This window comes from Bos mutus, chromosome 18, assembly GCF_027580195.1.
Source record: "Bos mutus isolate GX-2022 chromosome 18, NWIPB_WYAK_1.1, whole genome shotgun sequence".
NCBI lineage: Eukaryota > Metazoa > Chordata > Mammalia > Artiodactyla > Bovidae > Bos > Bos mutus.
Window position 1 is genome coordinate 17,509,161 of NC_091634.1, and position 72,089 is coordinate 17,581,249.

The 72,089-nt window shown below is 41.8% G+C and overlaps 1 protein-coding gene across 1 annotated transcript; it reads right to left on the bottom strand.

The window, feature by feature from the left end:
• Nucleotides 1-2,806: 2,806 nt before the first annotated feature.
• LOC138991859 (major allergen I polypeptide chain 2-like) lies at nucleotides 2,807-42,754 on the bottom strand. Its single transcript, XM_070388759.1, has 3 exons — nucleotides 42,691-42,754; nucleotides 41,988-42,169; nucleotides 2,807-2,908 (listed from the first exon to the last, which is right to left on the bottom strand). Exons 1-3 carry the CDS (start codon nucleotides 42,752-42,754, stop codon nucleotides 2,807-2,809), a joined length of 348 nt encoding a protein of 115 aa, XP_070244860.1.
• Between the last annotated feature and the right edge of the window lie 29,335 nt (nucleotides 42,755-72,089).

Sequence of the window (72,089 nt, forward strand, 5' to 3'; positions counted from 1 at the left end):
TGGTGTTTTTCTTTCTGACTTACTTCACTCTGTATAATAGACTCCAGTTTCATCCACCTCATTAGAGCTGATTCAAATGCATTCTTTTTAATAGCTCAGTAATACTCCATTGTGTATATGTACACAGCTTTCTTATCCATTCCTCTGCCGATGGACATCTAGGTTGCTTCCACGTCCTGGCTATTGTAAACAGTGCTGCTATGACACTGGGGTACACGCGTTTCTTTCAATTCTGGTTTCCTCGGTGTGTATGCCCAGCACTGGGATTGCTGGGTCATATGGCAGTTCTATGTCCAACTTTTTAAGGAATCTACACATTGTTCTCCATAGTGGCAGTACTAGTTTGCATTCCCACCAACAGTGTAAGAGGGTTCCTTTTTCTCCGCACACTCTCCAGCATTCAAGTTGTAGAAAGAGCGAAAGTGAATTTAAAGGCCTAAACTCAGGTAGCAGGTCAAAGAAGAGCCAGGACTCAAGGCCCTCACCGCTTACCCCAAATCCAAACTTCAGCTCCCAGAATGTGACCTGATTTCACCTGCTCGGCCAGAAGGTAGAGACATTTTACCAGTAGTGCCACTCTTTTTGTGGGTCATGCTAAGAGTAATCTGACAAAGGCCTAGATGCTAGGATAAAAGCTAGTCCTTTCTTTGTACCTTCACAAATGTCCTACTGGTAATGCAGCTGCCTATTTCATGCTCTTAGAACTAGGCTGGGGCATTCGGGACACTCAGTCATGTGGTACATCCTGTAATTCACACTTCACAGCATGAGATGTTTCCACAGAAACAACGTTCCCGCTGGGGTAGCTTCTTCCATCCACTCCCTTCCTCCTGGTCCAAGACTTCCTGGGGGTCCTGGTCCCCATGGCAGAACCCAGGAACAACAGTGTCCCTGAAAACAAAAGGTCTGGCTCCTCAAAAGTCACCCACCTAACTGCCGGGGTCCAGCCCCAGAGGATCCAGGGAATTCGAAGCGGGAACGGCATCGGCAATCAGGATACCATAGAATTAAAGATATAAAGAGTGGTTAAATAAGGATAGCTCAGTAGGAAAATTCAGTGGAGAAAAGAGGCTGAATAACTTGGTTTACGTGGAAAGCCAATAAAATTCCAGACAAGGAATCTGTGTCACCTACGTAGGCCAGAGACGTCCTCCTGTTCTCCCAAAGGACAGGAGACACTAAGGCCTCCCCGGTCAGATCATAGAAGCCCAGGCATAATTAGAAGGCTTGACGAGCCTCCACATTCCAGATGGGAATTCAGCCAGAAGGTGAGAGAAAGAACCACATGGGGAGACAAGTCTTTCCAGGAACTGATCCCATTCTTTATTTTCCAGGGTCTGCTTTCATACACAGAGATGTAATACAAAAGTTACATGGGGTCAGCAGTCCTGACTTTTATCAAAATCAGGTGCTTCATACAAATGTATACAAAGGTCTTAGGCGTGTTACATCATCTTCTGGCCAGGGGGCCTGCTAACAATTTATGACCCTCTCCTTGTGACAGTGGTCAGTCAACCAGAACACTTATTTCTCTAGGAGTGATTATTCTTAAAACAGACACCACCTTCCGAAGACACCAGAATGGTTACATTCTTATAGGGTGAGGGTGCAGTGGGTTTTAATTAAGGAAAGAATTTGCTTAGCCTAAGGTCTAACGTGATTAATATCAAAGGTTAATACTTATTTCTTCTATATATTCATTAATGTGTATAGGGGGCAAGGGATATGGAGATGTAGCAAACATTGGCTCAACAAATGAAAAACCCTTCACCAATAAAATTTTTAATCAGCCCACTATACTACACTAATAATTTCCTAACTTCTCAAAAGAATCTGTTTTTAGAAGGTTTAAAGCATCTCGTGCCTCTCACAGTTGGGAGGCTGTGAACAATCACATGTGGCCGGACAAGCCTGTCAGGCAGGCTAGAGAACCTTCAGAGGAGTTTGTAGGTTGAAACACTCCTGTCACGCCCAGGAATCATTATTAACTGGAGCTCTAAGTTAACTCCTTCTCCGAAAGAGGTGGTGGGGGACAGCCCCCCATAAAGTCAGAGGCATAGGTGAGAGCACAAAGTAGTAAAGTAGGCAGACTCTGGTTTTGGGGGTAGATGCTCGAGAATTTCCAGGGGAACTCCTGAGGCTCGATCCCGCCTTTGCGTATGTCAAGCCTCCTTCCTCATGACCTTTGCCATAGGCGGAGTTCCTCACGCTGGCTCCCAGCACCTAACAATTAGAAAATGGTGAATGCCACTGGGAGGAAGAGGGGACCTGTTACAAGCTTGCTCAGGGCATCTCCTGAGTCACTCATCAATAACTGAAAGGACACTTAAAGGGCTGGAGGCTCCGCCACCATGCTAAAGACCAGAGTGAGGTATGCTATCTGTGGCCACAAACAACAGCTTTATCCTTCCAGGCCTGTGATGGCAAGGGTTACCTATATCTTCTTTTGCTTAATCTTCATACACAGCCCCTATTTATCAGATGACAGAATGACTTGAGAAAGTTACAATAAACCTGCCCATGGTTCCATAGTTTGTCAGGACAGGACCTAAGTTTACCTCGTTCTGTCTGATCCCAGTCCCCATATCCCCACAGTAACCACATGGGTCACTCTCACCATCACCCAAGACCTCCTGCTTCACGTCCTCCCCACAGCAGACACTGGGCACACTGAGCAAAGCTGCAGTGATTTTATTAGAGTAAGCCTGACAGAGACCACATGGGTGGGACAGGTGTCAGGATTCCAGCTTCAGTTGAGAAGAACAGGGCAGCACATGGAGTGCAGACCAGGCATCACTGGCAAAGATTATTGCACCAAAGAGACCTCATTGAGAATTATTCCAAAAACACTGCTCAGCACCAAGGATACCTGATAGCCATTGCAATCGTTGTCAGAGATGATGGAACCCTGGCAGGGAGTAGGAGGAGGAGGGACAACAACTGAGCCCACAGCAGGGCTATCTTGTCTCCTGAGAATCACCTCACCCTCCGGGATTCAGACCCCTCCCCAGAAGAACCTCTTCTCACAGACCCACCATTGAAAGGGGGCTGCCATCAGGCACCAAGGGGAGGATGGCTCCCTAACAGCACAGGCAGAGGTGTCAGGAGGGAGACTAGCCACCAGCAACACCGGGAGGGAGAGGAGAAGACAAGGGTCAACAGGGCACAGCCAAGACTAGTCCTGAAGGCGGAGCAAGGTGCTGGAGCCTGGGTTTGGGTCACACCTCCTGCATCTGAGCCTCTTCTGTCAGGTGTGCTTGGTGGACTAATGTACATGCAGGAGTCATAAACAAACCCAATGCTCTGCTTGCTCCTATTAGTGCATGAAACTCTGCTCACAGAAAACCTCTCCTTTTGAACAATCAACAACTTGAGGAAAATGTGTTGATACAGACTCTCCAAAATCTCCACTATTGTTTGACAGGAACTATAAAGGAAAGATGGCTCTTCGGGAGATACACTGCTAGCCCAGGTGAGCAGTCACAAGTACCCAGAAGCCTCCTCAGGAGCCTCAGGCACCAAAACACCACAGTGGAAATTCAGGCTTGTAAACACAGAGACCATGTCAGTGGAAATGGGACTCTGAGCCAGAGCAATGGTCCACAGAGTGGGAACAAGAGGAGGTGATGAGCCCAGGCACCAAAACACCACAGTGGAAGTCCCATGCTGGAAAGAGACTCGAAAAATGGGACTCTTTTCAATATTCCTAAAAGAACAAGAGGAACGCTTACAAACCAGGGACATATGCTGAAAGAGCTGAAGGGGCTTCCTTTCCTGTAGAACATTAAAATTCTACTGCTCCAATGCTAGTTCCACTGAGGAAAAAAACAATCACCTGCTAGTTCCACTGAGGAAAAAAACAATCACCTGTCCCACCACACTTGACCTCGCAACCCTATTTTGTGTGTGAGTTGATTCGCATGCTGTGGGCATATTTGGCAACAACACAGGCTGGATGTGTACATGGACTGCACTCGCATATTACAGGTGCTGCAGGGTGGAGCAAAGGTTTATGTGCTTCTTTGCTTATAGCTCTTGTCTGTCACATATCCCATGACTGCATGATCTATTCCCATGTGGCATACCACACTATGCATGTGAATGGACAAGGCAGAGTCAGGGTCAGGAGAGAAAATTACCACAATTTGTGCGATATGCAGCTTGGCATTAAATCTCATTGAAGCAATCTTGGATTTTTTCCAAAGCCTGCCTTCATCAGTAGCATCAACCAAATCCAATGTTGAGTTCAACAATGTTTCATTTCCAACTAACACCAGAAAGCAGAGCATAAAAGGCAGGGCAGGCTTCTACTGAAGGAAAGACAAAAAACATCTTGTCAAAAGAATAACCAGAGTAGGAGGTTCCTGTTTGCACCAATTGATAGAAACTAACATATTCAAAGCTTCCAGACTCACCTCCCACAGAGACCCTGCCTCTCCCAGGACTGCTAACATCCCAGACTTAAAATCTCCTCAGCAGAGGTAGCAACAAGCGGGGCGAGGCCTGGAGACCCCTCTGGCCTTGACCACCATCCCCGGGCATATCAGCCTTCTTCCTCCCTCCCAATGAGCACCAATACCCCCAACAAAATATTCCCCAGGGTTTGCACAGCTAATGATCCTTCCAGCTCTACACCACTCTCTCCATTAAAGACTGAAAGCCCCAGGGAATTTGTGAAGGACTCCTGGACACTGATCTGCCACCCGCCCTCGGATCTGCCCCTAGAAGTAGCTAGGACAGGACTGTGGAGGATGCAGTGAGATGGCATGGGGCAAGGATCAGGAGGACCATCTGGACCCTCCATGCTACCCTCAATTGTCTTGAAGGTCAGCTCTCTGGTCATCAGCAGGGCCAGCACAAGCAGTGCTCCCTTCATCATGGCGGTAGCTGGCCTGCGCTGCTCAGGGCAGAGTTTCTGCTGCTTTATAGACCACTAGCTCCCCAAGCAGAGCCCACATCCCCCCCAGGAGGACCACAGGCCTGTGGCCAGTAACCTGGAACAGGTGGCTCCCTTGGACCTTAGGGTGTTTACTTGGAAGCCCATCCTGCTCTGAGAACAGTGCTCAGGGAGAACTTGTGATAGCATCTTTGCCAAAGTTCAAGTGGAGCTGACATTTCTAAGTGACTCCATTTGGAGCCAAGTGCTCTGTTGTCCCAGCCCCAACCATCACCTGTTTTCCTGGTCATCCTTCCCCCTATCCTGGCTCTGATGGAACAATCTCCCAAACAAAGCAGATGGAATCACAGGAGGGCCAAAGACAGGTGTACACCATTCTCAGGTAGAAAAAAGGTCATCCAGAATCCTCCCTTTTATCCAAAGCTCAAGTCCTGGGGATAAGAATGGGGAGTTGAGTCCATACTGATACAAACAAATGATTAAGTAAATAAATGAGGACTTCCCTGGTGGTCCAGTAGTTAAGAATCTGCCCTCCAATGCAGCAGTAATTGGTTCAAACCCTGGTCAGGGAACTAAGCCCCCACGTGCGCTGGGGCAACTAAAAACCTTCCTGCTGCAACTAGAGAGAACGTGCTCTGCAAAGAGAAGGCCCATACACCACACAAAGACCCAGCCCATTTAAACAAAACTAAACTAAAATAATGTGGGTGAAGAGACTATAGTTCCTTACTGGAACATCCCTAATAACAGAGCTAGATTATGCCCTCAAGAATGGAGAACATACTGCCCTGCACTCCCTGAGCATGGGCTTGACTTAGTAACTCATCTCCAAAGAAAAGAGGAGGGGAGGAGAAGGGGGAAATAGTGCACGTCTAACAAACACAGTGTTAATCAATAGTCAAAGCTGACACACTCAGTGGTAAGACACACCGCTGTCACGTGTACCCTGATGTAAGGAGACAGGAAGGGTGTTTCACCTCTGTGGTGTCTTCCTCAAAACCCAAAGTCTAAACCCCACTTTCTGCAATGCTCAGTTGCTTCAGTTGTGTCCCACTCTTTGTGACCCCATGGACTGTAGCCCATGAGGCTCCTGTGTCCATGGGTTTCTCTAGGCAAGAGAGAGCTGCTATTTCTTCCTCCACTCTACATTTGTCTGCTATACAACAGCAGACAAATTCAGCTTTGAGGTCCTTCTACCATCCCTAGCCAGATCTCTTGGGACGGCCAAGGCCATGACAGACCCACAAGAGACCCTTAAAGCTTAGGCAGTCCAGGGCCCTAAGCAGTCCAGGGCCCTTTAAGGAGGAGGTGAACACTCTCCCTCATGCTTTCCTTAAGCCTTGTGCAACAATGTATCTCACCCAAGAACTGGCCGTTCTTTATGTCCAGAACCTGTGAACAGGGAAATGTTCTTCTGACCCTCTACCTTGAAGATTATAATTGTAACAAAGCTTGCCAGGGAACCTGTTACTCAAGATGTACCCCTGATTACACAGCAACTGTATATCTCACCCAGAGAAGTTGTAGGGAACCATTCTCCCTCGCAGGACCCGTGCTCTCTGGCCAATCTTGTGCTGAAGTTATCTCAGGATGTATGCCTTCAGAAAGGGTCTGGTGGAACTCTTACACCCTTCAGGTATTCTATTTATCTGTTCTCACCAGCCAGTTGAGAAATATATAATGCCATGCTTAAAATAGTGAAGGTGGGTACTCTTTCTACCCCCTTCTTATGTCCATGTCAGAAGCATTCTCTGTCCTGTCATTTTAAATAAAAATCTTTGCTGCACAAAGCTTTGAGTTACTGAAACTGTGTCTTTGGTCCTGGAGTCAACTCTTCTTCGGAGACCACGAACTCAGCACCAAACACCATATGTGTAGGCTATTACAAGGAGAGAATGAGGGACTCCACAGAGCAGAGGACACTGGAGACACACGACAATTAATTCAGTGTATGTAGGTTGTGGGTTGAATTCTGAAATCCAAAAAGCATCTAATGGACAACCTGGTGAAATAAAAATAATATGTGAGGTTAAGTTAGAAATAATGCTCCAAAGTTGCTTATCAGTTTTGACAAATATTTTCAACTCTTCCATTAATCTAAAATTATTCCAAAGTAAAATTTTATTGAAAAACAACTTGACACAAGTTCAAAGTGGTACTCTATGACAACTTACAGGAGTGTAATTGGGTGGGACATGGGGGGAGGTTCAAGAGGCAAGAGACATATGTATGCTTACAGCTGAATCATCTTGTATGGCAAAAGCCAACATAATATTGTAAAGTAACTATCCTCCAATTAAAAATACATTTTAAAAAACAACTGGCATTAGGAAAGGGCTACACATGCTGTATTCCATTGACTCTGACCATGTCTTCACCCTGAAGTCACCAAATGTCCCCACAATCCGGGGACGTCTCAGAGGATCCTGTGGCACCCTTGGAAGGACACTGGGCTGGATCCCTAGCAGCTACCTATAACTCAGCACTCCAAGCCCTGACTCATCTCCTCACAGGCTGCAGAGGGCATTGGGGGCAGTGTCTTCTGAAGGACAGGAGGCATGGGATACATGGACAGGGGTCCCACCACACAGAAGTCCTGCCGCCGAAGACAAAGAGCCAGCATGTGCAGCCTGGGCCTTGGGGTGTTCACCTTCCTGACCAGGAACCTTTGAGACACATCTGCAGCTACCTGAGCCCCTCATGGGGTGACCTTCAGGGCAGTGGCACCCAGGCAACAGGAGCCATGGCGAGGAAGGGCTCCATGGAGGTCAGCTGACACTGCAGCTCAGTACTCGGTGCCTCTTTGCCAAGAGCAGTTACTGGATGTGAATCCTATTTGGTATAGGGTTCTGACTGTGGTCACACCTTGTGTCTCAACTTCATATCAGGTCTCCAGTAAACCTGAAAGTAACTCAGAGAAAGAACAGCCAGGTGCCTCCAGCCAAAAGCTACTTGATTCTGATCAAATATTTTAAATGTTTACCTTATTTATTTAATCCCAGGCAATATTCATAAGCACATCTATAGTAAATAGAACTAAAAATATTATTGTTTATTGACTCCATGGAAATGGAATATTCCTGCCATTATTCTAACAAACACTGTGCAACATCTACCGAATGCTGGGCCCTCTCCAATCCTGGGGATGCTGCAGCACACAGCACAGCTCTCGCTCTCCTGCAGCTCTTCATCACCTAAGAGGGAGTGAAAGACAGTGACCCCATTGGAAGAGGCACTCTGGGTGAAAATGAAGCAGGGGAAGAAGACAGAGGGCCTTGGGGGGAAGATGGAGGCAGAATGCTTTGATAGGAGTTCTCAAGTATCTGGGGAAATCTTCCCTGTGATACTCAAAGACACCTGAGGATGAGGGAATGAATCATGCAGCCACTGGAGGAAGAACCTTCCAGGCTGGGAGGGGTCCATGTGCAGAGTCCCTGCTGCAGGAGCACACTTGGTCAAGTCAAGAAGCAGACAGGAGGCACTGAGGGAGGAGAGAAAGGCAGGGATAAGTTCACAGAGGCAGCAGCAGTGCAGGCGTGATTGTGCAACTGGCCCAGAGATTGTGGCCTAGAAGGGGCTTGGCTTTTCCTCAAGTGGAGAAGGAAAGGAAATAGTGGAAACAATACAGAGACACTCAAGAGTAGAAAGAGGCTGCAGAAAATGGATGGACCTAGAGACTGTCATACTGAGTGATATAACTTAGAGTAACAAAAACATAACATGTCTTACATGAGGAATCTGAAAAGACATGATACAAATGACCTTATTTGCAAAACAGAAACTCACAGATTTAGAGAACAAACTATTGTTGCTGGGGATAAGGATAGGGGGAAAGGATATTAGAAGTTTTGAATGAACAGGTGCACCCTACTATATTTAGAACAGATAACCAAAAAGGTCCAGCTGCATAAGCGCAGGGAACTCTACTCAATAATATGTGGAAGCCTGAATAAAATTCTTCAGCCAGTTAGGACTGCACACTACAACAGTGATAGTAACAACTAGCAGAATAATTTCAATAGCCAAAAAAAATTTATGCATAATCTTATTTTTCATAAAAGAATAAGAAGTTCAAACAGGTATTATTCAAGAATAGCCATTTCTTTTGCATGTGAGTCACCAAAAATGAACGGTCTTAAAACTTGCTAGAAATTCTTGGAGGCTTTTGAAATAATAATTCAACCTACCTAAGAACTGTAAAAATATACCTTCATTTTGTTTCTCTTTCATGGCTTATTTTGGATTGATATTCTCAGCTGTCAGTAAAGTGTCTTTTACTTCAGCACTGTTATTTTATTTCTTCATGTACATGAGTGCTTGTAAAGTCCACACTTGAAGGTATTGTACTCCTTCCCAAGATAAACTGCTATAAATCTGTAGATTCTTTAAGGTTCACATTTACCTCAGGAAACTCACTCTAGTATGGTGGGTTTTTTGTTTGTTTGTTTGTTTTGCATTCAATTCCCAATTGGTAAATATTTCCTTACACTGATAAGCTAGTACCTAATTCACAGTTTGCTAAATGAGCTATAGATAAGGTAGCTAAATTTTGGAAAGAAAGGCAGAAAGCAGACAGGCCCGGTAAGCTCTGAATTAGTAATGAGGTCACTATTCCTCAGAGAACAATAAGAGAATCTCAAGAGGGAGGGAAGTATTTTGGCTCAAGTTAGAAAGGGTGGGGCCATGTACATATCATGTTTCACAGGGACAGTGTCTGTTTTACAAGCAATTTCAGCAGAATGTTACTCTGTTTTCCACCACACTCCGTCTACCTCAGAGTCTGCCAACATTTTTGTAAAATTTTTGCTGAGGAATTTAGTCACGAAATACAGCTACTACTTTCCATTGCAAGCATTGCCAAGGGAAGAGAAGTTCATATTTCGATATGATTGGTACTTAGCATAACTGAAAGTTAATAGTGTTTATCAAATATCAAAATATGCAGTAAAGAAACTGAAAACATTCAAAATTCATTAAGCCTTTCAGTACAGTAGCAATAGAAGAAAATTTCCTCAAACTACTAAAAGGCACCAAAAATAACAAGGCAGACTTTAGCTAACATTGCATTTAAAGAAGAGACTGAGTTTTTCCCCCTATGATTAAGGATAAGGCAAAGAGGCCTATGCTTTCTATTTCTATTGGACTGGAAGCTCTCAAAACTACAATAAGTCAAGAAAAAATAAACACAAAGTACAGTTGGAAGAGAAGAATTCAAATTCTCTTCTTTCAGAGAAAACATTAAATATACAGAGTAAAATATAATATACAGAGAAAATCCTATGAATCTACAAAAACACGATTATGCATATAAGTCAGTTGAATATATTTCCAAAATAAAAGTCAATGTATAAAAATCAAGATTATTTGACATACTGGAAACAAACAATTGGAAACTGAAGTACAATATCATGCATAATGGAGTTTCCCTGGTGGCTCAGATGGTAAAGAATCTGCCTGCAATGTAGGAGACCCAGGTTCAATCCCTGGGTTGGGAAGATCCCCTGGAGAAGGGAATGGTTACCCACTCCACTATTCTTGCATAGAGAAGTCTATGGAGACAGGATTCTGGTGGAGTACAGCCCATGGGGTCGCAAAGAGTTGGACACAACTGAGTGACTAACACTTTCATTCATCATCCAGAACAGCACCAAAAACATGTTGTGGTACAGAATTAATAAAATACATGCAAGATCTGTATGATGAAAACTACAAAACATTAATTTCTGAGAGAAATAAAATTCATAAATAAATGGAGACATACACCATGATTCTATATTGAAAGATGTAATATTGCTAAGATTTCAATTCTATTGATCTTCAGTTTCAATGAAATCCTGATTCATATGCCAGTGGGAAGTTTGTAGAAAGTGACAAACTGATTCTAAAATGTATAAAGAGTAATGTCAGCAAGATGGTTTAGTAGGAGATCCCACTCTCTACCCTCATAATGAAAACAACAGTTGGACAGACAGATGTGAATGAAATAGCTCTGACAGAGTTCAGGGGTCCACTTAAGAATCTGCAGCAACAAAGTAGTGCAAAGTAAGATGAGGGAAAGCTGTGCAGGAAACCAACAGCCAGCACAACCACTGCATGTGCCCACAACTCTCAGCACAGAAGGTCCCACAGGTTTTTATGTCTCAGACTCCCGATGCTGAGTCCCTCCACCCTCCCTAAACAGGAGCCATTACAGTTAGTGCCTCCTTGAAACTCAGCACAGCCATCATGGATGCTGCAAAGTTAGTCCCGGTCCTGAAGTCAGGCATGTACATGGCACCAGCTCTGACCTCAGCAACTGAACTTGCACCTGAGATCAGACCCAGATCCTCCACGGGGCCCACCCTCACCACAATGCATACATCACTGCCCCTATGCATTCACCTACAGCCCCATAGCTGAGCATATGCACACTCCTGGCACTAGCAATCACCAGTGCCTGCCCTAGTCCCTTATTGCTGTACCCAGAGGACCACAACAGTTATGTTTCCATACACTAACAATGAAAACTTCAAAGGGAAATTAAGAAAAGATAAAACACTTAAGAATAGACTGAATCACAGAGGGGAAAGACTTATACACGGAAAACTACAAAACATTAATGGAAAACATTAAAGAAGACATGATAGGTAGAACAATACCCAACATTCATGGATTGAAAGATTAATATTGTTAAGATATTCATACCATGGAAAATGATATAAACAGTCAATGCAGTCCCTATCTAAATTCCAAGGCATTTTTTGGTGTTCTAGAAAAACGATCCTAAAAATCATATGCAACCATCGAGGACTCTGGATAGCCTAAACTTGAGGGGAAAAAAAACAAAGCTGGAGGCAGCACACCTCTTCATCTCAAAACATATTACAAAGTTGCAGTAATTAAAACAGTATGATACCAACATTTGGACATATAGACCAGTGGATCAGAATAAACAGCCAAGGAAACACACACACACACACACACACACACACACACACACACAGAGTCAACTGATCTTGGACAGGGTGCCAGGAATACACAATGGGGGAAGATGGTATCTTCAATACATGGTGCTGAGAACCACTGGATATATAAGTGAAAAAGAATAAAATTTGACTCATTGGAAAAGACTCTGATGCTGGGAGGGACTGGGGGCAGGAAGAGAAGGGGACGACAGAGGATGAGATGGCTGGATGGCATCACTGACTCGATGGACGTGAGTCTGGGTGAACTCCGGGAGTTGGTGATGGACACGGAGGCCTGGCGTGCTGCGATTCATGGGGTCGCAAAGAGTTGGACACGACTGAGCGACTGAACTGAACTGAACACACAAAAAACAATTCAAAATAAATTACAGACTGAAATATATGCCTGAAACTTTATTACTAGAGGGAAACATGAGGGGAAAACTGTATGACATGGGTTTTGGCAATAATTTCTTGAATATTACACCCAAAGCAAGGCAACAAAAGCAAAAGTAGACAAGTGAAAATGATGTAAAGAAAAAGCTTCTACATAGCAAAGGAAATCATCAACACTGTGAAAAGGCCACATACATAAAGGGAAAATATTTTCAAACCACATATTTGAAAAGAAGTTAATATTCAAAATACAGAAGGAATTCCTACATCTCCATATAAAAACACAAATATCCCAATTAAAACTGAGCATTGAATCTGAACAGATAATCTCCAGAGAAAATACACTAATGGTGAAGAGGGAAAGTGAAAGTTGCTCAGTCATCCAACTTTTGGGACCCCATGAACTGGTGTAGCTTGCCAGGCTCCTCTGTCCATGAAATTCTCTAAGCAAGAATACTGGTGTGGGTTGATATTCTCTTCTCCAGGGGATCTTCCCAACCCAGGGATTGAAGCCAGGCCTCCTGCATTGTAGGCAGATTCTTTACAGTCTGAGCCAACAAGGAAATCCAAGAGGTATTTGGATTTCCAAAAGGTGCTCAATATAAATAATTATGAGGAAAATACAAAGAAAAACCACACTGAGATATTACCTCCTACTTATTGTGAAGGCCATTTAAAAAAAAGACAAGTACTGGCATGGACTTTGAGAAATTGAGAATGTATTCTGTCACAGTTAGTATGGATCACAGTACTGAGGGTCCACAAAAATTGAAAAATAAAATTTTCATATGATCCACCATCTCACTTCTGAGTATTTATCTATTTAAAAGAATTAAGAGGAAAATAATAGAATTGGAAAGACTAGAGATCTCTTCATGAATATTGAATATACCAAGGGAACATTTAATGAAAGATGGGCATAATAAAGGACAAAAATGGCAAGGACCTTACAGAAGCAGAAGATATTAAGAAGAGGTGGCAAGAATACACAGAAGAGTTATACATAAAAGGTCTTAATGACCCAGACAACCATGATGGTGCAGTCACTCACCTAGAGTCAGACATCCTAGAGTTTGAAGTCAAGAAGGCCTTAGGATGTATTACCTACAAACAAAGCTAGTGGAGGTGATGGAATTCCAGCTGAGCTATTCAGATCCTAAAAGATGATGGTGTTAAAGTGCTGTGTTCAATATGTCAGCAAATTTGGAAAACTCAGCAGTGGCCACAGGACTGGAAAAGGTCAGTTTTTATTCCAATCCCAGAGAAGGGCAATGCCAAAGAATATTCAAACTACCATACAATTGGGCTCATTTCACATTCTAGCAAGGTAATGTTCAAATCCTTCATGTACGGCTTCAGCAGTACATGAACCTAGGACTTCAAGATGTTCTGGATTTAGAGGCAGATGAACCAGAGATCAAATTGCCACTATCCACTGGATCATAGAAAAAGCAAGGAAATTCCAGAAAAACATCAACTTCTGCTGCATTGACTAAAGCCTTTGACTGTGTGGATCACAATAAAGTGTGGAAAATCCTTAAAGAGATGGGAAATCAAGATCACCTTACCTGCCTCCTGAGAAACCTGCATGCAGATCAAGAAGCAACAGTTAGAATCAGACATGAAACAACAGACTGGTTTAAAATTGGGAGAGGAGTACATCACGTCTGTATATTGTCACCCTGCTTATTTAACTTATATTCAGAGTACATCATGTGAAATTCTGGGTTGGATGAATCACAAGCTGGAATCAATATTGCCAAGAGAAATACCAACAACCTCAGATATGCAGATGATACCACTCTAGTGGCAGAAAGCAAAGAGGAACTAAACAGCCTCTTGGTGAGGATGAAAGAGGAAAGTGAAAAGGCTGGCTTAAAACTCAACATTCTAAAAACTAAGATCATGGCATCTGGTCGGACATGACTAAGCAACTGAAAAAATGAATGAAAAGAATTAAAATCAAGATCTCAAAAGATATAGCACTATGCAGTTCATTGTAGCATTATTCACAATAGCCAAGACATGGGGGTAAGCCAAATATCCATCAACAGATATAAAAAGAAAATGTGATATAGACACATATACACACACATATACAGTGCAGTGTTATTCAGTCTTTAAAAAGAAGTAAATCTTACTATATACAACATAGATGAACTTTAAAGACACTGAAAGTGAAAGTGTTAGTCGCTCAGTTATGTCCAACTCTTTGCGACCCCATGAACTGTAGGCTGCCAGTCTCCTCTGTCCATGGGATTCTCCAGGCAAGAATACTGGAGTGGGTTTCCATTCCCTTCTCCAGGGCATTGAACCCAGGTCTCCGGCATTGAACCCAGGTCTCCTGCATTGTAGGCAGTTTCTTTACCATCTGAGCCACCAGGGAAGCCCCAAGGACATTATTGCAAAACAAATAAGCCAGTCACAGAAAGACAAATTCTGCACAATCCCACTTACATGAGATAGTATCTTGAGTAGATATACCAGGAAATTCCCTGGCAGTTCAGAGGTCAGGACTCAATCTCTCATTGCCGAGGGCCTGGGTTCAATCCCTGGTCAAGATCTCACAGGTTGCATGGCATGGCAAAAAAATAAATTTTTCAAGAAAACACATTTTTTACATTAAAAAAAAATATACATATATATATATAAAGTTTGAAATCCACAGAAACAGAGAGAAGAATGGTGGTTACCAAGGACTGAGAGTAGTTGGGAAATGAAAATTTTGTTGACAGGTTATGCAATGTGGAAAATATAAAGCTGCTAGAGAACTACTGTACAATTCTTAACTACTTCTAGTTAACAATACTTAGATTTATTAAGAATATAGATTCCCTGGGGGAAATGTTTGGGCAGCTGGGACTGTGACACAACAGGTATAAACTGGGACTGTCTCTCTTAGAGGAAAATTAAAAGTTTCATTTTCTTTGCCCCTTTGGGGATGGTGTTTGTAATTCTGCCACTCAGTAAACTAGTGTGTCTGAGTTTTCTAAAGATGTGGTTTCCTAGTTTTGATTTCACTTAGCTAATAACAAAACATGAGCCCAGGATGCTGGAGTGATAGCTGTGGCTGTGTGTTCACTGGTCCATTTCTTTTGCCACTGAAAGAAATGTAATTCTGGCTGATTGATGAGGCTGTCTTGGTTATTTAGTTAAAAAAACAGAGTTGAGAAAGCCAGGGAACAAGTGAACTAGCACATGCCATGTGGTCAGTAAATATTTCAATAAAGAAGTCATTGATTAGAGGTGTTCTGGAAGGCCAACAATTTCCTCAGGTCTTTTTTCCTGATAACAACAGTGACCTCAGAGGAACTTCCATGGCTGTGTGTTTAAGATTCAGTATTAACATATATATACTTATTATAAATCTAAATAAAGAATCAAAAAAAAAATATAGATTTCATGTGTTTTCCATTACCATAAAAATAATAATATAATTCTGAAAAAATATGTAGAAATTTCTACCAACATGTAACAAATTTTGGTATATCCATATGATGCAATACTATTTAGCAAAAGAACTGAACTACTGCTGCCCACAACAACATAACTCAACAAAAAACTAGGTATAAATGAGTGTATCTTGCATGATTTCATTTATTTGGGTAAAATGATGGAAATGTTTAATATCTTGATTATATGTGTTTATCAGTGTAAAATATTTCAAAACTCATCAATGTGCATACTAAAATTGAGTGAAAATATTGTACATGCACTCTTTTGAGATAAATAGTTTTGAAGAGACTCAATACTCCTATTACCAAAAAGAAAAAGAAAAACAAATACACACAGGAAAACCCCACAAAACAAAAGAAAGTAACTCAAACATTCCAATAATGTAAACGAGGGCAAATCAGAATAGAAAGAATACATATTTTAACTGTGCTTAAAGTATTTGTCAAATTTTACTTTAAAAACAGATGACCATGTCAATATACACTATGTTCCTTTCTAGTAACTGCAGTTTAGTTCAGTTCAGTTCAGTTGCTCAGTCACGTCCAACTCTTTGTGACCCCATGGACTGCAGTACGTCAGGCTCCCTGTCCATCACCAACTCTCGGAGTTTACTCAAACTCATGTTCATTGAGTCAATGATGCCATCCAACCATCTCATCCTCATTTGTCCCCATCTCCTCCCACCTTCAATCTTTCACAGCATTAGGGTCTTTTCAAATGAGTCAGTTCTTCGCATCAGGTGGCCAAAGTATTGGAGTTTCAGCTTCAGCATCAGTATTTCCAATGAATATTCAGGACTGATTTACTTTAGGATTGACTGGTTGGATCTCCTTGCAGTCCATGGGACTCTCAAGAGTCTTCTCCAAAACCACAGTTCAAAAACATCAATTCTTCTGCACTCAGCTTTCTTTATAGTCCAACTCTCACATCCATACATGACTACTAGAAAAACCATAGCTTTGACTAGATGGACCATTGTGGGCAAAGTAACATCTCTGATTTTTAATATGCTGTCTAGGTTGGTCATAACTTTTCTTCCAAGGAGTAAGTGTCTTTTAATTTCATGGCTGCAGTCACCATCTGCAGTGATTTTGGAGCCCAAAAAAGTAAAGTCTGCCACTGTTTCCATTGTTTCCCCATCTATTTGCCATGAAGTGATGGGACCAGATGTCATGATCTTAGTTTCCTGAATGTTGAGTTAAGCCAACTTTTTCACTCTCCTCTTTCACTTTCATCAACAGGCTCTTTAGTTCTTTGCTTTCTGCCATAATCGTGGTGTCATCTGCATATCTGAGGTCCTTAATATTTCTCCTGACAATCTTGATTCCAGCTTATGCTTCCTCCAGCCCAGCATTTCTCATGATGTACTCTGCATATAAGTTAAATAAGCAAGGTGACAATAGACAGCCTTGACGTACTCCTTTTCCTATTTGGAACCAGTCTGTTGTTCCATGTCCAGTTCTAACTGTTGCTTCCTGACCTGCATACAGGTTTCTCAAGAGGCAGGTCAGGTGCTCTGGTATTCCCATTTCTTTTGGAATTTCCCACAGTTTACTGTGATCCACACAGTCAAAGGCTTTGGCATAGTCAATAAAGTAGAAATAGATGATTTTCTGGAACTCTCTTGCTTTTTCGATGATACAACGGATGTTGGCAAATTGGTCTCTGGTTCCTCTGCCTTTTCTAAAACCAGCTTGAACAACTGGAAGTTCATGGTTCACGTATTGGTGAAGCCTGGCTTGGAGAATTTTTAGCATTACTTTACTAGCATCTGAGATGGGTGCAATTGTGTGGTAGTTTGAGCATTCTTTGGCATTGCCTTTCTTTGGGATTGGAATGAAAACTGACCTTTTCCAGTCCTGTGGCCACTGCTGAGTTTTCCGAATTTGCTGGCGTATTGAGTGCAGCACTTTCACAGCATCATCTTTAAGGAAAAACCAGACAAAGATGCCACAAAAAAAGAAAACTACAGGCCAATATCACTGATGAACATAGATGCAAAAATCCTTAACAAAATTCTAGCAAACAGAATCCAACAACGTATTAAAAATATCATACATCATGACCAAGTGGGCTTTATCCCAGGGATGCAAGGATTCTTCAATATTCACAAAGCAATCAATGTGATACAACACATTAAGAAATTGAAAGATAAAAAACTATATCATTATCTCAATAGATGCAGAGAAAGACTTTGACAAAATTCAACTTCCATTTATGATTAAAAAAAAAAAAAACCCTCCAGAAAGCAGGAATAGAAGGAATATACCTCAACATAATAAAAGCCATATATGATAAACCCACAGCAAACATTACCCTCAACCATGAAAAATTGAAAGTATTTCCCCTAAAGTTGGAACAAGACAAGGGTGCCCACTCTCAACACTACTATCCAACATAGTTTTGGAAGTTTTAGCCACAGCAATCAGAGCAAAAAAAGAACTAAAAGGAATCCAGATTGGAAAAGAAGAAGTAAAACTCTCACTGTTTGCAAATGACATGATCTTCTACATTGAAAACCCTAAAGACTCCATCAGAAAATTACTAGAGCTAATCAACAAATACAGTACAGTTGCAGGATATAAAATTCACACCCAGAAATCCCTTACATTCCTATACACTAACAATGAGGAAACAGAAAGAGAAATTAAGGAAAGAATTCCATTCACCATTGCATAGAAAATAAAATACTCAAAACCAATACAATATTGTAAAGTTTTAAAATAAAATAAAATTTTAAAAAAAGAAAGGAAAATAAAATACTCAGGAATAAATCTACCTAAAGAAACAAAAGACCTATATATAGAAAACTATAAAACACTGATGATAGAAATCAAAGAGAACACAAAATAGATAGAGAAATATACCATGTTCATGGATTTGAAGAATCAATATAGTGAAAATGAGTATACTACCCAAAGCAATCTACAGATTCAATACAATCCCTATCAAGCTACCAACAGTATTTTTCAGAGAACTAGAACAAATAATTTCACAATATGTATGGAAATACAAAAGATCTACAATAGCCAAAGCAATCTTGAGAAACTATGGACACCTTATCTTTGACAAAGGAGGCAAGACTATACAAAGGATTAAAGACAATCTCTTCAACAAGTGGTGCTGGGAAAACTGGTCAACCACTTATAAAATAATGAAACTAGAACACTTTTTAACACCATACACAAATATAAACTCGAAATGGATTAAAGATCTAAACGTAAGACCAGAAACTATAAAACACCTAGAGGAGAACATAGGCAAAACACTCTCTGACATACATCACAGCAGGATCCTCTATGACCCACCTCCCAGAATATTGGAAATAAAAGCAAAAATAAACAAATGGGACCTAATTAAACTTACAAGCTTCTGCACAACAAAGGAAACTATAAGCAAGGTGAAAAGACAGCCTTCAGAAGGGGAGAAAATAATAGTAAATGAAGCAACTGACAAACAATTAATCTCAAAAATATACAAGCAACTTCTACAGCTCAATTCCAGAAAAGTAAATGACCCAATCAAAAAATGGGCCAAAGAACTAAATAGACGTGTCTCCAAAGACAACATACACACGGCTGACAAACACATGAAAAGATGCTCAACATCACTCATTATCAGAGAAATGCAAATCAAAACCACTATGAGGTACCATTTCACGCCAGTCAGAATGGCTGCGATCCAAAAGTCTACAAGCAATAAATCTTGAAAGGATGTGGAGAAAAGGGAACCCTCTTACACTGTTGGTGGGAATGCAAACTAGTACAGCCACTATGGAGAACAGTGTGGAGATTCCTTAAAAAACTGGAAATAGAACTGCCTTATGACCCAGCAATCCCACTGCTGGGCATGCACACTGACGAAACCAGAATTGAAAGAGACAGGTGTACCCCAATGTTCATTGCAGCACTGTTTATAATAGCCAGGACATGGAAGCAACCTAGATGTCCATCAGCAGATGAATGGATAAGAAAGCTGTGGTACATATACACAATGGAGTATTACTCAGCCATTAAAAAGAATACATTTGAATCAGTTCTAATGAGGTGGATGAAACTGGAGCCTATTATACTGAGTGAAGTAAGCCAGAAAGAAAAACACCAATACAGTATACTAACACATATATATGGAAATTAGAACGATGGTAACAATAACCCTGTGTACGAGACAGCAAAAGAGACACTGATGTATAGAACAGTCTTTTGGACTCTGTGGGAGAGGGAGAGGGTGGGATGATTTGGGAGAATGGCATTGAAACATGTATAATATCATATATGAAATGAGTCGCCAGTCCAGGTTTGATGCACGATACTGGATGCTTGGGGCTGGTGCACTGGGATGACCCAGAGGGATGGTACGGGGAGGAGGGAGGGAGGAGGGTTCAGGATGGGGAATACATGTTTACCTGTGGTGGATGCATGTTGATATATGGCAAAACGAATACAAGATTGTAAAGTTAAAAAATAAAATAAAATATTTAAAAAAAAAATGGAACTGGAGGAATCAACCTGCCTGACTTCAGACTATACTACAAAGCTACAGTCATCAAGACAGTATGCTACTGGCCCAAAGACAGAAATATGGATCAATGGAAAAAAACAGAAAGCCCAGAGATAAATCCCCGCACCTATGGACACCTTATCTTTGACAAGAAAGGCCAGAATATACAATGGAGAAAAGACAATCTCTTTAACAAGTGGTGCTGGGAAAACTGGTCAACCACTTGTAAAAGAATGAAACTAGAACACTTTCTAACACCATACACAAAAATAAACTCAAAATGGATTAAAGATCTAAATATAAGACCAAAAACTATAAAACTCCTAGAGGAGAACATAGGCAAAACACTCCCCGACATACATCACAGCAGGATCCTCTAAGACCCACCTCCTAGAATAATGAAATAAAAGCAAAAATAATGAGACCTGAGGAGGAGCTAAGATGGCGGAGGAGTAGAAAGGGGAGAACACTTTCTCCCCCACAAATTCACCAAAAGAACATTTAAATGCCGAGTAAATTCCACAAAACAACTTCTGAAAGCCAGCAGAGGACATCAGGCACCCAGAAAAGCAACCCAAGTCTTCGAAAGGAGATTTTTAATTTTAGCTTTTTAGTATTTATTATCAATTTTGTACCTATAGTTTTGTTTTTGTTTTTATATAATTTCTGTGACCCTTTTTTATTTTTTCTTTTTCTCTGTTTCTTTCTCTTCTTCTTTTAAATAACATTGTATATCTGAAATTCCAAACTCTATTCTAGATTTTTAATTTATACTTTTTGGTATTTGTTATCAATTTTGTACCTGTGTATTTTTTTTTTTATAATTTATGCGACCTTGTTTGTTGTTCTTCTTTGTTTTTTTCTCTCTTTCTTTTCTTCTTCTTCTTTTTTTAACATTGTATTTTTGAAATTCCAAACTCTACTCTAGATTTTTAACTTTTGCTTTTTGGTATTAGTTATCAATTTTGTACCTATATTTTCTTTATAATTTTATGACCTTGTTTGTTTTTGTTTATTCGTTTTTCTCTCTTTCTTTTCCTTCTTCTTTTCTTTAACATCGTATTTTTGAAATTCCAAACTCTACTCTAGATTTTTAATTTTTGCTTTTATGTATTTGTTACCAATTTTGTACCTTTAAGAACCCAATCTTCAGTACCCATTTTTCACTAGGGAGCGAGATTACTGGCTTAACTGCTCTCTCTCCCTTTGGACTCTCCTTTTTCTCCACTAGGTCGCCTGTGTCTCCTCCCTAACCCCTCTCTACTCTACCCAACTCTGTGAATTTCTGTGTGTTCCAGAGAGTGGAGAACACTTAGGGAACTGATTACTGGCTGGATCTGTCTCCCTCCTTTTCATTCCCCTATTTATCCTCCTGGCCACCTATGCCACCTTCTTCCTTCTTCTCTTCTCTGTGTAACTCTGTGAACAACTCTGGGCGGTCCAGTTGTGGAGTGCACATAAGGAAGAGATTACTGAATAGCCCACTCTCTCCTCTATTGACTCACCTCATCTCATTCGGGTCACCTCTAACTCCCTCCTCACTCTTCTCTTCTCCATATAACGCTGTAAACCTCTCTGGGCGAAACAAGTTTCAGGGCAAGACATACCAAGCAAATTCTCCAGCAGCAAGGAACACAGCCCTGAGCTCCAAGATACAGGCAGCCCAAAGTCACCCCAAAACCATAGACATCCCATAACTCATTACTGGACATTTCATTGCACTCCAGAGAGAAGAAGTACAGCTCCACTCACCAGAACACCAACACAAGCTTCCCTAACCAAGAAACCTTGACAAGCCACCTGTACAAACCCACACAGAGCGAGCAAACGCCACAATAAAGAGAACTCCACAAACTGCCAGAATACAGAAAGGACACCCCAAACTCAGCAATTTAAACAAGATGAAGAGACAGAGGAATACCCAGCAGATAAAGGAACAGGATAAAAGCCCACCAAACCAAACAAAAGAGGAAGAGATAGGGAATCTACCTGTTAAAGAATTCCAAATAATGATAGTGAAGTTGATCCAAAATCTTGAAATCAAAATGGAATCAGAGATAAATAGCTTGGAGACTAAGATTGAGAAGATGCAAGAAAAGTTTAACAAGGATTTAGAAGAAATAAAAGACAGTCAATATAAAATGAATAGTGCAATAAATGAAATTAAAAACACTCTGGAGGCAACAAATAGCAGAATAACAGAGGCAGAAGATAGGATTAGTGAATTAGAAGATAGAATGGTAGAAATAAATGAATCAGAGAGGATAAAAGAAAAACGAATTAAAAGAAATGAGGACAATCTCAGAGACCTCCAGGACAATATTAAACGCTACAACATTCGAATCATAGGGGTCCCAGAAGAAGAAGACAAAAAGAAAGACCATGAGAAAATACTTGAGGAGATAATAGTTGAAAACTTCCCTAAAATGGGGAAGGAAATAATCACCCAAGTCCAAGAAACCCAGAGAGTCCCAAACAGGATAAACCCAAGGCAAAACACCCCAAGACACATATTAATCAAATTAACAAAGATCAAACACAAAGAACAAATATTAAAAGCCACAAGGGAAAAACAACAAATAACACACAAGGGAATTCCCATTAGGATAACAGCTGATCTTTCAATAGAAACTCTTCAAGCCAGGAAGAAAATAACCTACAGCCCAGATTATTGTACCCAGCAAGGATCTCATTCAAATATGAAGGAGAAATCAAAAGCTTCTCAGACAAGCAAAAGCTGAGAGAATTCAGCACCACCAAACCAGCTCTCCAACAAATACTAAAGGATATTCTCTAGACAGGAAACACAAAAACGGTGTATAAACTCGAACCCAAAACAATAAAGTAAATGGCAATGGGATCATAGTTATCAGTAATTACCTTAAATGTAAATGGGTTGAATGCCCCAACCAAAAGACAAAGACTGGCTGAATGGATACAAAAACAAGACCCCTACGTATGTTGTCTACAAGAGACCCACCTCAAAACAGGGGACACATACAGACTGAAAGTGAAGGGCTGGAAAAAGATTTTCCATGCAAATAGGGACCAAAAGAAAGCAGGAGTAGCAATACTTATATCAGATAAAATAGATTTTAAAATAAAAGCTGTGAAAAGAGACAAAGATGGTCACTACCTAATGATCAAAGGATCAATCCAAGAAGAAGATATAACAATTATAAATATATATGCACCCAACACGGGAGCACCGCAATATGTAAGACAAATCCTAACAAGTATGAAAGGAGAAATTAACAATAACACAATAATAGTGGGAGACTTTAATACCCCACTCACACCTATGGATAGATCAACTAAACAGAAAATTAACAAGGAAACACAAACGTTAAATGATACAATAGACCAGTTAGACCTAATTGATATCTATAGGACATTTCATCCCCAAACAATGAATTACACCTTTTTCTCAAGCGCACATGGAACCTTCTCCAGGATAGATCACATCCTGGGCCATAAATCTAGCCTTGGTAAATTCAAAAAAATAAAAATCATCCCAAGCATCTTTTCTGACCACAATGCAGTAAGATTAGATCTCAATTACAGGAGAAAAACTATTAAAAATTCCAACATATGGAGGCTGAACAACACCCTGCTGAATAACCAACAAGTCACTGAAGAAATCAAAAAAGAAATCAAAATTTGCATAGAAACTAATGAAAATGGAAACACAACAACTCAAAACCTGCGGGACACTTTAAAAGCAGTCCTAAGGGGAAAGTTCATAGCAATACAGGCATACCTAAAGAAACAAGAAAAAAGTCAAATAAATAACCTAACTCTACACCTAAAGCAACTAGAAAAGGAAGAAATGAAGAACCCCAGGCTTAGTAGAAGGAAAGAAATCTTAAAAATTAGGGCAGAAATAAATGCAAAAGAAACAAAAGAGACCATAGCAAAAATCAACAAAGCCAAAAGCTGGTTCTTTGAAAGCATAAATAAAATTGACAAACCATTAGCTAGACTCATCAAGAAACAAAGGGAGAAAAATCAAATCAATAAAATTAGAAATGAAAATGGAGAGATCACAACAGACAACACAGAAATACAAAGGATAATAAGAGACTACTATCAACAATTATATGCCAATAAAATGGACAACGTGGAAGAAATGGACAAATTCTTAGAAAAGTACAACTTTCCAAAACTCGACCAGGAAGAAATAGAAAATCTTAACAGACCCATCACAAGCACGGAAATTGAAACTGTAATCAAAAATCTTCCAGCAAACAAAAGCCCAGGTCCAGAAGGCTTCACAGCTGAATTCTACCAAAAATCTAGAGAAGAGCTAACACCTATCCTGCTCAAACTCTTCCAGAAAATTGCAGAGGAAGGTAAACTTCCAAACTCAGTCTATGAGGCCACCATCACCCTAATACCAAAACCTGACAAAGATCCCACAAAAAAAGAAAACTACAGGCCAATATCACTGATGAACATAGATGCAAAAATCCTTAACAAAATTCTAGCAATCAGAATCCAACAACACATTAAAAAGATCATACACCATGACCAAGTGGGCTTTATCCCAGGGATGCAAGGATTCTTCAATATCCATAAATCAGTCAATGTCATACACCACATTAACAAATTGAAAAACAAAAACCATATGATTATCTCAATAGATGCAGAGAAAGCCTTTGACAAAATTCAACATCCATTTATGATAAGAACTCTCCAGAAAGCAGGAATGGAAGGAACATACCTCAACATAATAAAAGCTATATATGACAAACCCACAGCAAACATTATCCTCAATGGTGAAAAATTGAAAGCATTTCCTCTAAAGTCAGGAACAAGACAAGGGTGCCCACTTTCACCATTACTATTCAACATAGTTTTGGAAGTTTTGGCCACAGCAATCAGAGCAGAAAAAGAAATAAAAGGAATCCAAATTGGAAAAGAAGAAGTAAAACTCTCACTGTTTGCAGATGTCATGATCCTTTACATAGAAAACCCTAAAGACTCCACCAGAAAATTACTAGAACTAATCAATGATTATAGTAAAGTTGCAGGATATAAAATCAACACACAGAAATCCCTTGCATTCCTATACACTAATAATGAGAAAACTGAAAGAGAAATTAAGGAAACAATTCCATTCACCATTGCAACGGAAAGAATAAAATACTTAGGAATATATCTACCTAAAGAAACTAAAGACCTATATTCAGAAAACTATAAAACACTGGTGAAAGAAATCAAAGAGGACACTAATAGATGGAGAAATATACCATGTTCATGGATTGGAAGAATCAATATAGTGAAAATGAGTATACTACCCAAAGCAATTTATAGATTCAATGCAATCCCTATCAAGCTACCAACGGTATTCTTCACAGAGCTAGAACAAATAATTTCACAATTTGTATGGAAATACAAAAAACCTCGAATAGCCAAAGCTATCTTGAGAAAGAAGAATGGAACTGGAGGAATCAACCTACCTGACTTCAGGCTCTACTACAAAGCCACAGTTATCAAGACAGTATGGTACTGGCACAAAGACAGAAATATTGATCAATGGAACAAAATAGAAAGCCCAGAGATAAATCCACTCACATATGGACACCTTATCTTTGACAAAGGAGGCAAGAATATACAATGGATTAAAGACAATCTCTTTAACAAGTGGTGCTGGGAAAACTGGTCAACCACTTGTAAAAGAATGAAACTAGAACACTTTCTAACACCTTTCACAAAAATAAACTCAAAATGGATTAAAGATCTAAACGTAAGACCAGAAACTATAAAACTCCTAGAGGAGAACATAGGCAAAACACTCTCTGACATACATCACAGCAGGATCCTCTATGACCCACCTCCCAGAATATTGGAAATAAAAGCAAAAATAAACAAATGGGACCTAATTAAACTTAAAAGCTTCTGCACAACAAAGGAAACTATTAGCAAGGTGAAAAGGCAGCCTTCAGAATGGGAGAAAATAATAGCAAATGAAGCAAAGGACAAACAAGTAATCTCAAAAATATACAAGCAACTCCTACAGCTCAACTCCAGAAAAATAAACGACCCAATCAAAAAATGGGCCAAAGAACTAAATAGACATTTCTCCAAAGAAGACATACAGATGGCTAACAAACACATGAAAAGATGTTCAACATCACTCATTATCAGAGAAATGCAAATCAAAACCACTATGAGGTATCATTTCACACCAGTCAGAATGGCTGTGATCCAAAAGTCTACAAGCAATAAATGCTGGAGAGGGTGTGGAGAAAAGGGAACTCTCTTACACTGTTGGTGGGAATGCAAACTAGTACAGCCACTATGGAGAACAGTGTGGAGATTCCTTAAAAAACTGGAAATAGAACTGCCTTATGATCCAGCAATCCCACTGCTGGGCATACACACTGACGAAACCAGAAGGGAAAGAGACACTTGTACCCCAATGTTCATCGCAGCACTGTTTACAGTAGCCAGGACATGGAAGCAACCTAGATGTCCATCAGCAGATGAATGGATAAGAAAGCTGTGGTACATATACACAATGGAGTATTACTCAGCCATTAAAAAGAATACATTTGAATCAGTTCTAATGAGATGGATGAAACTGGAACCTATTATACAGAGTGAAGTAAGCCAGAAAGAAAAACACCAACACAGTATACTAACGCATATATATGGAATTTAGAAAGATGGTAACAATAACCGTGTGTAGGAGACAGCAAAAGAGACACCGATGTATAGATCAGTCTTATGGACTCTGTTGGAGAGGGAGAGGGTGGGGAGATTTGGGAGAATAGCATTGAAACATGTATAATATCATGTATGAAATGAGTCGCCAGTCCAGGTTCAATGCACGGTACTGGATGCTTGGGGCTGGTGCACTGGGACGACCCAGAAGGAGGGTAGGGGAGGGAGGAGGGAGGAGGGTTCAGGATGGGGAACGCGGGTATACCTGTGGCGGATTCATTTCGATATTTGGCAAAACTAATACAATATTGTAAAGTTTAAAAATAAAATAAAATTTAAAACCTGTTTTAGAAAAAAAAAATAATGAGACCTAATTAAACATAAAATCTTTTGCACATCAAAGGAAACTATAAGCAAGGTGAAATGACAGCCTTCAGAATGGGAGAAAATAATAGCAAATGAAACAATTGACAAAGAATTAGTCTCAAAAATATACAAGCAGCTCCTGCAGCTCAATTCCACAAAAATAAATGACCCAATTAAAGAAAAACAAATGGGCCAAAGAACTAAACAGACATTTCTCCAAAGATGACATACACACGGCTGACAAACACATGAAAAGATGCTCAACATCACTCATTATCAGAGAAATGCAAATCAAAACCACTATCAGGTACCATCTCACGCCAGTCAGAATGGCTGCGACCAAAAGTCTACAAGCAATAAATCTGGAGAGGGTGTGGAGAAAAGGGAACCCTCTTACACTGTTGGTGGGAATGCAAACTAGTACAGCCACTATGGAGAACAGTGTGGAGATTCCTTAAAAAACTGGAAATAGAACTGCCTTATGACCCAGCAATCCCACTGCTGGGCATGCACACCGAGGAAACCAAAACTGAAAGAGACAGGTGTACCCCATTGTTCATTGCAGCACTGTTTATAATAGCCAGGACATGGAAGCAACCTAGATGTCCATCAGCAGATGAATGGATAAGAAAGCTGTGGTACATATACACGATAGAATATTACTCAGCCATTAAAAAGAAAGCATTTGAATCAGTTCTAAAGAGATGGATGAATCCGGAGCCTATTATACAGAGTGAAGTAAGTCAGAAAGAAAAACACCAATACAGTATATTAATGCATATATATGGAATTTAGAAAGATGGTAATGATGACACTGTATGCGAGACAGCAAAAGAGACAGATGTATAGAACAGTCTTTTGGACTCTGTGGGAGAAGGCAAGGTGGGATGATGTGAGAGAATATCATTGAAACATGTATATTAGCATATGCGAAATAGCTCACCAGTCCAGGTTCGATGCATGAGACAGGGCCCTCAGGGCTGGTGCACTGGGATGATCCTGAGGGATTGGATGGGGAGGGAGGTGGGAGAGGGGTTTAGGATGGGGGACACATGTACACCTATGGCTGATTCATGTCCATGTATGGCAAAAAAAAACCATTACAAATTGTAAAATAATTAGCCTCCAATTAAAATAATTAATTTAAAAAAATCAAACTAGAAAAAAAAATGTTAATTTTTTTACCATTGAAATAAAGATCAAATCTGACCCAGCAGTTGTTAAAAAAAAAAAAAGAAGAAGAAGAAGATGTGGTACATATAAACAACAGAAAAGGAACAAACTGTGCCACTTGTGAGAGACTGCCTAGGGACAGTCATAAGGAGTGAAGGAAGGCAGAAAGAGAAAAACAAATATCATATAGTAACACATAAATGTGGAACCAAGAAAGATGGTTTGGTATAGATGATCTTCTTTGCAAATCAGAAACAGAGACACAGACATAGAAAATAAAGATATATATAAGAAGGAGAGGGTAGGATGAAGGAAATTTAGATTCATATATATACACTATTGACAATGTATAAAAATAGATAACTAATGAGAACCTACTATATAGCACAGGGAACTCTACTCAGTGCTCTTTGGTGACCTAAATGGGAAGAAAATCCAAAATAAAATGGGTACCTGATTCACTTTGCTGTACAGCAGAAACATAACACTGTATGCTGCTGCTGCTGCTGCTGCTGCTGCTGCTGCTAAGTCGCTTCAGTCGTGTCCAACTCTGTGCGACCCCATAGATGGCAGCCCACCAGGCTCCCCCGTCCCTGGGATTCTCCAGGCAAGAACACTGGAGTGGGTTGCCATTTCCTTCTCCAATGCATGAAAGTGAAAAGTGAAAGTGAAGTTGCTCAGTCGTGTCCGACTCTTAGCGACCCCATGGACTGCAGCCTACCAGGCTCCTCCGTCCATGGGATTTTCCAGGCAAGAGTACTGGAGTGGGGTGCCATTGCCTTCTCCGTAACACTGTATCCCAACTATAATCCAATAAAGTAAAAAAAAAAAAAGAAGAAGAACACCCTCTCCTGGCACTGCTAAGGAGTTCTCTTGGTGCCCAGGAGGCTGGTTAATATCTCATCCAGGAAACCCCACTTGGCTTTGGCGGTACACCCAATCTAGGTATTGCCAGAGGATTGCCCTTTTACCTTCCAAGGAGCTCTGTAAGAGTCCTTTGCTTTGGCCCATGTCCCTTAGGTCCCTTCAGCCAGAGCCATCCTTAAAACAAGTAGGGCAGAAAGCAACACAAGCAGCAGCGCTGGCCACCCAGTGTACTGAGGCCAGCATCCCCGCTGACCTACTCCACGCCCTCAGCTGGGGGCTCACACACTGCAGCTTCTGCTCCCTGGGAGTCCTCCTGCCAGTCAGCTCTAGGCAGGAGACAGGACTCCCACCAGTAATTTCAGTATCTACATACTGAGAGTCTTTTCACTGTGTCCCATGTTATCTCTTACACACTCTTCCATATTTTATTACACTTTATGTCTCTGTTTTATCAAGTTATTGTTCTTTGAGCTAAATTAAAACTTACTAATTTTATCAACAGCTGTAATTTCTGCTTTTGAATGTATTATTTGAATACTTTAGTCCAAGAAAATCCATTGTGAATGTATTAAATCTCTCTATATAAAGGGATGTGTGTGTGCTCAGTTGTGTCTGACTCTTTGCGACCTTATGGACTTGTAGCCCACCAGGCTCCTCTGTCCATGGGATTCTCCAGGTAGGATAGTGATAGAGAAATAGAAAGATCTCCTCAGACTGACAATCATCCATGTTCTCCCTTCCCTGGTACAGTTTGAGATTTCCACCTTGCACCACATCAATCCGTCCTGCAGGCCTTCCTCTCGTATTTCCTATAGTGTAGGTATGATGGTGATGAATCCTTTAAGCTTCTGCATATGTGAAAAAGTGTTTCTTTTTCCTTTATTTTTAAAAAATAGTTTCATCAGGTGGAGAATTAGAGATTCACAGTATTTTTTTCTTTTAATACTTTCAATACTTGGTAAACTGCATTGTTTTCTAAGAGAAGTACGCTGCTGTTCTCTCTGTTCCTGTTTCTCTGGCTGCTTTGAAGATTTCCATTTTATCACCACACTTAAGAAATCTGATTACAATGAGCTAACTGAATTTTTTTTTTTTCATTTTTCTTATGCTTAAAGTTAACTAAGTAGTATAGATCTATCGGAGAAGGCAATGGCACCCCACTCCAGTACTCTTGCCTAGAAAATCCCATGGACGGAGGAGCCTGGAAGCCTGCAGTCCATGGGGTCGCTGAGGGTCAGACATGACGACTTCACTTTCACTTTTCACTTTCATACATTGGAGAAGGAAATGGCAACCCATTCCAGTGTTCTTGCCTGGAGAATCCCAGGGACGGGGGAGCCCGGTAGGCTGCCGTCTATGGGCTCGCACAGAGTCGGACACGACTGAAGTGACTTAGCATGGATCTATAGGTTTATATTTTTCATCAAATATGGGAAGATTTTGGCCCCTACTCCCTAAGAGATTCCAATTAATCATGTATTACCCCTCCCCCAGGTTGTCTCACAGCTCACTGATCCTCTTATCATTACTCAATTTTTTCTGGTTTTTATTTTGGATAGTTTCTGTCATTGTCTATTTCAAACTTACTAATATTTTCTTCTATGGTGCCTAACCCATTGTTAATTCCATCTAGTGGAGTATATTTTTTAACCTATTCAAGTCTTTTTAAAAATATATCTATGTTTCAAGTTTACATGTCCAAGTGGTCCTCTCATTTCTTAAACATCTGGAATACAATTTTAATAACTTTTAATATTTTGTCTATCAACTGTATCATGTTTGTGTTTTCTGGGTTTGTTTATATTGAGTTCTTCAATTATTTATATTGATTCTATTCTTCAATTCTCCAATTGTTTGTATTGATGTCTTTGTTCCTTGAGTCATTTATATTGATTATTTCTGATCACAGTTCATATTTTTCTGCTGCTTTGCATGCTGCTAGCTAGTTTTTTGATGCCATATATTCTAAAATTTAACATTTAGGTACTAGGTACCTCTGTAATACTATAGATATTCCTGAGCTTTTATCTTTTACTTTGAAATAGGCTGATCCATTTGAAGCTTCTTTTAAGCCTTGTTTAGCTGGTACATAAGAATCCACATGAAAAGGCAAATTTTATACCACTGCTAAGATCCAAGCTGAAACTCCAGTACTTTGGCCACCTCATGCGAAGAGTTGATTCATTAGAAAAGACCCTGATGCTGGGAGGGATTGGGGGCAGGAGGAGAAGGGGACGACAGAGGATGAGATGGCTGGATGGCATCACTGACTCGATGGACGTGAGTCTCAGTGAATTCCGGGAGTTGTGATGGACAGGGAGGCCTGGCGTGCTGCAATTCATGGGGTCCCAAAGAGTTGGACACGACTGAGCGACTGATCTGATCTGAAGATCCCTTCCTTAATCAAATACTTGATTCCCCATGAATAACCTAGATATTCCTCTAAGACTGTTAGAAATACAAACTATTTTCAGACCTGTACAAATTCTCAGTATTGTTTCCTCTGCTCCTTTCAGATTATTCCCTCACTTTGGGCAGTTTTCTCATATACACACAGTGAGCAATATGCAGTGAAGTCTTTAGGACTTCTTGCAGAATCCTGGAATTGTTTTTCTGTGGAACTCTCTCCACTTCAGTATTCTGCTCTGCAAATGTGACCACACTGGCCACCGTGGACTGAAGTTCAATTTCTGAATATCATTCTTTCCTATATTTTGTCCAGTTTTAGTTGTTCCAGGTGGAAGTATAAATCCATTTCCTGCCCAGAACCACTAATATTTTTATTTTGTTTTGTCTGAATGCCTTAGCATATTCCATTGACTACAAATTTGGAAGGGCATTGTTTTATTATAAATTCTCCATTGGAGTAGGCAAAGAACATTGTGGAACCCGAATTAAAAGAGTATGTATGGGGCTAGGTGGAGAGGGGATGGAGAAGAGACAGATAGACTAGATAGATAGATAGGTGAGATACTTTCTCAATGGAGAATATTTCTTTAGTGATTAAAATTTCTTTGCCATATAGATTAGGTCTGAGAGTGTTAGAAAATCAATAAGCCATCCCTCTGGGTCGTCTCAGTGCACCAGCAGGAGGGAGGAGGGTTCAGGATGGGGAACATGTGTATACCTGTGGCGGATTCATGTTGATATATGGCAAAACAATACAATATTGTAAAGTTAAAGAATAAAATAAAATATAGATGCATAAAACTAAAAAAAAATAATAATAAAATTTAAAAAATAGAAAATCAATAAGCCAGAAAGCTTGGTAAACATACAGCATATTAAGAGAGAAATCAGGGAAAGGAGATCAACAATGCAGAGGGCAGGTGGAGTGGTACACGTTATAATTTAAACAGGATGACCAAAGACATCAATGAAATAACATTTGAGTGATGTCCTGAAAAAGGTGTATGTGGTGCATTTTGCCATGCAGTAACATTTTAATTTTTATGCATTCAAAATTATCAATCGGGTTTCATTTCATCTTTAGAAAGGTCTTCTCTACTCTGTTAAAAAAAAGAAAAAAAAAAGCGTTCCATAACATTTTCTAAGAATTTGATGACATTTTCTATCCCAGTCTTTGAAAGTGTAAACCTTTAACTTATCTGAAATTAATTTTGGAGAAAGCTATGGAGACACAGATGCAACAGTTTTATTTCCCCAAATATTCAATTAGTTTATTCAGCACCAAAATTTCATGTATGAAACAATGCAAATTTCCTGCTTTGCAAGTTATCTTTTTCATAAAATCCATGATGACTAGGATCTATCTCTGGTTTTCCTTTAATAGCTCATTTATCTCCCCATGATATGAGTGTGCATGTTTAGGCATCTCCTCAGCTTACTACTAATTACTTAACATTTTTTTCACACGTATGTTTCCTGATTTTTCCAAATATAATACAGTAAATGGAATATAAATAAACCATATGATTGTAATCTTTAATGTTCATTTTAATTTTTATTTATTATTTGACTGAGCTGAGTATTAGTTGGGGCACAGAGGATCTTCGATTTTCGCTGCCACATGCGGGATTCAGTTCCCTGATCAGGGATCCAACCTCGGCCCCTGCATTGGGAGCTCAGGGTCCCAGCCACTGGACCACCAGGGAAGCGTAATCTTTAAGTTCCAAATCTGTAACTTATCAGAATACATTTGAGATTCCTCCAGGTTGTTGCATGTGGCAACAGGTTCTTTTTGAAATACACAGAGAGAGAGAGAGAGAGATACTCATGTGTGTGCTGTGCCTAGTCGCTCAGTCATGTCCGACTCTGTGTGACCCTGTGGACTACTGCCCACCAGGCTCCTCTGTCCACGGGATTCTCCAGGCAAGAATACTGGAGTGGGTTGCCATGCCCTCCTCCAGGGGATCTTCCCAACCCAGGGATCAACTTAGGTCTCCCACACTGCAGGCAGAATCTTTTCTGTCTGAGTTACCAGGTCATAGCAGGTTTATTTGTAACACCTCAAACTTGAAAAGCAACCGCAGTAGCCCTAACTCTGTGGGTAGATAAACAAATTAACATATATCAATTCAGTGAAGTATTACTTATCAATAAAGAAAATAAACTATTGATACATGCAACAATATGGCATTTGCAAGGGGTTTTTTCCTGCTTCTTCCTTTTAATTGCTGAGTAGATTCAATTGTAGGAACGTGGCATGCTTTGTTTATCTATTCACTAGTTGAAGGACACTTGGTAGTTTTCCAGATTTGATAAAGTGAATAAAGTTGCAATAAATAGCAGTGGGCAAGTTTTTATGTGAACATAAATTTTCATTCCTTTCAAGTGTAAACTTAGGAAGGAGATTTTTGGATCATATGATAATGGTTAAGATCCCTTTTATAAGAATAAAATACCTTTCAAAAAATGCTCTTGTTATTTTCATTGTTCAATTCAGTTCAGTTCAGTCACTCAGTCGTGACCAACTCTTTGCCACCCCATGAACCGCAGCACGCCAGGCCTCCCTGTCCATCACCAACTCCCGGAGTCCACCCAAACCCATGTCCATTGAGTCGGTGATGCCATCCAACCATCTCATCCTGTCGTCCCCTTCTCCTGCCTTCAACCTTTCCCAGCATCAGGGTCTTTTCCAGTGAGTCAGCTCTCTGCATCAGGTGGCCAAAGTATTGGAGTTTCAGCTTCAGCATCAGTCCTTCTAATGAACACCCAGGACTGATCTCCTTTAGGATGCACTGGTTGGATCTCCTTTCAGTCTAAGGGACTCTCAAGAGTCTTCTCCAACACCACAGTTCAAAAGCATCAATTCTTCTGCACTCAGCTTTCTTTATAGTCCAACTCTCACATCCATACATGACCACTGGAAAAACCATAGCCTTGACTAGACGGACCTTTGTTGGCAAAGTAATGTCTCTGCTTTTTAACATGCTGTCTAGGTTGGTCATAGTTTTCATTCCAAGGAGTAAGTGTCTTTTAGTTTCATGGCTGCAATCAGCACCTGCAGTGATTTTGGAGCAGAAATAAAGTCAGAAAAATAAAGTCAGCACTGTTTCCACTGTTTCCCCACCTACTTACCATGAAGTGATGGGACTAGATGCCATGATCTTAGTTTTCTGAATGTTGAGCTTTAACCAACTTTTTCATTCTCCTCTTTCACTTTCATCGAGAGGTGCTTTAGTTCTTCTTCACTTTCTGCCATAAGGGTGGTGTCATCTGCATATCTGAGATTATTGATCTTTCTCCCGGCAATCTTGATTCCAGCTTGTGCTTCCTCCAGCCCAGCGTTTCTCATGATGTACTCTGCATATGAGTTAAATAAGCAATATACAGTTAAATAAGACAATATACAGCCTTGACATACTCCTTTTCCTATTTGGAATCAGTATGTTGTTCCATGTCCAGTTCTAACAGTTGCTTCCTGACCTGCATACAGGTTTCTCAAGAGGCAGGTCAGGTGGTCTGGTATTCCCATCTCTTTCAGAATTTTCCACCGTTTATTGTGATCCACACAGTCAAAGGCTTTGGCATAGTCAGAGTGCTTGATGAACTATGGACAGAGGTTCATGACATTGTACAGGAGACAGGAATCAAGACCATCCACAAGAAAAAGAAATGCAAAAAAGCAAAATGATTGTCTGAGGAGGCCTTACAAATAGCTTTGAAAAGAAGGGAAGCAAAAAGGAAAGTATACCCATTTGAATGCCGAGTTCCAAAGAATAGCAAGGAGAGATATGAAAGACTTCCTCAGCAATCAATGCAAAGAAATAGAGGAAAACAATAGAATGGGAAAGACTAGAGATCTCGTCAAGAAAACTTTCACTGAGATTACATTAAACTAACTGCTAATTTTAAGGGGAAATGATATTTTTATTCCATTGAAAATTTCCCTTGAAGAGCCTATTGATTTATTTAAATTTTGTGGGTATTTGTCCCTCAAGAAAACTTTAGAGCTTTTTTAAAAAAAGGATTCATTAATTTAACAAATGTTTTGTGGCGGTCAATTCTGTGCTTTGTAATGTTTTAGTAATGGGCTTGAAGATTTAAATTTGAAACTTATAAAGTGAAGATGAAGCTACATGTTATCACTGAGAAAGTGAGTATATATAAGAAAGAGAAGAGATACAAAGAGAATGATCCTTGCTATAGGATACAACCTTGAGAACCTGAGGATCTTCCAGTAAAGCAGGAGAAAAATAAGAAACTGGGCTGTCATTGGCAACATCATTTTTTAAAAAATCCATTTCTTCATCAAAAATCAAAAACCTGTTATTCTCTTACAATGACCATGTATTAATTCCTCTACTAAAACTAGACTACTGATGGAGACTAATACTTCTGTTGTAGTACCTGGAGAGAACAATCCTCCATATAGTTCCTATTTATCTCGGTTTTTTTTTTTTTTTTTTTTTGGTTGAGCTCAAGAATTTAGTTTTCAGGGTAAACATTAAGATAATCTTCATTAGAATAAAGGTTAATTGAGACATATCTGGGAATATTTGACATTTCTACAGGTCAGTTTATTTCATACAAGAATACGATTTACCATTAATCTGTTCAATTTTTACTGTGCACTTTTCAACAAAATTTTAGACCTCTTTAGTATGACCTGAACAGTTAATACTAACTCTAGCAGAGCATACATAACTTGACACACATACAATCAAGGTGTAGAAAGAGTGAATCAGTGAATTTAAAGGCCTAAATTCAGGTAGCAGGTTAAAGAAAAGCCAGGACACAATGCTCTTACCACTTAGCCCCAAGTCCCAAGTTTAGCTCCCAGTATGTGACCTTTAGTCAGAATTTGGCAATAAGGAGTTCAAGATATGAGCCACAGTCAGCTTCTGGTCTTGTTTTTGCTGACTGTATAGAGCTTCTCCATCTTTGGCTGCAAAGAATATAATCAATCTGATTTCAGTGTTGCCCATCTGGAGATATCCATGTGTAGTCTTCTCTTGTGTGGTTGGAAGAGGGTATTTGCTATGACCAGTGCATTCTCTTGGCCAAACTCTATTAGTCTTTGCCCTGCTTCATTCTGTACTCCAAGGCCAAATTTTCCTGTTACTCCAGGTATTTCTTGACTTCCTACTTTTGCATTCCAGTCCCCTATAATGAAAAGGACATCTTTTTTGGGTGTTAGTTCTAGAAAGTCTTGTAGGTCTTCATAGAACTGTTCAAATTCAGTTTCTTCAGTGTTATTGGTAGGGTCATAGACTTGGATTACCGTGATATTGAATGGTTTGCCTTGGAAACAAACAGAGATCATCCTGTCATTTTTGAGATTGCATCCAAGTACTGCATTTCAGACTCTTTTGTTGACCATGATGGCTACTCCATTTCTTCTGAGGGATTCTTGCCCACAGTAGTAGATATAATGGTCATATGAATTAAATTCACCCATTCCAGTCCATCTTAGTTCGCTGATTCCTAGAATGTCGATGCTCACTCTTGCCATCTCCTGTTTGACCACTTCCAATTTGCCTTGATTCATGGACCTAACATTCCAGGTTCCCATGCAATATTGCTCTTTACAGCATTGAACCTTGCTTCTATCACCAGTACCATCCACAACTGGGTATTGTTTTTGCTTTGGCTCCATCCCTTCATTCGTTCTGGAGTTATTTCTCCACTGATCTCCAGTAGTATACTGGGCACCTACCGACCTGGGGAGTTCATCTTTCAATGTCCTATCTTTTGTCCCTTTCATACTGTTCATGGAATTCTCAAGGCAAGAATACTGAAGTGGTTTGCCATTCCCTTCTCCAGTGTACCACATTCTGTCAGACCTCTCCACCGTGACCCAACCTTCTTATTGTCAAATTCAGACTTAAATTGAAGAAAGTGGGGAAAACCAATAGACCATTCAGGTATGACCTAAATCAAATCCCTTATGACTATACAGTGGAAGTGACAAATAGATTCAAGTGACTAGATCTGATAGAGTGTCTGATGAACTAACTATGGATGGAGGTTCATGACATTGTACAGGAGACAGGACTCAAGATCATCCATAAGAAAAAGAAATGCAAAAAAGCAAAATGGCTGCCTGAGGAGGTCTTACAAATAGCTGTGTAAAGAAGGGAAGTGAAAAGCAAAGGAGAAAAGGAAAGATATACCCATTTGAATGCAGAGTTCCAAAGAATAGCAAGGAGAGATAAGAAAGCCTTCCTCAGCAATCAATGCAAAGAAATAGAAGAAAACAATAGAATGGGAAAGACTAGAGATATCTTCAAAAAAACTAGAGATACCAAGGGACCATTTCATGCAAAGATGGGCTCAGTATATGACAGAAATGGTAAGGACCTAACAGAAGCAGAAGATATTAAGAAGAAGTGGCAAGAATACACAGAAGAACTGTACAAAAAAGAGCTTCACGACCAAGATAATTACGATGGTGTGATCACTCACCTAGAGCCAGACATCCTGGAATGTGAAGTCAAGTGGGCCTTAGAAAGCATCACTACAAACAAAGCTAGTGGAGGTGATGGAATTCCAGTTGAGCTATTTCAAATCCTGAAAGATGATGCTGTGAAAGTGCTGCACTCAATATGCTAGCAAATTTGGAAAACTCAGCAGTTGCCGCAGGACTGGCAAAGGTCAGTTTTCATTCCAATCCCAAAGAAAGGCAATGCCAAAGAATGCTCAAACTACCGCACAATTGCACTCATCTCACATGCTAGTAAAGTAATGCTCAAAATTCTCCAAGCCAGGCTTCAGCATTACATGAACCGTGAACTTCCAGATGTTCAAGCTGGTTTTAGAAAAGGCAGAGGAACCAGAGATCAAATTGCCAACATCCACTTGATCATCAAAAAAGCAAGAGTTCCAGAAAAACATCTATTTCTGCTTTCTTGACTATGCCAAAGCCTTTGACTGTGTGGATCACAATAAACAGTGGAAAATTCTGAAAGAGATGGGAATACCAGACCACCTGACCTGCCTCTTGAGAAACCTATATGCAGGTCAGGAAGCAACTGTTAGAACTGGGCATGGAACAATAGACTGGCTCCAAATAGGAAAAGGAGTATGTCAAGACTGTATATTGTCACCCTGCTTGTTTAACTTATCTGCAGAGTACATCATGAAAAACACTGGGCTGGAAGAAGCACAAGCTGGAATCAAGATTGCCGGGAGAAATACCAGTAACCTCAGATATGCAGATGACATCACACTTATGGCAGAAAGTGAGGAAGAACTAAAGCGCCTCTTCATGAAAGTGAAAGAGGAGAGTGAAGAAGTTAGCTTAAAGCTCAACATTCAGAAAACTAAGATCATGGCATCTGGTCCCAACACTGCATAGCAAGTAGGTGGGAAAACAGTGGCTGACTTTATTTCTGGGGGCTCCAAAATCACTGCAGATGGTGATTGCAGCCATGAAACTAAAAGACACTTACTCCTCAGAAGGAAAGTTATGACCAATCTAGATAGCATATTCAAAAGCAGAGACATTACTTTGCCAACAAAGGTCTGTCTAGTCAAGGCTATGATTTTTCCATTGGTCATGTATGGATGTGAGAGTTGGACTATAAAGAAAGCTGAGCGTAGAAGAATTGATGCTTTTGAACTGTGGTGTTGGAGAAGACTCTTGAGAGTCCCTTGGACTGCAAGGAGATCCAACCAGTGCATCCTAAAGGAGATCAGTCCTGGGTGTTCATTGGAAAGACTGATGTTGAAGCTGAAACTCCAATACTTTGGCCACCTGATGTGAAGAACTGACTTATTTGAAAAGACCCTGACGCTGGGAAAGATTGAGGGCAGGAGGAGAAGGGGACGACAGAGGATGAGATGATTGGATGGCATCACCAACTCAATGAATATGGGTTTGGGTGGACTCCGGGAGTTGGTGATGGACATGGAGACCTGATGTGCTGCGGTTCATGGGGTTGCAAAGAGTCGGTCATGACCGAGCGACTGAACTGAACTGAACTGAACTGATGTGACTTTATGCCTGCCTGGCCACAAGGTTGAGACATTTTACCAGTTTTGCCACTCCTTTTGTGGGCCATTCTGACAGTAGTCTGACAATACCCTAGACCCTGGGAAACAGGGATAAAACCTAGTCCTATCCTTCCAAGTCTTCTATGGTAAGGTGAAATATGCATTTCATAATTTCTGAAGTAGGCTGGAGGGTTCAGGACACTTGCCCGTGTGGCAATTCTGCAATTTTCACTTCACAGCATGAGGTGTTTCCATAGAAACAACATTCCCACTGGGGTAGCTTCTTCTATCCACTCCCTTCCTCCTGGTCTAAGACTTAATGGGGGTACTGGTCCCTGTGGAAGAACCCAAAGACAGCAGAGGTACTTAGTGTTCCTAAGAAAAGGTCTGGCTCCTCAAGCCACCCACCTAAGAAGCAGAAAATGGTGAATGCCACTAGGACAAAGAGGGGACCTCTGATAAGCCTGCTAAGGTCATCTCCTGAGTCTCCTGTCAATAACCCGAGGGACATTTAAAGGACTGGAGGCTCTGCCACTGTGCTAAAGGACAGACTGGGAGATAAGCTATCTGTGGCCACAAAAAACAATTTCATCCTTTCAAGATAATGAAGTCGGGGTTACATATCTGCTATTTTGCTTAATCTTCACACATAATCCCTGTTTAGCAGATAACAAAATGACGAGAAATTTACAACAAACTTGCCCATGCTCCTACAGCTTGCCAGTGACAGGGCCTAGGTTTACACTTTTGCTATTTGACCCCAGTCCCCATGCTCTCAATGACAACATGGGCCACTTCTCCCCACCATCATCCAAGACCTCCTGCCTCACATTCTCCCCTCAGCACACAGACACTGGTAACACTGAGCAAAGCTGCAGTTATTTTATTAGAGTCAACCTGATAAAGGCCATATCAGCGGGGAAAGGTGTCTAGATTCCAACTTCAGTTGAGAAGGAAAAAGGGCAGGAAGATCCAGTGCAGATGAGGCATCACTTGCAAAGACTATGTCAACAAAGAGAGCATACTGAGTATGGCTCAGAAAATGGAATTCACCACCGAGGACACTGAACGTTTGATGCAATCCGTACTCAAGTTGATGGAAGCCTGGAAGGGAGTAGGAGGAGAGGGACAGGATCTGAGCACACAGCCAGGCTATCCTGTCTCCCCAGGATCATGTCACCCTTCACCCTCAGGGATTCAGCCCCATCCCCAGTAAGAACCTCTGTCCACAGACCCACCATTGAAGGGGGCTGCCATCAGGCACCAGGGGGAAGGTGGCTCCCTAAGAGCCCAGGCACAGGTGTCAGGATGGAGACAGAGTCACCAGCCACACCAGGGAGAGGAGGAGATGACAAGGGTTAGCAGGGCACAGCCAGGGTTGGTCCTGATGGAGGAGCAAAGTGCTGGTATCTAGGTTTGGGTCACATATTCTCCACCTGATCCTCTTCTGTCAGATGTGCTGGGTGGACGAAATATACATGCAGGTATTGTAAACAACCCCATGTGCCCTGTGACCTCCTATTAGTGCATGAAACTTTGGTTCTTGAAAATCTCTCATTTTGAACAATTAACAATTTGAGAAAAATAAGCTGAGAGACTATTCACAATCTCCAATACTGTGTGACAAGAACAAGAAAGAAGAGCTAGGCCATTAGGAGATACATCGCTAGCCCAAGTGAGCAGCCGCAGGTACCTAGAAGCCTCCTCAGGAGTCTCAGGCACCAAAACACCACAGTGGAAAATCTGGCTTGTAGACACAGAGACCATGTCAGTGGAAATGGGGGTCTGAGCCAGAGCAATGGCCAATTGAGTGGGCACAAGATGAAGTGAATTGGCGATAAGTCATAAACCTTACAAACCCAGAGAATCTCATCCTGGAAAGAGACTCTTAAGGCAGGGGCTCCTTTTCAATATTCCTTAAATAGAGCTGACATGACTCCTACACATGTGTATATTAAATGGTTGGTTTCCTGCCAAAGATTAAAATTCTAGTCCTCCAATGCTAGCATCTCTCACACTAGAAAAAAAAAATCACACAAGTCAACACACTTGGCATATTACATTGATATCAGTCCCCTACTCGGTGTGAGTTAATTGGCATGATATGAACAGGTTTGGTAGCGGGATGCTGGATGTGCAGGTGGATTGTGCTTGCATATTATAGGTGATGCACACTGGAGCAAAGGTTTTATTGTGCTTCTTTGTTCATAGGTCTTCTCTGTCTCATATCCCATGACAGCATGATCTATTACCATGTGGCACATTACACTATGCCGCCTGTGAATTCTCAGGGCGGGGGTTAAGGAGGGGTAAATTACCATGAGTAGCAGATCCAAAACCTTGTCATCAAATCCCGCCTCATCGTAGCAATCCTGGATTTTTCCTAGAGCTGCTTTTTCCTCATCGGTAGCAGCAACAAAATCAAGTGTTGTATTCAACAAGGTTTTGCTTCCAAGGATCAGTGTGCCAAACACTCCATAAAAAACAGGGCAGGCTTCCGCTGAAGGCACAACAGAAAACACCTCATCAACAGGATCACCACGTCAGAAGGTTCCTGTTTTCCCACCACTTGACAGGAACTCACACATCCAAAACTTCCAAACTCACTTCCCCCAGAGACTTGCCCTCTCCCTGGACTGCTTACATCCCAGACAGAAAAACTTCTCTATGAGGCACTCCCAGCAGAGGGAGCAGCAAGAGGGGCTGGGTCTGGAGACCCCTCTACCCTTGACCACTGCCCTCAAGATCATCAGCCTGCTTCTCTTTTTCCATTAAGCAACACTAACCTGAAGGAACTATCCCCAAGGGTGTGCATGGCTAATGACCCTTCCTGCTCCACACCATCCCCTCTACAAAGAATGAAAGCCTAAGGCAGTCTGTGCAGGACTCCTGGGCACTGATCAAACAGCTGCCCTCTGAATCTGACCCTAGAAGCAGCTCGGACAGGACTGGGGAAGATGCAGTGAAACGGCATCGGGCAAGGATTAGAAGGGCCCCTCGGTCCCTCCTTCCTACCCTCACTTGTCTGGAAGATCAGCTCTCTGGTCACCATCAAGGCCAGCACAAGCAGTGCTCCCTTCATCATGGCGGCGGCTGGAGTGTGCTGCTCAGGACAGGGTATCTATTGCTTTATACACCACTAGCTCCCCAAGCCCAGCCCACATCCCTCCCAGGAGGACCACAGACCTGTGGCCAGACACCTGGCACAGGTGGCTCCCTGGGGCCTCGGGGTGTTTACAGTGGGAAGCATTTCCTGCTCTGAGAGCAGAGCTCATGGAGAAAATGTGGAAGTACCTTTGCCAAAGATCAAGTTGAGTTGACATTTCCAAGCGATTCCATTTGGAGCCAAGTGCTCTGTTGTCCCAGCCCCAACCATCATTCGTTTTCCTAGCAACCTTCCCCCAACCTATCCTGGCCCTGAGGTCAGCACTCTCCCAAACTAGCAGATAGAATCACAGGAGGGCCAAGGACAGATCTACACTACTCTCAGGAAGAAAAAAGGTCATTGAGAATCCTTCCTTTTCCCCCCAGGTTTAAGTTCTGGAGATAAGAGTGTGGAGCTGGGCCTTACTGAAGCCCAAATATCTAAACAGCTGAGGACTGGTGGACAGCAGCCTTGGGCTCCAAATCATTCCAACCTGAGAACTCGCAGGACTTGAGGCCATGTGAGTTTCATCAGGCACTGGTAATTCTGTAGTTTTGGATCACACCACCAGCTTTCCTCAGGCCGTTAAGGGAACAAGCTCCTGAGCAGCCTTGCCCCTTCTCCTGGCTTTCCTTCCTCCTCCACAGTGAGCCCGGTCTCGGGATGTGCTTGCATTGTGCAGTCTATCCAGGAACATCAGGGAGAAGCTGTGGGGTTTGGGGCTCTGCTCCTGGGGCATAGACTCTGAGGTCTACAGCCCTAAAGGACACTGGGGACGGGAGTTCTAAGGCCTAGAGAGCTGAGTCCACCAGAGGTGGCACTCTGTGTGTGAAACCTCTCTCAAAAGTCAAACTCAACCTTTCAGGCTAGGAAAGCAGTTTGTTGGCTCAAACGAGATGAGATGGTCCTTAAAAACTCTTGAAGGAAGTCTGAGAAAGCTCCCAACAGCCAAACTGGAAACAGTTTGAGAAACAAAATAAATAACAGAGTATTAGATGATAACTCAAAGCATAAATTAATACCTCTGAGTCCATACTGACATATGAATGATCAAATAAACAGAGACTCTCCTGGTGGTCCAGTGGTTAAGAACCCACCATTCAAGGGAGTGGACACTGGTTCAAGCCCTGGTCAGGGAACTAAGAATCCACATGCCCTGGGACAACTAAAACCTTCACACACCAACTAGAGAGAACATGCTCAGCAAACAGAAGGTCCTTGTGCCAAAACGTAGAACCAACACAGCAAGACAAAGACCCAGCACCCCTAAACTAACCTGAAGTGATGTGGGAGAGGAGACAACCATTCCTTACAGAAACATCCCAAATAACAGACAGAAATCATCCGCTCCAGGAGGGTTAACTGACAGCCCTTCCCCGCCCAAGTGTGGGCTAGACAGAGTAGCTTATTTTCAAAGAGAAGAGGTGGGGAGGGGGAAAACAGTGCAGAAACCTGGCAAACGCAACGTAATCAACTAATCAAGGCTGATATCCCCAGTGGGAAGACACACAGCTGTCATGTGTACCCCGAGTGAGGAAACAGGAAGGGCAATTCACCTGTGTGGTGTCTTCCTCAAAACCCAAAGTCTGAACCACACTCGACATTATGAGTACAGCAGCCAAAGTAAGCTTTTGGCAGTCCTTAAGCATCCCTGATCAATCCTCCTCAAGACTGTGAAGGCCACGACAGACCAGGAGAGAATGAGTAATCCACAGAGCAGAAGACACTGGAGACACATGACAATGAATGCAGCATGTGTAGGTTATGGACTGGATGCTGGGACCCAAAGAGACATTAATGGACAACCTGGTAAACTACAAATAGCAGGTGAGGTTTAGTTAGTAGTAATGCTCCAGTGTTGTTTCTCACTGTGAGAAATACTTGCAACTTTTAAAATTTTATTTTAAAAACAACATGCATTAGAAAAAAGCTATATGTGCTGCATTCCTCCATTGACCTTGCCCAGCTCTTCACCATGATGTCACCAAAAGTCCCCATGATCCAGAGATGTCTCAGAGGAACCTGTAGCACCCTCAGAAGGGCACTGGGCTTGATCCATTGCAGCCACCTCTGTTACTCACCACCCCAGGCCCTGACTCCTCTCCTCACAGAGCTGCAGAGGGCACTGGGGGCAGTGTCTTCAGAAGGATAGGAGGCATGGGATGCATGGGCAGGGGTCCCACCACATGGAAGTCCTGTCGCCAAAGACAAAGAGCCAGCATGTGCAGCCTGGGCCTTGGGGTGTTCACCTTCTTGCCCAGGAACCTCTGAGACACATCTGCAGCCCCCTGAGCCCCTTGTGGGGTAACCTTCAGAGGGGTGGCCCCCAGGCAAAGGAGACATGGCAAGGATGGGCTCCACTAGGCCAACTGTCACTGCAGCTCACTACTTAGTGCCTCTTTGCCAAGAGCAGTTACTGGATGTGAATCCTATATGCCATACGGTTCCGACTGCTGTCACACACCTTGCAACCCAACTTCAGATCAGGTTTTCAGCAAACCAGACTCCACCACAGGTGGCTCAGAGAAATGTCAGCCAGGTGCCTCAAGTGAGAAAATACCTGATTCTGATTTACCAAGTGTTTTAAACCTTTACCTTATTTATTTAATCCCAGGCAATGTTCATAAGCACATCTATAGTAAATAGAACTAAAAATATTATTGTTTATTGACTCCAGAGAAATGGAATATTTCTTCTATTATTCTAACAAACATTGTGCAACATCCACCGAATGCTGGGCCCTCTCCTAGTCCTGGAGATGCAGCAGCACACAGCATAGCTCTCGCTCTCCTGCAGCTCTTCATCACCTAAGAGGGAGGGAAAGACAGTGACCCCAAGGGAAAAGGCACTGTGGGTGAAGATGAAGCAGGGGAAGAAGACAGAGGGCTGTCAGGGGAAGATGGAGGCAGGACACTTTGATAGGCAGGCTCAATAGTGTGGGGAAATTTGTGCCCTATGATACTTGAAGACACCTGAAGATGAGGAAATGAATCTTGCAGCCACTAGAGGAAGAGCCTTCCAGGCCAGGAAGGCGCCATGTTCAGAGTCCCTGCTGCAGGAGCACACTTAGGTCAAGAAGCAGACAGGAGGCACTGAGGGAGGAGAGAAAGCAGGGATAAGTTCACAGAGGCAGCAACAGTGAAGGGCTGGTTGTGCAACTGGCCCAGAGATTGGGCCTAGAAGGGGCCTCACTTTTCCTCAAGTGGGAGCTCTGGAGAGGAGATAGTGGGAACAGCACACTCAAGAGTACAAAGAGGCTTCTAAAATGGATTGACCTAGAGACTGCCATAAGTAAGTGAAGTAAGTCAGACAGAGAAGCAGAAACATCCTATGACATCTTTTTATATGTGGAATCTAAAAAGACACAATATATAAATGAACTAATTTAGAAAACAGGAACTGACTCACAGATTTAGAGAATGACCTATGGTTGACCAGGGCAAGGATGGGGAGAAGAGATAGAAAGTTCAGGATGAACAGGTCCACACTGCTGTATTTACAATGGACAACCAACAAGGAACAACTGTATAGCACAGGGAAATCTGCTAAATGTTTTGTAAGTGCCTAGATGAGAGGGGAGTTTGTGAAAGAATGGATACATGTGTATATATAGCTGAGGCCCTTTGTTGTCCAGCAGAAACTATCATAAAATTGTTAATGGGCTAGACTCTATAGAAAAGGAAAAGTCAAAGAAAAAAAAAAAGAAGCTGCAGAAAATATTCTGTGTAGAATGAGGTCCTATCAAAGTTACCAGGTGGCAGGCATAGGTCAAGAGAAAACTAGAAACTTTTTTTTTAAACTTTACAATATTGTATTAGTTTTGCCAAATATCAAAATGAATCCACCACAGGTATACATGTGTTCCCCATCCTGAACCCTCCTCCCTCCCCATCCCATCCCTCTGGGTCGTCCCAGTGCACCAGCCCCAAGCATCCAGTATCGTGCATCAAACCTGGACTGGCAACTCGTTTCATACATGATATTATACATGTTTCAATGCCATTCTCCCAAATCTTCCCACCCTCTCCCTCTCCAACAGAGTCCATAAGACTGTTCTATACATCAGTGTCTCTTTTGCTGTCTCATACACAGGGTTATTGTTACCATCTTTCTAAATTCCATATATATGCATAGTATACTGTATTGGTGTTTTTCTTTCTGGCTTACTTCACTCTGTATAACAGGCTCCAGTTTGATCCACCTCATTAGAACTGATTCAAATGTATTCTTTTTAATGGCTGAGTAATACTCCATTGTGTATATGTACCACAGCTCTCTTATCCATTCATCTGCTGATGGACATCTAGGTTGCTTCCATGTCCTGGCTATTATAAACAGTGCTTCGATGAACATTGGGGTACACGTGTCTCTTTCCCTTCTGGTTTCCTCAGTGTGTATGCCCAGCAGTGGGATTGCTGGATCATAAGGCAGTTCTATTTCCAGTTTTTTAAGGAATCTCCACACTGTTCTCCATAGTGGCTGTACTAGTTTGCATTCCCAACAACAGTGTAAGAGGGTTCCCTTTTCTCCACACCCTCTACAGCATTTATTGTTTGTAGACTTTTGGATTGCAGCCATTCTGACTGGCATGAAATGGTACCTCATAGTGGTGTTGATTTGCATTTCTCTGATAATGAGTGATGTTGAGCCATCTGTTTGTTAGCCATCTGTTTGTTAGCCATCTGTATGTCTTCTTTGGAGAAATGTCTATTTAATTCTTTGGCCCATTTTTTGATTGGGTCGTTTATTTTTCTGGAGTTGAGCTGTAGGAGTTGCTTGTATATTTTTGAGATTAGTTGTTTGTCCGTTGCTTCATTTGCTATTATTTTCTCCCATTCTGAAGGCTGCCTTTTCACCTTGCTAATAGTTTCCTTTGTTGTGCAGAAGCTTTTAAGTTTAATTAGGTCCCATTTGTTTATTTTTGCTTTTATTTCCAATATTCTGGGAGGTGGGTCATAGAGGATCCTGCTGTGATGTATGTCAGAGAGTGGAAAACTAGAAACTTCTGGGCCAGCACATATAAGAGACTTCAGAGCTCCAGAAATGGATTCCGGTAAGTGGCCTAACATAAGCTACTGACAAGATCAAGGACACAGTGGTAACAGCAGGGCAGGGCAAGAGCCACCAGAGAGCCTCACCGGGGGCTCAAGGCTTGAGCTCTTGCCTGCCTGGCACTTTCTCCCTGTGAGACCATTCCTAAGCATGGAGCTTCCTGAAAACCCATAAAGTCCACACCAGCCTGTCTTCAAGGTCATGTGTTGTTCTAGGAAGCTGTCATTGGCCATTACTCAGGAGGCCTGGTTGGGGAGCATTTTTGCCCTTTTTCGTCAACCAGGGGATTTTCGGTTGTTAATATTCCTGAGTCAGCTGCCCCTCCCACAGACACCTCAGGGGGCAGGAGGCTGAGCCAGTGCCCTCTGTGGACTCAAGGACTAGCATCTTGCCAACACACACAGCTCCTCCTATGCAGCCCCGGGCAACTTCAGGCTGTGGCCTGGCAGAATCTCCTGAAAAAAGGAAGCATGCAACACAGGACCCCTGGGGTGAGGACAAGCACAGGCATAAGAGGGCTCCAGGAGCGTAGGGAGCACCTGCCACCGGCACCATGACACGGGCTGGAGCTCTCCTGCTGCTCTGCGCTCCCCAAGGGTTCTGACACCTTCCCAGGGCAGGATTGAGCATGTCGGGAGTGGGAAGGGAATAGGGTGTTCTGATGAGTGCCTTATAGGGAGGGTCCCCATATCTTTCTGTTTCAGAGTTTGATGACCTCTGTCCAGCCTTGAGGGACACTGTTGACCTGTACATATCGGGAAGCCATGAGGCCTATGTTGAACAAGTTGAAAAGTATAACCAAAACTCTGATGTACTGGAAACTGCCAATACACTAAAGAGCTGTACTGATGAGAAGTTGACACCACAGGATAAGCAGGATACTCTCAATGTGCTGGTGGGTCAGGCTGTGTGTGGATGTGCCTGTGGGGCCTGTATGTGGGCAAGGCTGTCAGGGGTCTGCTCAGGGCATTGGGAAGTGGGGGGCATTATTTCCTCTCCACCCTGGCCCTTCCCCAGGAACCTGGGAGCAAAAAGATCCTCATGAATGAGGAGGTAGAGAGGATGTGGCCGATACCCACAGTGTGGGAAAGGATCCTGCAGGAAAACTCAGTCCAGCCCTGGAGTTCTTGAGCTGGCCCTGACTGCTCAGCTCTGCCTGGTCACAGGCCTGGGACCCTCCAGGCCCTCCTGACTCTGTGGCACCACCTGCCTTTGAAGTTAGGGCCTCAGCTCTGGCCTCCCTGACTCCCGCCTCTCCAGCACAGGAACTTGACTCTGCTGCAATCCATTCACATTGAGTCCTTCCCTTCTCCAAACATCAGTTCTTTCCTTTAGTCCCTTAACCCTACTAAACCCCACATTTCTCCTTGTTCCCTGGACATCAAATGGCCATTCCTGCCACACATCCCCCAAGAGGCAGCTGCTTCCAAACTGCCCTCCTGCCCTCCCCAGGCCTGAGATGCTCAGAGTCAAGAGTCAGGATCAGTCCTCTCTCTGCTGCCCTAGAGGTGGTGGGAATAAGCTGCTGTTTCAGTTCTAAGCATCCAAGGGCCAGAGGGAGGAAGCAGACAGGGATCATCCCAGGAGTCACTCCAGAGCTCTGTCAGGTGGTCCTCAGCAGTGTCCCCCATTCTATCCCAGAAGACTGCCCTCAGGCCTCCAGGGAAACCCCACAATCTCTGTTCTATTGAAGGAAAACTCCCTGGGGCATATCCACCTTTACCTGCTCACATCCAGAAGCCTCCCTCCAAAAAAGCCTGCAGGCCCCTCCCCTGTGCAGCTTCACATCTCATCCAACCCTGAGGCCCCACAAGATTTCTGCACCTCCTCTTACATAATAAAATATACTCAAGTTCTCTCTGCTGATGAAGCTGTTCCTTCCAAGAACCCAAGGAAGCCACTCGCCTGATAGCTAAGTAGTGTTAATAACCTGCCACATCCAGGTGTCTGATTATAGAGGATTCCAGCAATAAAAAGCCTTGCAATTCACAGTAAAGTGCTTACTCACTGGAGATTTGGCTTTGGTTGTTTGTGTGGGGGTGGGGGGACACGGCCGCAGTGGAAACCACCAGTGTGCCTTCCCACTGCAGCTGGATTTCAGTGCTGTCAGAGGCTTCTCCACAAATTCAGTACATGAGGGTAGGGTTGGTGATCATTATATCAGTCAGAGTGTCTGATCACTTAGGTCATGAGCATCACTGAGGGGGTAGGAGTAATCATCCTTGTCTTACAAGGGAGAATCTGAGGCTCGGAGGAGGTAAAGCATCTGCTGAAGAGACACAGCTTCCCCCACTCGTCCATGCTGGGGAGACGAGCTCAGCTAACTCACCCTGTGACTGTGCACATATTACAGTCCTTCTTTGGGCTTCTGGTTCCTATTTACAAAATCTAGCTACCTCCAGTCTCCAAGGCTGAGGTGAGACCAAAGGAAAATAATGAGTGAGAAGGGGCCCCTATACTAAACGCCTGACATGAGAGGAAGAACAACAGGTCAAGGTCCACACGCTAAACTCCGTCACTCCTTAGGCCTGTTTATCCCAAATCCAAACCCCAAGTTGTGGACTCAGTTGCTTCCACATAAACACACTAAGTTGGGTCTCAAACTCAGAGTGGACATCCAGGGGCCTGGGGCTTCTTACTCCTCCTGTTTCTCTGCTGCCTGCACATGAAACTGGCCCCATGCTCACACTGTCTCATTCCTCTTCACCTGACCTTCCTAAGAGCTTCTTCCCACCCGACAGCTCCCCTCCAGAAAAGAGTCTGCTAGGCTTATCCCACAGGACTGGGTCTAGGTCAGGGAATCTCTAAGGTCCTCACGGTGAGGAGGCTTAGGACAGGTCCTGAAGGTGATCCAGAGCTGCTGCTTCTCCCTGTGGAGGGGGCCCTGAGGCACATGGGGGAGGTCTCCTTGCCCAGAGTGACACCGGTCCCTTGCCTCTGCCCACCACTCCACCCCTACCAGGGTCTGGCTAGGGGCTCTTCTAAGATGGAGACCTGCCTCTGTGGGAGCTAAGGTGAGCAGGTGTGAGCAGGTTCTGGGGCAGGGACCCTTCTCATTAGCTGACACAGGATGTATATTCCATCCCACCTCCACCCAACTGATATAAAAGCTCCAGGCCTTCTGAAAGGACATTTGCCCTCAGATGAGTTAGCTGCTTCTTACAATGTCTTCAATATAGACTCACCCTGCTCTGCAGTGACCATACAGGTGTGACAGGGACCCATCCAAAGATGCAGCAGAAATGGGTGAAGGGGAGTTGGTCCTCCTGGGAGGGACAGTCTGTCTTCTGGCTCTTGCTCAGCTGCACAGAGCTCCCTGGGGCTGCTGGGGAGACACCTCCATATTGCCCACTGCTCCCTCCCCTCTCCCTGCCTTCCTCCAAATTACAGCACCTCCGCTGGATCATAGAAAAAGCAAGAGAGTTCCAGAAAAACATCTATTTCTGCTTTATTGACTATGCCAAAGCCTTTGACTCTGTGGATCACAATAAACTGTGGAAAATTCTGAAAGAGATGGGAATACCAGACCACCTGATCTGCCTCTTGAGAAATTTGTATGCAGGTCAGGCAGCAACAGTTAGAACTGGACATGGAACAACAGACTGGTTCCAAATAGGAAAAGGAGTTCGTCAAGGCTGTATATTGTCACCCTGCTTATTTAACTTATATGCAGAGTACATCATGAGAAACGCTGGACTGGAAGAAACACAAGCTGGAATCAAGATTGCTGGGAGAAATATCAATAACCTCAGATATGCAGATAACACCACCCTTATGGGAGAAAGTGAAGAGGAACTCAAAAGCCTCTTGATGAAAGTGAAAGTGGAGAGTGAAAAAGTTGGCTTAAAGCTCAACATTCAGAAAACAAAGATCATGGCATCCGGTCCCACCACTTCATGGGAAATAGATGGGGAAACAGTGGAAACAGTGTCAGACTTTATTTTTCTGGGCTCCAAAATCACTACAGATGGTGACTGCAGCCATGAAATTAAAAGACGTTTATTCCTTGGAAGGAAAGTTATGACCAACCTGGATAGCATATTCAAAAGCAGAGACATTACTTTGCCAACAAAGGTTCGTCTAGTCAAGGCTATGGTTTTTCCTGTGGTCATGTATGGATGTGAGAGTTGGACTGTGAAGAAGGCTGAGCGCCGAAGAATTGATGCTTTTGAACTGTGGTGTTGGAGAAGACTCTTGAGAGTCCCTTGGACTGCAAGGAGATCCAGCCAGTCCATTCTGAAGGAGATCAGCCCTGGGATTTCTTTGGAAGGAATGATGCTAAAGCTGAAACTCCAGTACTTTGGCCACTTCATGTGAAGAGCTGACTCATTGGAAAAGACTCTGATGCTGGGAGGGATTGGGGGCAGGAGGAGAAGGGGATGACAGAGGACGAGATGGCTGGATGGCATCACTGACTCGATGGATGTGAGTCTGAATGAACTCCGGGAGTTGGTGATGGACAAGGAGGCCTGGTGTGCTGCGATTCATGGGGTCACAAAGAGTCGGACACGACTGAGCGACTGATCTGATCTATCTAATCTGGGGTTAGTAGAAAAGGCAGCATCTTATTTCTCCCAAATCCTTTTCTGTCTGATATTGAAACCTCAGAGAGGTGGGAAGGTAAATGTCAAAAACTTGTGGCATTTGATCTCTGATTCTCACATGAATCTCCCTCTGAGATCATAGAAGCCCCACCTCGCTGCCACCTAAGCCAACCTGAGTTCACCTGCAGCTGTGGGATAATCCCCCACTGCAGACACTCCCCTCTTCAAACATCTGCATCTCCCCTACCTGCTTGGTGGATTTCTCCAGCACCTGGGATCTTGCTGAACCACCGGCAGGCTCAGTTGAAAGTGTGGGGATTCATGCCCACAGGGCAACCCTCAGACACTACAGACCCCAGCTTCCTTGACTGCTGGTGGGTCTCCTCAGAGGTGAGCTCCACACTCTCTCTCAAGGCACCCAATGGCGTAGGGCCCCACCTGCCCACTTCCTTGGCCTTTCTCACTTTGGTGTTCACTGTCCTTAGTTTCTCTCTTAAGCACCTGATATCAGCTCCCTAATTACCTACCTGCCCCCAAGTTCCTATGTATGGGTCTCCTTTGTTGGGAACACAAAGTCTTCTAGTGTCCTATGTCCATCTGCCTGATCAGGAAGGACAAGAATTCAAGAGGAGGATGCTCAGTGAAGGCAGCAGGAGGAAGGCAGAGGGATACCATAGTTGACGCTTCAGAGGCATCGCCACCCTACACAGAGAACAGGAACCTGGGTTGGGGAGGAAGGTGCTCTCGACCATTTATTTCTCTATGGACCTGGCACTGAGGGATTCAAACTGTCCTGACAGTGTGCTGAGGGTGCACCCTGATCCCAGCCCATAGGAATCCATGGAGGAGTCCAGGCAGAAGCACACATTGCCCCACTGATCAAGTCCTGGTGCCAGATACTCAGAGAGAGATGGGAGCAAGCTCTGGGTGCCAGGACAGAGGCAACAGGATTGAGATAAGTCTCCAACAAGGAAAATTCCAAAACTGAGCAATACGAGACAACAATAATGCAATAAAAAGCTGCATGGATACATGCGCTGCTTCATTGTTACCATTTAACCTGTTAATTTCTATTCAATTTCTTTTTCAAAATATTGTGTAACACTGACTACTCTTCTAAAGCTATGACATACCTACCCTCATCCTTAGGCTAGCCATGCTCATGGACTCAGAATACAGGATACCCATCCAGGGCTTGAAAACCAGGCACCTGAAGGGGTTCACATAGTAGGGTCAGATGTTCTATGTGCCCCAAGAGGGTACCCAAGGAAGGCACACAGTTCAGCGGATCCTGAGGGGTGTTCAGCACAGGAAAGAGTTGACAGAAACACAACTTCTACTCTGAAGGCTACCATAGAAAACACATGGATGTATTTGTCATGTCCATTCCCAGATTACTGAGATAACTGCAAGCTCACTACTTGGATAGACAAACAGGCCTCACTTGTAAAGCCTGAAGAGCTGCACACAGGCCCATGTATGTGGGCAGCCGGGGCACAGAAACCAGCATGGTCAACACAGCACAGCCAGGTGAAGAGGCCCTGCTGATGACAGCAGGACAAGCCCAGATTCACATCATCACTGCTTCCACCACAAAGCCAGCTCTGAGCAGACACACAGGACTGATCCAGACTCAGGAGCATCTTCCACACTAAATCCATGTGGGGAGAGCCCATCCTACACTGTTTCAGGTGAGGTGTGGAAGGAAGAATAAGAAAATCACAGTAATGCCTACATGGCTTTGGTCTAGTTGTCCAGGAGAAAAAAATTAAAGCAATGCCCAAGATTATTGAGGCAAGTCAGAACTAAGAGCAACCCTAATGGGACTTCTGTGCTGGTCCAGGTTAATAATCCACCTTCAAATGGGACACAGGTTGATCCCTGGTCTGCGAACTTGATGATATACACCATGGGGCCAATAAAACCTATTTGCCACACTAGAGAGAAGCCTGTGGGCCACAATGAAACCCCACAAGCTGCCACAGCAAAGATCCCGCATGCCACAACCCAAAGAGCTAAAAATAAATACATAGATAATTAGACAGATTTTTTAAGGGGGGGGGAGGGGAGAGAAACCCTGAAAAAGGCCAAAGGGAGTAAGTCAATGCAGGATGCAGACTGGTGATCAAAGTCTAGGTAGACTTTGCACAACAGTGTGATATGGTGCACAGATGCGTGGTGTGAAATGTGCTCACTGCATAAGCACGGGCCTAGAAAATATTCTACCTCTAAACTGACTGCTTTGGAGTAGAAAATAAAATGTCAAAAATAAATTTCTCTTTCTCCTCTCCTTCTCAGAATGCCATGAGGAAAGAAAGACAGTAGTGGGATTTAGGAGTATGACCCCACAATAACAGAGAAAACAGTATAAACTTACCCCCAGATGATGGAATATAACACATCCTCAGAGCAGAGAAAGCACAGAAAGACGTGGTGACTCCAGGCAGAGAAAGACATGGATCATAAATCAGACAGAACCCATTTTTCCTACACAATTCCAAAAAGCGCTGGGCTTCAGAGGCACTGGGAAGTGCAGTTGTTATTGGTGTTCAGTCACTCAGGCTTCCCTGTCCTTCACCATCTCCCAGAGCTTGCTCAAACTCATGTCCATTGAGTCAGTGACACCATCCAACGATCTCGTCCTCTGTCATCCCCTTCTCCTCCTGCCTTCAATCTTTCCCAGTATCAGGGTCTTTTCTAAACAGTATAAACTTATCCCCAGATGATGGAGTATAGCACATTCTCAGAGCAAAAAAAGCACAGAAAGACATGGTGACTCTAGGCAGAGAAAGACATGTGTAATAAACCAGAGCCCATTTTTCCTACGTAATTCCAAAGAGTTTTAGGCTTCAGAGGCACTGGGCAGTGTAGTGGGTAACGGTAAATAAAGTTGCACAGCTGAAAAGAGGCATTAGTGTGAAACTTCTATGTGGAATCATTGAATTCTCTAATCTCACTTCCCCGCCTCTTTCATTCACAGAACATTTGCACTCAGGTCTACATCCCCCAAGAGGAAGTAAGAGAACCAGTGCGATGTAATAGTTAAGAATAGGGACCCTGGAGTTACACTTCATGGTTCAAAACTGATTTCATTTGAAATATAAGTAATTTGAATGGCATCACTGCAATCTAGAAGATAACACAGAAGTGCCTTCAAATTTTTAAAGCAAGTTTAGAATTTCATCCCTAGGAACTTCAAATATGTAAGAATCCAAAAAATTCACCTTTCTTGTATGAGTAAGCAGACCCAGGCCAAGTTCAGTAACATGTAGAGACTAAAAGAAAAAATGAGTGATCATCTTTCCTGGTGAAGAAAAAAAAAAGTTTTATAATACTAAACAGCTATTTGTGATTATTTTTAAAAAGCTGGACAAAATGGGAATAAAAGAGGTCTTTGTAAGCATGATAGTCATTTAAAAACAAAACACACAAAAACAACATATTTGATGGTGAAATGTTACAAGCACTGCATTTAAAATAAGAAACAGGGTAATGATGTTTGAATCACTACTTCTACTAAACACTGTACTATATTTACTAAGTAATACAGTAAGACAAGAGAGTCTGCTATCAGTGAAGTAGAAAATAGCTTAAGAATTAAGAATATCAAACTTCCCTGGTATTCCAGGGGTTGGGAGTCTCCCTGCCAATGCACGGAGATTCAGGGGTGATCCCTGGGCTGCAAAAATTCCACATACTGTGGACAACTAAGCTCGTGTGCCACAACAACTGATCCCAAACTCCAGAGCCCACAAGCCACAGCTAATGGCCCATGCGCCACAACTACTGAAGCCCACACACCCTACAACTGACATAAAAATTAATGGTGAAAGATTGAATGCCTTCCTCTGAAAATTAAGAAGGGAAAGATGTCCACTTTCATGATTTTTCTGGAACATTTTACTAGCAGTTCTGACCAGTGAAGCAAAAGAGTAAGAAAGAAATACACACTGAAAAGGAGGAGGTGAAAGTGTATGTAAAATATCAAAACACATAGAAAAGAAATTGAAAAAAATCAACATTCATTAAGCCTTTCAGTACAACAGTAGTAAAAGAAAACTTCCTCAATCTAATAAAAAGCATCAAAAATAACCAGGAAGACTTCAGCTAACACTGCATTTAATGATCAAAGACTGAATTTTTCCTCTTAAGATTAAGGATAAGGCAAAAAGACCTATCCTTTCTATTTCTACACAACATTGGACTGTAAGCTCTTGGAGGTGCAATAAGGCAAGAAAAATTAAAAATGAAGTACAGTTGGAAGGGAAGAAATCAAACTCTCTTCATTCATAGAAAACATTAAATATACAGAGTAAATTATAATATACAGAGAAAATCCAAAGGAATCTACAAAAACACCATTATGCATATAAGTGAGCTGAACATATTTGAAAAATACAAGTCAATATATAAAAATCAAGTATTGGATTCTATAAAAAATATATTCCAATACTTAATTCCAATATATAAAAATCAACAATTGGAAATTAAAATAAAATATCTTCCATAATGGTTTCCCAGGTGGCTCAGCAGTAAAGAATTTGCCTGCCAGTGCAGAGATACTGGAGAGACCAGTCCCATCCCTGGGTCTGGGAGATCCCCTGGAGGAAAACAGCAACCCACTCCAGTATTCTTCCTGGAGAATTCCATGGGCAGAGGAGCCTGGTAAGCTACAGTCCATAGGGTCCCAAAGAGCTAGATACCACTTAGTGACTAAAACAACATCATCCATAATACATATAAAAACATAAAATATTGTGGTTCAGTTCAGTTCAGTCACTCAGTCGTGTCCAACTTTTTGTGATCCCATGGACCACAGCACACCAGGCCTCCCTGTCCATCGCCAGCTCTTGGAGTTTAGTCAAACTCATGTCCATTGAGTTGGTGAGGCCATCCAACCATCTCATCCTCTCTCGTCCCCTTCTCCTCCTGCCCCCAATCCCTCCCAGCATCAGGGTCTTTTCAAATGAGTCAGTTCTTTGAATCAGGTGGCCAAAGTACTGGAGTTTCAGCTTCAGCATCAGTCCTTCCAATGAATATCCAGGATTGATTTCCTTTTGGATGGACTGGTTGGATCTCCTTGCAGTCCAAGGAACTCTCAAGAGTCTTCTCCAACCCCACAGTTCAGAAGCATCAATTCTTCTGCACTCAGCTTTCTTTATAGTCCAACTCTCACATCCATACACGACTACTGGAAAAACCATAGCCTTGACTAGACGGACCTTTGTTGGCAAAGTAATGTCTCTGCTTTTTAATATGCTGTCTAGGCTGGTCATAACTTTTCTTCCAAAGTAGGGAATTAGTAAAATATGTTTAAGATGTGTAAAATGGAAACTATAAAATATTAATTTCTCAGAGAAATAAAAGTCATAAATAAATGGAGACATATACCATGATTCTATATTGAAGGGCTTAATATTATTAAAATTTCAATTCTATTGATCTTCAGTTTCAACACAATCCTGATTCAAATGCCAGCAAGAAGTTTGTGCAAAGTAACAAACTGATTCTAAAATGTATATAGAGAATAATGTAAGCAAGATGGTTTCATAGGAGATCCCACTCTCTATCCCCACAATGAAAACAGCAATTGGACAGACAGATGTGAGTAAAATAGCTCAAGAGTTCAAGAGTCCACTTAAGAAGCTACATCAACACAGCAGTGCAAAGTAAGATGAGGGAAAGCTGTGCAGGAAACCAACAGCCAGCACAACCACTGAATCTGCCCACAGCTCTTGCCACAGAGGGTCCCACAGGTTTAAAGTTCTCAGACTCCTGGTGCTGAGTCCTTCCACCCTCCCAAACAGGAGCCATGACAGCTAGTGCCTCCCTAGAACTCAGCACAGCTATCATAGATGCAGCAAAGCTAGTCCTGGTCCTGAAGCCAGGCATGCACATGCCACCAGCTCTGACCTCAGCAACTGAATTTGTGCCTGTGGTCATCCACAGATTCTAACAACAAGCCCTGACCTTGCCATGATGCATACACCACTGCCCTGTGCATTCACCTACAGCCCCACAGCTGAGCCTGTGTATACTCCTGGCACTAGTGATTATCACTACCTTCCCTATTTTCCTATTGCTGAACCCAGAGACACTGCTGAGAACCATTACAGTTATGTTTCTATACACTAACAATAAAAACCCCAAAGGGAAATTAAGGAAAGATAAAATACAGGAATAGAATGAATCACAGAAGGGAAAGAGTTATACAGTAAGAACTGCAAAACATTGATTAAAAACTTAAAAAAGACACAAATAAGTAGAACTATAACTCACTTTCATGAATTGGAAGACTAATACTGTTAAAATATTCATACTATGGAAAATGATATAAACAGTCAACACAGTTCCTATCTAAATCCTATTAGGATTTAGGTACATTTTTTTTTTTTTTACAGAACTAGAAAAAATGATCCTAAAAATCATATGCAATCACAAAGAACCCTGAACAGCCAAAACAATCTTGAGAAAATAAAAACAAAGCTGGAGACACCACATCTCCTCATTTCAAAACATATTACAAAGCTGCAGTAATTAAAACATTATGATACTGACAAGCAGCATATAGACCAGTGGCAAAGAATAGAACCCAGAAAACACACACACACGTATGTGTGTGTGCGCACACACACACACACACGAGTCAACTGATCTTGAACAAGGATGCCAGGAATGCACAATGGGGAAAAATGATCTCTTCCATAAATGGTGCTGTGAACCACTGCATATATAGATGAAAAACAATGAAATTTGATATTTATCTTAAACCACACACACAAAACAATTCAAAATAGAGTAAAGATTGAAACACAATGCCTGAAACTGTAAAATTATTAGAAGGAAACATAGGAGGACAACTGTATGATGTCGGTTTTGGCAATGATTTCTTGGATATTAGACCTAATGCACAGGCAACAAAAGCAAAAGTAGACAAGCGGGACAACATAAAACAAAAAGCTTCTGTATAGCAAAGGAAACCATAAATAGAGTGACAGTGTCACATATAAAATGGGAAAATATCTTCAAACCACATATCTGATAAGAAATATACAAAATATAAAAGGAATTCCTATGCCTCCATACCAAAAAAAAAAACAGTATCACAATTAAAAATAAGCATTGGACCTGAACAGACAATTCTCCAAAGAAGATATAAAAATGGCAAACAGGTATATAAAATGTGCTCAATATCAATAATTATCAGGTAAATACAAAATAAAACCACACTAAGATATCACCTCATACCTACTATGAAGGCCATTTCTTAAAAAAGACATGTACTGGCATGAATGTTGAGAAATTGAGAACATATGCTGGTACAGCCATTATGGATAACAGCATGGAGGGTACCCCAAAATTGAAAAATACAATTGCCATATGATCCAGTGCTCCACTTCTGGGTATTTATCTAAAAGAATTAAACTCAAGATCTCAAATAAATATTGCACTCCCAGGTTCACTGTAGCATTATTCACAAAGGCCAAGACATGGGAATAAGCCAAATATCCATCAATAGATATGTAGGTTAAGAAAATGAGATAAATACACATATATATACACAGTGGAATATCATTCAGTCTTTTAAAAGAAGGAAATTTACTATATACAACATGGATGAACCTTATGGGTATTTTTGCTACTGAAATAAGCCAGTCACGGAAAGATGAAAACTGCAGTCCCACTTACATCAGGTAGTATCTAAAGTAGTTAAGCCCAGGAATTCCCTGGCGGTCTTTATCGAGAGATAGTTAGGACTCCATCTCTCCTTTCCAAGGGCCCAGGTTCAATTCTTAACTAATTTCTTAGTTACCTGTTGGGGAACTAAGATCTCACAAGCTGCATGGTATGGGCAAGTAATAAAAAAAAAAAAATTTTTTTTAAAGCATTTATTACTAAAAAAAATTTAACTATTTAAATCCACAGAAAGCGGAATGGCAGTTACCAAGGGCTGAAAGTAGTTGGAAAATGGATATTTCTATGCGAAACTGCTAGAGAACTACTGTACAATAGTGTGCTTCTAGTTAACAATACTTAAAAAGTCATTAGAAATGTAGATTTCCTGGGGAAAATGTTAGGGCAACTGGGACACTGACACAACAGCTATAAACTGTGATTGTCCCGCTCAGAGGAAAATAAAGGAGTTTCATTTTTCTTTGCCCCTTTGGGATACTGCTTATAATTTTGCTGCCTGGCATACTACTGTGTCTGTGTTTTCTAAAGCGTGGTTTCCTAGGTGAGAGTTCACTTAGCTAATGACAGTACTTGAGCCCAGGATGCCAGCATGATGCCTGCAGCTGTGTCTCCCTTTTGCCATTGAAAGAAATTTAATCCGCCTGATTGAGTAGGCTGTCTTCGTTGTTTAGTCATAAGCATCAGTTCAGTTCAGTTCAGTCGCTCAGTCGTGTCCGACTCTTTGCTCCCATGAATCTCAGCACGCCAGGCCTCCCTGTCCATCACCAACTCCCGGAGTTCACTCAGATTCACGTCCATCGAGTCAATGATGCCATTCAGCCATCTCATCCTCTGTTGTCCCCTTCTCCTCTTGCCCCCAATCCCTCCCAGCATCAGAGTCTTTTCCAATGAGTCAACTCTTCACATGAGGTGGCCAAAGTACTGGAGTTTCAGCTTCAGCATCATTTCCTCCAAAGAAATCCCAGGGCTGATCTCCTTCAGAATGGACTGGTTGGATCTCCTTGCAGTCCAAGGGACTCTCAAGAGTCTTCTCCAACACCACAGTTCATAGAGCTGAGCAAGTCAGAGGACAAAAGACTGAACACATACTATATGGTCAATAGACATTTTAATAAAGGAGCCATTGTTGGAGGTATTCTTGAAAGCCACCAACTTCCTCCAATCTATTTTCCTTGTAACAGCAGTGACCTCAGCGGTGCTTCTATGACTCTGTGTTTATGATTCATATAAGCATATATATATTTAATAAAAATCTAAATAAAGAACCAAAAAGTAGTGTGCAGTCCTAAGATGGCAGAGGAATAGGACAGGGAGATAACTTTCTCCCCAACAAATTCATCAAAAGATTATTTGAACTGAGCAAATACCACAAAACAACTTCTGAATGCTGGCGGAGAACACCAGGACACCAGGCACCCAGAAAGGCAGCCCGTTGTTGTGAAAAGGAGGTAGGACAAAATACAAAAGATAAAAAGAGAGACAAAAGAGTTAGGGATGGATACCCATCCTGGGGAGGGAGTCTTAAAAGAGGAGTTTCCAAACACCAGGAAACCCTCTCACTGGCGGGTCTGTGGAGAGTTTTGGAATCTCAGAGGGCAACATATCTGGGAGGAAAAAAAATAAATAAATAAAACCCACAGATTATGCACCTAATGGCAACTCCCAGCGGAGAAGTAACCCAGACGCTCACGTCCATCACCAGCAAGCAGGGACTGAACAGGGAGGGGCAGGCAGAATTACTTAGGGTAAGGACCGCGCCTGGATGTCCTGAGGGCAATCTGAGGGAGCTAAAGTGATATAGCAACCCAAACCGTGGGATAGCCAGAGAGGGGGGAAAAAAAATTGAGAAAAGAGAGAGAGAGAGAGAGAGAGAGAGAACTTTCCCCCGAAAAGCTCTAACCTAAGACACTGCCAGCCCGCTCACAAAACAAAGGACTGAGAAAATACCAGAGGAGAGTTAGCCAGCTGCGGACTGGCCCATCTCCCGCTGGAGGCAGGGAGACAGGCTGCAGCAGCCAGGCCTGCAAAGGGGCAAACTCGGCCCCAGAGACAGCATCCCCTACCAAACTGCGAAGAGGCTTCCATTTGCTAATCAACTCCTCCTGGGTCCTGGATGGTTGACAGCCACGGGGAGGGTCACAGCCAGAGATTAGCTCTCCAGAGGAGACACACGGCACACCCGCTGTGCACCCAGGAAACCAAGCGGCTGGGACCAGGGAGGTGATAAGATGCACTGTACCTGGGGAGAGTGCACTCGCCAAACACCTGGTCGCCTGAGCTGCTCAGACGTGGGAAGGGCACAAAACGCAGGCCCAACAGAGTCTGTGCCTTTGTGGAGTACCCAGGAACCTGAACAGCATAGATCTGGGAAGTACATGCAAGCCAGGGACCTCTTTAAACAGTTCCCCAGGAAAGCAACCTGGAGCCTGAGCAGTGTAGACCAAGAAAGCACACAAGCTGTGAGAGGGGGCAAACCCAGTGTGGCTGAGACACTATGAGCACTCCCCACACATGCCAGTGATATTTGTTTGCAGTGTTCCTCCCTCCCCGCAGCACAGTTGAACAAGTGAGCTGAAATAAATGACCACCTTCACCCCCTTGTGTCAGGGCAGAGGTTAGATACTGAAGAGACTTGCAAACAGAGGAAGCCAAAATAAACAAAGAAAAGGAAACGGCTTCTCTGGTGGCTCAGAGGGTAAAGCGTCTGCCTGCAATGCAGGAGACCTGGGTTCAATCCCTGGGTCAGGAAGATCCCCTGGAGAAGGAAATGGCAACCCACTCCAGTACTCTTGCCTGGAAAATCCCATGGACAGAGAAGCCTGGTAGACTACAGTCCATGGGATCGCAAAGAGTCGGACACGACTGAGCGACTTCACTTTCACGTTCACTTGGAACAACAGGTGTTACAGATTAAAACCTTGTAGTTAGCACTGGCTACATTGGAAGGGACCTATAGACCTTGAGAAGAAGTATAAGGTGGAACAAGGAACTATCTGAAACTGAACTGACCACATACTGCCCTCAACAGCTCCAGAGAAATTCCTAGATATATTTTACTATTATCATTTTTTAATTTTTAAAATGTTTTTTATTTTTAAGTTCTTTATTACTCCTTTAATTTTCATTTTTAAAACCTACTATTACCTGAGGAAAAAAGACCTTATTTTTAAAGCAAATTTCATATTTTTATATAACTTTTGCAATTTTTTTTAATATTGTATTTTTGAGAGTCTAACCACTACTCTAGATTCTTAATCTTTGCTTTTTGGTATTTGTTATCAATTCTGTACCTTTAAGAATCCAATCTTCAGTACCAATTTTTACTTAGGAGTGTGATTACTGGCTTGATTGCCCTATCCCCTTTGACTCAGCTTTTTCTCCCCCAGATCACCTCTATCTCCTCCCTCCCCCTTCTCTTCTCTACTTACCGCTGTGAATCTTTTTGGGTGTTCTGGGCCATGGAGAAAACTTAGGGAACTGATCACAGGCTAGACTGGTCTCTCTCCTTTTGACTCCCCCTCCTCTCCTCCGGGTCACCTCTATCTCCTTCCTTCCTCTTCTCTTCTCTATGGAACTCCGTGAACCCCTCTGAGTGTTTCAGACTGTGGAGAGAAAATAGGGAAATGATTACTGGCTAGACTGCTCTCTCCCCTTTTGACTCCTCCCCTTCTCTTCCTGGTCACCTCTATCTCCCTCCTCCCTCTTCTCTTCTCCATGTAACTCTGTGAACCTCTCTGGGTGTCTCTCACTGTGGAGAATCTTTTCACCATTAACCAAGATGTTTTATCATCGGTGCTGTATGGATGGAGAAGTTTTGAGGCTTTTATAAGAAAAAGACTGAAAGCCAGAGGCAGGAGGCCTAAATCCAAAACTTGAGAACACCAGAAAACTCCTGACTCCAAGGACCACTAATTGACAAAAGTTTATCCAAAAGCCTCCATAAGCTCCACCCAAGAGCCAACAAGTTCCAGAGCAAGACATACCAAGCTAATTCTCCAACAAAGCAGGAACATAACCCTGAACACAAAAATGCAGGTGGCCAACAGTCACACCAAACCCATAGACACCTCAAAACTCACTACTGGACACTTTATTGCACTCCAGAGAGAAGAGATCCAGGTCCACCCACCAGAACACTGGTACAAGCTTCCCTAACCAGGAAACCTTGACAAGCCACTCATCCAAGCACACCCATATGGAGGAACCTCCACAATAAAGAGGAACCACAAACCTCCAGCATTCAGAAAGGGCACCCCAAACACAGCAACCTAAACAAGATGAAAAGGCAGAGAAATATCCAGCAGGTAAAGGAACATTATAAAAGTCCACCAAACCAAACAAAAGAGGAGGAGATAGGGAGTCTAACTGAAAAAGAATTCACAATAATGATAGTAAAAATGATCCAAAAATTTGAAAACAAAATGGAGTTACAGATAAATAGTCTGGAGACAGGATTCAGAAGATGCAAGAAAAGTTTAACAAGGATCTAGAAGATTTAAAAAAGAGTCAATCAATAATGAATAATGCAATAAATGAGATGAAAAGCTCTCTAGAGGGAACCAACAGTAGAATAGCCCATGCAGAAGATAGGATAAGTGAGATGGAATATAGAATGGTGGAAATAAATGAAGCAGAGAGGAAAAAAGAAAAAAGAATTAAAATAAATGAGGAAAACCTCAGAGACCTCTGGGACAATGTGAAACACCCCAACATTTGAATCCTAGGAGTCCCAGAAGAAAAAGACAAAAAGAAAGGCCATGAGAAAATACTTGAGGAGATAATAGTTGAAAACTTCCCTAAAATGGGGAAGGAAATAGCCACCCAAGTCCAAGAAACCCAGAGAGTCCCAAACAGGATAAATCCAAGGTGAAACACCCCAAGACACATATTAATCAAATTAATGAATATCAAACACAAAGAACAAATATTAAAAGCAGCAAGGGGAAAATAACAAATAACCCACAAGGGGATCCCCATAAGGATAACAGCTGATCTATCAATAAGAAACTCTTCAAACCAGAAGGGAATGCAGGACATACTTAAAGTGCTGAAAGAGAAAAGCCTACAACCCAGATTACTATACCCAGCAAGGATCTCACTCAAATATGACAGAGAAATCAAAAGCTTTATAGACAAACAAAAGCTCAGAGAATTCAGCACAACCAAACCAGCATTTCAACAAATGCTAAAGGATCTTCTCTAGACAGGAATCACAGAAAAGGTGTATAAACTCGAAACCAAAACAATAAAGTAAATGGCAATGGGATCATACTTATCAATAATTACCTTAAATTTAAATGGGTTGAATGCCCCAACCAAAAGACAAAGACTGGCTGAACGGATACAGAAACAAAACCCCTATATATGCTATCTACAAGAGACCCACCTCAAACATAGAGACACATACAGATTGAAAGTGAAGGGCTGGAAAAAGATATTTCACGCAAATGGAGACCAAAAGAAAGCAGGAGTAGCAATACTCATATCAGATATAATAGACTTTGAAATAAAGCCCGTGAAAAGAGACAAAAAAGGACATCACATAATGATCAAAGGATCAATCCAAGAAGAAGATATAATAATTATAGATATATATGCACCCAACATAGGAGCACCACAATACATAAGGCAAACGCTAACAAGTATGAAAGGGGAAATTACAGTAACACAATAATAGTTTGAGACTTTAATACTCCACTCACACCTATGGATAGATCAACTAAACAGAAAATTAGCAAGGAAACACAAACTTTAAATGATACAATGGACTGGTGCTGCTGCTGCTGCTAAGGCACATCAGTCGTGTCCGACTCTGTGCGACCCCATAGATGGCGGCCTACCAGGCTCCTCTGTCCCTGGGATTCTCCAGGCAAGAACACTGGAGGGGGTTGCCATTTAAATCTAATTGATATCTATAGGACATTTTACCCTAAAACAATGAATTTCACTTTTTTCTCAAGTGCACATGAACCTTTTCTGGGGTACATCACATCCTGGGCCATTAATCTAGCCTTGGTAAATTCAAAAGAAAATTGAAATCATCTCAAGCATCTTTTCTGATCACATGTGGTAAGATTAGATGTCAACTACAGGAAAAAAAAAAAAAAACTTTTAAAAATACAAACATATGCAGGCTAAACAACACACTTTTGAATAACCAACAAATCACAGAAGAAACCAAGATATGCATAGAAACAAATGAAAATGAAAACACAACAACCCAAAACCTATGGGGTTCAGTAAAAGCAGTGCTAAGGGGAAGGTTCATAGCAATACAAGCTCACCTCAAGAAACAGGAGAGAAATCAAACAGGTAACCTAACTCTACGCCTAAAGCAACTAGAACAGAAAGAAATGAAAAACTCCAGGGTTAGTAGAAGGAAAGAAATCACAAAAAATAGGGCAGAAATAAATGCAAAATAAACAAAAGAGAACATACCAAAAATCAACAAAGCTAAAAGCTAGTTCTATGAAAAGATAAATAAAATAGACAAACCATTAGCCAGACTCATCAAGAAACAAAGGGAGAAGAATCAAATCAAGAAAATTAGAAATGAAAATGGAGAAATCACAACGGAAAACACAGAAACACAAAGGATCATAAGAGACTACTATCAGCAACTATATCTAAATAAAATGGACAACTTGGAAGAAATGGACAAATTCTTAGAAAAGTATAACTTTCCAAAACTGAACCAGGAAGAAAAAGAAAATCTTAACAGACCCATCACAAGCACAGAAATCAAAATCATAATATGAAATCTTCCAACAAACAAAAGCCCAAGACCAGATGGCTTCACAGCTGAATTCTACCAAAAATTTAGAAAAGAGCTAACACCTATTCTACTCAAACTCTTCCAAAAAATTGCAGAGGAAGATAAACTTCCAAACTCATTCTATGAGGCCACCATCACCCTAATACCAAAACCACACAAAGATGCCACAAAAAAAGAAAACTACAGGCCAATATCACTGATGAACATAGATGCAAAAATCCTTAACAAAATTCTAGCAAACAGAATCCAACAACATATTAAAAATATCATACATCATGACCAAGTGAGCTTTATCCCAGGGATGCAAGGATTCTTCAATATTCACAAAGCAATCAGTGTGATACAACACATTAACAAATTAAAAGATAAAATCCACATGATTATATCAATAGATGCAGAGAAAGCCTTTGACAAAATTCAATATCCATTTGCAATAAAAACCCTCCAGAAAGCAGGAATAGAAGGAACATACCTCAACATAATAAAAGCCATATATGATAAACCCACAGCAAACATTATCCTCAATGGTGAAAAACTGAAAGCATTTCCCCTAAAGTCAGGAACAAGAGAAGGATGGCCACTCTCACCACTGCTATTCAACATAGTTTTGGAAGTTTGACCACATCAATCAGAGCAGAAAAAGAAATAAAATGAATCCAGATTGGAAAAGAAGAAGTAAAACTCTCACTGTTTGCAAATGACATGATCCTCTACATAGAAAACCCTAAAGACTCTACCAGAAAATTACTAGAGCTAATCAATGAATATAGTAAAGTTGCAGGATATAAAATCAACACACAGAAATCCCTTGCATTCCTATACAGTAACAATGAGAAAACAGAAAGAGAAATTAAGGAAAGAATTCCATTCACCATTGCAACGAAAAGAGTAAAATACTTAGGAATATATCTACCTAAAGAAACAGAAGACCTATATATAGAAAACTATAGAACACTGATGAAAGAAATCAAAGATGACACAAATAGATGCAGAAATATACCATGTTCATGGATTGCAAGAATCAATATAGTGAAAATGAGTATACTACCCAAAGCAATCTATAGATTCAATGCAATCCCTATTAAGCTATCAATGGTATTTTTCAGAAAATTAGAACAAATAATTTCACAATTTGTATGGAATTACAAAAACCCTTGAATAGCCAAAGCAATCTTGAGAAAGAAGAATGGAACTGGAGGAATCAACCTGCCTGACTTCAGGCTCTACTACAAAGCCACAGTCATCAAGACAGTATGGTACTGGCACAAAGACAGAAATATGGATCAATGGAACAAAATAGAAGCCCAGAGATAAATCCACGCACCTATGGATACCTTATCTTTGACAAAGGAGGCAAGAATACACAATGGAGCAAAGACAATCTCTTTAACAAGTGGTGCTGGGAAAACTGGTCAACCACTTGTAAAAGGATGAGACTTGAACACTTTCTAACACCATACACAAAAATAAACTCAAAATCAATTAAAGATCTAAATAGAAGACCAGAAACTATAAAACTCCTAGAAAAAAACATAGGCAACTCTCTCTCACATAAATCACAGAAGGATTCTCTATGACCCATCTCCTAGAGTAATGGAAATACAAGCAAAAATAAACAAATGGGACCTAATTAAACTTAAAAGCTTTTGCACCATGGAAAAAAAAAAAAAAACTATAACCAAGGTGAAAAGACAGCCTTCTGAATGGGAGAAAATAATAGCAAACGAAGCAACTGACAAAGAATTAATCTCAAAAATATACAAGCAACTCCTGAAGCTCAATTCCAGAAAACTAAGCGACCCAATCAAAACATGGGCCAAAGAACTAAACAGACATTTCTCCAAAGAAGAGATACAAATGGCTAACAAACATGAAAAAATGCTCAACATCACTCATTATCAGAGAAATGCAAATCAAAACCACAATTAGGTACCATCTCACACCCCTCAGAGTGGCTGCTATCAAAGTCTATGAACAATAAATGTTGGAGAGGGTGCTGAGAAAAAGGAACCCTCTTACACTGTTGGTGGGAATGAAAACTAGTACAGCCACTATGGAGAACAGTGTGGAGATTCCTTAAAAAACTGGAAATAGAACTGCCATACGACCCAGCAATCCTAGTGCTGGGCATACAGACTGAGGAAACCAGAAATGAAAGAAACACATGTACTCCAATGTTCATCGCAGCACTGTTTACAATAGCTAGGACATGGAAACATCTAGATGTCCATCGGCAGACGAATGGATGAGAAAGCTATGGTACATATACACAATGGAATATTACTCAGCCATTAAAAAGAATGCATTTGAATCCGTTCTAATGAAGTGGATGAAACTGGAGTCTATTATACAGAGTGAAGTAAGTCCGAAAGAAAAACACCAATACAGTAATTAACACATATACATGGAATTTAGAAAGATGGTAACCACAGACTGGTTCCAAATAGGAAAAGGAGTATGTCAAGGCTGTATATTGTCACTCTGCTTATTTAACTTATCTGCAGAGTACATCATGAGAAATGCTGGGCTGGAAGAAGCCCAGGCTGGAATCAAGATTGCCAGGAGAAATATCAATAACCTCAGATATGCAGATGATACTACCCTTATGGCAGAAAGTGAAGAGGAACCCAAAAGCCTCTTGATGAAAGGGAAAGAGGAGAGTGAAAAAGTTGGCTTAAAGCTCAACATTCAGAAAACAAAGATCATGGCATCTGGTCCCATCACTTCATGGGAAATAGATGGGGAAACAGTGGAAACAGTGTCAGACTTTATTTTTGGGGGGCTCCAAAATCACGGCAGATGGTGACTGCAGGCATGAAATTAAAAGACGCTTACTCCTTAGATCACAAAGAGTCAGATACGACTGAGCGACTTCACTTTCTTTACTCCTTGGAAGGAAAGTTATGACCAACCTAGATAGCATATTCAAAAGCAGAGACATTACTTTGCCAACAAAGGTCCGTCTAGTCAAGGCTGCGGTTTTTCCAGTGGTCATGTATGGATGTGAGAGTTGGACTGTGAAGAAAGCTGAGTTCTGAAGAATTGATGCTTTTGAACTGTGGTGTTGGAGAAGACTCTTGAGAGTCCCTTGGACTGCAAGGAGATCCAACCAGTCCATTCTAAAGGAGATCAGTCCTGAGTGTTCTTTAGAAAGAGTAATGCTAAAGCTGAAAGTCCAGTACTTTGGCCACCTCATGCGAAGAGTTGACTCATTGGAAAAGACTCTGATGCTGAGAGGGATTGGGGGCAGGAGGAGAAGGGGACAACAGAGGATGAGATGCCTGGATGGCATCACCAACTAGATGGACGTGAGTTTGAGTGAACTCCGAGAGTTGGTGATGGACAGGGAAGCCTGGCGTGCTGCAATTCATGGGGTCGCAAAGAGTCAGACACGACTGAGCAACTGAACTGAACTGAATGATGACCCTATATACGAGACAGCAAAAGAGACACAGAAGTAAAGAACAGACTGTTGGACTCTGTGGGACAAGGTGAGGGTGGAATGATTTGAGAGAATAGCATTGAAACATTTATATTATCATATATGAAATAGATCACCAGTCCACGTTCGATGCATGAGGCAGAGTGCTCAGGGCTGGTGTACTGGGAGGACCCTGAGGGATGGGATGGGGAGGGAGGTGGGAGGAAGGATCAGGATGGGGAACACATGTACACCCATGGCTGATTCATGTGAATGTATGACAAAAATCACAATATTGTAAAGTAATTAGCCTTCAATTAATTTTTAAGCAAAAAAAATATAGATTTCATGTGGTTTTCCATTATAATAAAATTAATAATATAATTCCGGAAAAGTAACAAATTTGTATCAACATGTAGTTGGATTAACAAACCTTGTGCTGCATGCTGTGCTCAGTCACTTCGGTCATGTCTAACTCTTTGCAACCTATGGACTGTAGCCCACCTGGCTCCTCTTTCCATGGGATTCTCCAGACAAGAATACTGGAGTAGCTTGCTGTGCCCTCTGCCAGGGGATCTTCCCAACCCAGGAATCAAACCCATATCTCTGGCATCTCCTGCATTGCAGGCAGGTTCTTTATCCACTGAGCCACCTGGCAAGCCCCAACAAACCTTGGTATATCAATATGATGAAATACTATTTGGCAAAAAACCTGAACTATTGTTGCCCACAACATAATTCAACAAAAGGACTAGGTACAAAAGAGCTTATCTTTCATAATTCAATTTATATGGGTAAAATAATGGAAATGTTTACTATCTTGACTTTTGTGTTTATCATGTAAAAATTTTTCTAAACTCATCAAACTGTATACTGAAACTGATTACATTTCTGTAAAAATGGGTAGAAGACTTGAACAGACATTTCTCCAAAGAGGACATATACATGGCCAATAGGCACCTAAAAAGATGTTCAACATCACTAGTTATCAAAGAAATGCAAATCAAAACTACAATGAGATATCACCACACACTGATCAGAATGGCTATCATTAAAAAATCCACGAACAACAAATGCTGGAGAGGGTGTGGAGAAAAGCGAACCTTCCTATATTGTTAGTGGGAATGTAAATTGGTACAGCCACTATGGAGAACAATATGGAGGTTCTTTTAAAAACTAAAAATAGAGCTACTATATGATGCTGCAATCCGACTCCCGGGCATATATCCAGAGAAAAATATGGTCTGAAAAAATACATGTATCCCAATGTTCATTTCAGCACTGTTTTCAATAGCCAAGACATGGAAGCAACTAAATGTCCATTGACAGAGGAATGGATAAAGAAGGTGTGGTACATAGATACAATGGGATATTACTCAGTCATTAAAAAGAATGGAATAATGCCATTTGCAGCAACATTGATGGATCTAGAGAGCTCCATACTGGGTGAAGTAAGTCAAACAAAGAAGAAGAAATACCTTATGACATCCTTTATGTGTGGAATCTAAAAAGAAATGATACAAATGAACTTACTTACAAAATAGAAAGAGACTCACAGACTTAGAAAACAAATTTATGGTTGCCAGGGGGAAGGGATAATGGGAGTTTGGGAAGGTCATGTACACACTGCTATATTTAAAATGGATAACAAGAACCTATTGTATAGAACAGGGAACTCTATTCAGTGTTATGTTCCAGCTTGTATGGGACCCCTCCAATCTGGGGGAGAATGGATATGGTTGAGTGAAAAGAAATGATTGAGCAGAAATGTGCAGTAAAGCTGAGATT

Coding starts and splice junctions, on each gene's coding strand:
- LOC138991859 (XM_070388759.1), bottom strand. CDS start 42,754: ATGATGAAGGGAGCACTGCTTGTGCTGGCCTTGATGGTGACCAGAGAG. Junction 42,170..42,690: donor AGAGCTGATCTTCCAGACAA/GTGAGGGTAGGA, acceptor TTGTGCCTTCAG/CGGAAGCCTGCCCTGTTTTT. Junction 2,909..41,987: donor TTTTGGATCTGCTACTCATG/GTAATTTACCCC, acceptor ACTCCCTGCCAG/GGTTCCATCATCTCTGACAA.